The 52,510-nt window shown below is 53.7% G+C and overlaps 2 protein-coding genes across 18 annotated transcripts; both read left to right on the forward strand.

Annotated features, from left to right (window-relative positions):
- Positions 1-1,522: 1,522 nt before the first annotated feature.
- Positions 1,523-36,161, forward strand: BLACAT1 (BLACAT1 overlapping LEMD1 locus). 13 transcript variants are annotated; one of them, XM_080569537.1, is made up of 3 exons: positions 1,523-3,990; positions 29,522-29,766; positions 29,961-36,161. In XM_080569537.1, exons 1-2 carry the CDS (start codon positions 3,883-3,885, stop codon positions 29,660-29,662), a joined length of 249 nt encoding a protein of 82 aa, XP_080425663.1. In that variant the 5' UTR covers positions 1,523-3,882; the 3' UTR covers positions 29,663-29,766; positions 29,961-36,161. The 13 variants fall into 13 exon arrangements, with proteins under 13 accessions (XP_080425663.1, XP_080425668.1, XP_080425662.1 ...); XM_080569542.1 differs by lacking the exon at positions 1,523-3,990 and adding an exon at positions 4,040-4,475; XM_080569536.1 differs by lacking the exon at positions 1,523-3,990 and adding an exon at positions 4,487-4,806.
- A 459-nt stretch (positions 36,162-36,620) lies between these two features.
- On the forward strand, positions 36,621-49,513 carry LOC308183450 (uncharacterized protein). Of its 5 annotated transcripts, none has more exons than XR_013942446.1 (6): positions 36,621-36,721; positions 38,497-38,635; positions 40,890-40,991; positions 42,909-42,982; positions 46,014-46,099; positions 46,870-49,512. XR_013942446.1 is itself a non-coding variant. In XM_080569528.1 (5 exons), the coding sequence occupies exons 2-5, from the start codon at positions 40,907-40,909 to the stop codon at positions 47,144-47,146; spliced, it is 522 nt and encodes a 173-aa protein (XP_080425654.1). In that variant the 5' UTR covers positions 36,640-38,635; positions 40,890-40,906; the 3' UTR covers positions 47,147-49,512. The 5 variants fall into 5 exon arrangements, 3 of the variants coding, with proteins under 3 accessions (XP_080425654.1, XP_080425655.1, XP_080425656.1); XR_013942447.1 differs by having other exon boundaries at positions 36,707-36,721; positions 37,630-38,635; positions 46,870-49,513; XM_080569528.1 differs by having other exon boundaries at positions 36,640-38,635.
- Positions 49,514-52,510: the final 2,997 nt, after the last annotated feature.

Below are 52,510 nucleotides of genomic sequence, written 5' to 3' on the forward strand. Positions count from 1 at the left end.
GTCAAGGCATTTCTGCATACCGAGCCGGACTCTGCACATTTACTCTGTCACAGGCAAGGATGCTGGAACAAATTCTCTGCTCTGGACCTGGGGGAGCAGCAGGGCCAGCCAGGGAAGGGCAATCCTGCCCAGGAGCTGGTGCTGTTTGTAGCCTTACCCCATAAAGATCTGGATGCTGAGCACCTCCCGACTGTGAGAGCATCTATCAGAGCAGTGCAGCACCCATTGGATGGCTGTGTATATCATCTCCTGCTGGGTTTTTACTATGTTTAACCCCTCCACACACACAGCTAATAAGGAAATGCGCAGCTGCAGAGGCAGAAGCAGAGAAGAGGTGCAGGGACTTGCCCAAGGGTGATGGGAATTGGATGGCAGAGCACTGGGCAGGAGCCTCTGTGATGGAGCAGACCTCAGGGCCTTTCCCTGCTGCTAACTCTTTTATCCTCTCCATTTATATCTCTCACAAAACATTTTGGGGACGTATTTCAGCACACACTCCGAGGATGTGCAGGAGAGGAGTCTTGCTGCCTAGGCTGGTGGCCGTAAGGAGATTCACCGAGGCTCTGCAGCCTGCTTTGTGCCGGACCCTGGCCGACGGGCTGAGCTCTCCTGGCTGGGACAGGACCTCTGGCGCGTGCTGTGCTGGGACAGCCTCCCGGCAGGCTGGTGCCAGCGATTCCTGCCCGCCTGGGAGGGCCAAGCGGGGATGGAGCAGCTGCCTGCTCGCCCGCCTGATAAGGCGCAGCTGAGCGGCCGTGACTCAGCACCCAGAGCCCGTGTCAGGCATGGCGCCAAGCGGCAAATCCAGCTCCCGGCTGGGTTACCTGGGTGCTGCCAGACCCCAGAAAGCAGGGACGGGTCCCTGCTGCCTGCCCCGGGTGGGAGGCAGGGAGGGAGCGAGGCTCACAGGCTGCTGGTGGGACCTGGGGGCTCTGAGCAGCTGGGCACGGTGCGTGGGGATGCAGGGAGGGACCCAGGAGTCTGGATATCTGGTGGCCCCCCTCTGGGTGGGAAGGGGGTTGCACAGAGCTGCCATAAACCCAGGTCTCTGCTCTGTTTGGAAGGGGAAAGAGAGGAGCCTGGTGAAATCTCAGGGATGTCTGGGCTCTAACCGGGCTCGGCAGGCGCACACAGCGACCAGCGGGCTGTCTGCGTGGAGCAAGCGCGGGGGACCCAGGGCACGGAGCACGGCTCTGTGCAGTGCGTGCCGCTGCCCTCCTGCCTCCGAGCTGCACAACACAAGGCTCTTTCCCCTCGGCTGGGAGAGCCCTGAGCTGCGGGAGATCCCTGAGCTGCGGGAGATCCCTGCGGCGAGGATGGGTGAGACACCCAGGGCTAACCCCATCGGTTTGGTGACGGTAGCCGGCAGCTAACATCGTGGACAGCTTTCCCTGGAGATGGGGTTTTTGCCCTTGTGGCCCGTGTCCCTGCTCAGCCCTTCTCAGGTCTTTTCCCCACGCCACAGCCCCCCCCCCCCCCCGCTCCTTTGCCGTCCTGCCCGCCCCGCTGAAGGCAGAGGCGGGGGCTCCGCGCTCCCAGGGCACCGCAGGAGTTTTTGGAAAATGCTTCCACCTCGTGGCCCTCCGGAGAAATGACTGCCTGGGAGATGCCAGGCTGCACCCCCACGAGCCCAGCTGGGACAGGCAGTGCCAGGGCCGTGCCACCCCATTGCTCCTTCCACCAGCTCCCCCCAGGCTGAGCTGGGGCACCTCTGGGTGCCAGCAGCACCCACACCAGCAAGCGGAGCCCAGGCTCCCCAGCACACAGCCACCAGCACCGGAGCACCCATCAGCTGGCCACGGGCCCCCCCGGGGCTGCCCTTGCAGCTGTGGGGCTGGGGAGGAGGAATTGGAGCAGGCCCCGGTGCTCGCAGCCCAGCTGCGTGCACATGCAGACACACGAGCGTGTGCCAAGGCTCAGCCCGGAGCTGCCGGACCCGTTATGCTGGGGGGCGGCGTTGCCACCCCTGCTTGTCCCCCAAAATCTGCAGGTGGGGGGAGGAAGGAGTGGAAAAGCCCAGAGCGCACAGTGGCGAGCACCAGCGCCTTGTGATCCCCATCCCGCTTCTGCCAGGGATGTCCTCTGAAACGCCGGGAAAATCGCTTCTCCCTGCAGGAGCTGCCTGGGCTCTTCTTCTCCAGGAAAAACCTCTGGCTTGCACGTGGGTTTCCCACTAGCACACAGAAGTTTTGGCTGGATTGGGGTTTTTTATTTATTTATTTATTCTATTTTTTGCACAGGATGGGGATGACACATCTGCAGGTTTGCTCTGGGCCACAAATGTTGCACTTCACATTAAATATTTTTAAGACAAATGATCCCTCTCTTGCAATTCTCAAGTGTTGCCTCATTTCCCCCATAAAAAGCCTCTTGTCCTGCTGTCTGCTAGTGGATAGGTTTTGGAAAAACACTCTAAAACCTTGTGGTGCTTCCCCCACATGCTGTTACAGGAACCAGGTGGCTTTCGCAAGAACTCTGTTTAAGGACAGCTGCATCTCCCTGAAATATCCCACGGTGGACAGCCATCCCTCATCTCTGCCCTTGTGGAGCTCAGCAAGTGTTACAGAACTCCAACTCAATATGTGCATTTTAGAGGATGTAATCACTCTTAGAAACAGCTTTCTCCACATTCCCTGCAGCTGAGCTACAACTCTCCTGGCTGTAAAACTTCTGCAGCGAGGGATGCGTTGCTCGGCCGTGCCCGTCCAGCAGCAGACCCAGCCTGACCACACTACCGATTACTTCTGCGAGTATGAAATTTCTTGCACTACGCTGTAATTTTGCAGGAACTCACCACACTGTTCATCTGAGTGCTGTGCTAACGCAATCAGCCCCTCTTCAGAGGTGTCCAAAATGTCTTTGTCAGCAGCTTCGCTGTTCTGCGAGGTTTTACACCACGGTTTTTGTCCTGGAAGCAGTGTCCCAGGTCCAGAGGTGCTGCCAGGATCTCCACCCCACACATCAAACACGCAGCAAAGCCCAGCTGATAGGATGCTCTTGCAACCTCGGCTCTATGGAAGAACAAAACAGAAGGATTTCCCCGATGGGCTGTGCGATCCTAAGGGCCCCCTGGTTTCCTGCACAAAGGTGAATGATTCACAATATTTGCTAGGCATGAGCAAGACTCAGCTTTGTTTGTAACAGCAGCAGTGTAAAGTGATTACATTTTTAGTAGTCTTTGCTTTTGTCATAAAACAAAATCCATGAAGACGGCAAATCCATTTGCCATGCTCCTTATGTGCAAAACGCATCGTGATTGTTCCTCCCAACGCCAGCGAGAGGACCCCAGCGCCACGGCAATGCCGCAGGGGAATGGCCGAGCTGGACAGGAGGGGTAAAGCGCACCCATCCTCACCGGGGCAGAGCTGCTTCTCCACCAGCACCCAGTGACCACAGGCACCATGCTGCTGCTCTCCGTGCTGCCTCTGCTGCGTGCAGATGTGGTAGGGCCCTGCTGAGACGAGACAGAGTGGAAGCAGCGACGCTCCTGCTGTCACCGCCAGCGCTGCGCGCACCAGGGACCTTCCAGCAGAACAGACAGCCAGGCTGCTGGCTGCCCGTTTGTGCTCAAACACACAATCCCCGACCCAGTCTCGGCTTGAACAGCCTGCAGAGTGGAAGCTATTCCTGTGAGAGGTTGGTAATTAACACGGGAGAGTGAGCAAACCTGCAGACGATCTGCAAGCACACCGTGTGGACGTGGAGTTGGAAACGGTGCCCGCTACCCAAAGCTTCAGCACGGCTCCTCGTCATCACACAGGGATTTGTCAAAGGGGGGGCTAATCTCTCATTTATTGAGGGTTTCACGTTCTGCAGGAAAAGTGGCTGGGGTTACAGAGGAAACTCTCCCAGCAGGACCTGAGTGAATCTCAGCCACTGTGCATGTTTGGAGAGCTGAGGAGCCCTGCACGGCCGCTGGACTCTCGCACTGCCTCTGACTTAAAGCTCAGCTTGGCAAGCTCGATCTCGCACGGGGATGGCATGGAGCAGGTAGGCAGGAATGCAGAAGGATGACAGCCTGCCAGTCACCGTATGCGGCACCGGCCCGAGGAAATTAAATCCCTGGGCCATATGCTGTGCGGCACGGGGGGGAGCGGGGTGTCTGCAGCAGCGTCTGCAGCTGCCCGAGCACACCCGTGGTTGGGGGTTCATAACCCTGCAATATCTCGCTGCTCCCCCGTCCCCTCGGTGCTGAGCAGGGAAGGATAGGACCGGGGAAGCGAGGGGAAGCGAGGGGAAGGATGACACGAATTCAGCCAGGCCCCCTGGCAGAGCAGCCGGGGAGGCAGAGCCAATGGCTGCTCCTCGCCGTGAGTCCGTCCACCTCCACCCCCCTTCCCCGAGTCCTTAAGTTGCAGCTTTGAACTCCCTCGGCGTTCAAAGCAAACATGATGCTCAGCGCGAACAGAAGGACGAGCCTGCTGGCAGGTACACAGCGCGGACGCTGAGCCCGGCAGGGCCGGCTGCTGGGAGAGGTACGTGCCTTCCGAGGCAGGGATCCGAACGCAGTCGCATTTGGGATGCAAACTCGGAGCAGACTTGAATTTTCCAGCAGGGGGAATATGGAAATCTGGCTCCTTCAAAATGATTCATCCCCCTTCCCACCGCCGCCACCCCCCCCCGCGTCCTCTCCCCACCCCTCGCAGCGCAAAGCGCCCTGCTGCCGTCCCTCCAGCCCGCTGCCTTCGTGCCGAGTGTCCCGGCGTGCCCGCCTGTGCCGAGCGCGGGTGGCACCCGCGGGGCTGGTGGGTGCTGGAGCCGGGGTGCTGGGAGCTTGTGCCAGACGCTGAGCGGGGATCCCAGCTGGTAAGAACCGTCCTTGGGGAGCTGGGTGCTGCCCTGCTCAGTGTGGGGGTGTTTGGGGTGCGGTGAGGGGCTCACCCAAATAGGTGCTGCCCCCCCCCCCTCCCGAAAAGTGTCAGACACCCGGCACTCCCAGGGGTGGAGGGAGGGGAGGGAAGGCAGGCAGTGAAGCGGGGATGTCTGCTGAGTTCGGCTGCCCCTGTCCTCGGACTTTGCTCTCAAAGCATCCTGAGGCGATGCTGCATCCTTCTCAGCTGGTGCCCCTGCCCTAGGTGGGTTTGGGGAGTGGGGAGGAAGAGAGGCCTGGCTGCAGGATGCCTCTGTGATGCGCTGGCGTTGGTCGTGCTGGGTGCTGGCCCTTTTTGGCTGGGAGGGTGCAGGATCTGCTGGCACTGGTGGCCAGACACCAGGCTGCACGGCCCCGAGTGATGCCCAGATGCAGCCCTCTGTGGTTGCAGAGGGTGGTGGAGGTGACACCGGTGTGGCCATGTCCCTCCAATGTCCCTCGTTTGGTGGCAGAAGAAAGTGACTTCTTCCCCAGCGCCACGTGGCTCGCGGCGCCCCAGAATTTCCACGTAATTCGGTCTCACGAGTATAAACACAGGGCTGTTCTCTCAAGCAGAATTAAAAGGAGGGGGAGCCATGGGGATGCCCCAACCAGGGCTCGCAGGATCTGCCTGGCTCCTGGGTAGCACGGGACGACTTTTGTGGTCTGGAGAAGCGAGCAGCCAGCGTGTGCATTCGCCAAACTCACAGCCTGGGTCCGCCCGTCCTGGGCCGGGGGCTGCGGCTCGTGGCCCCGTTTCCCATCCCCTGCCTCCTGGTGCCGGAGCAGGGCTGGTTCCTGTGGCTGCGCCGATATAAATATTGTCTAACAACCCGCTTCGGGAGCTGGTGCCGTCAGGTGGCGCTTGGGAATAGGCAGCATCGCTGCGGGAAGCCGGGAGCAGGCACTTGTTGCTGCGAGCTCAGGGTGGGCAGGGGAAGGTGGCACCGAGGGTCACCGGGCACCGAAACCCAAACCTCGGCTGCTGCCAGGTGGCACGGGGAGGGAGAAAAGTCAGGGGGCTGAAATGTGCAGAGTGATTTGTGTTGTGGAGACGGGAAGAGAAGCGTGAAAAGTTTTTTCTCTCAGCTCCGAGGAGTGTGATTTTAATTATAGACCGCTTCTTCAGATTTAGCCTTGTCTGGCATGTGATTCCAGCCCCGTAACCTTGGCAGGCTTTGCCTGCGCGAGCTGCTCCACGCGCGTGGTGTGACGTGGGGCTGAGGAAGAGGCTGCCCTAGGTGGAAGTTTCTGGGCAGGCTGGAGAGCCGTGGCGTGCTCGGGGCATTGTTTTTGGCCAGCGGATGCCCAGGGTGCAGAGCAGCACGTATGTACCCCGTGGGCTCCATAAATCTGCTGCTCCCGGCATGGGGCTGCCCCAGCCCTGTAGCACCCGGGACAAACCCCACAGCTGGGCCAGCCCCATCTGTCCAGAAGGGCACAGGGCTGCCTGGATTTATTCCCCACGTCCCATGTGCCACCTCCCCGCACCATAGCGGGGGGGAATCAGCTCCTGGGGCTTGGGGGCAGCACCAGGCAGAGGCAGCCGGGTGGCAGCTCGCCGGGTGGCCGGGCTGCGGGCTGGCCGGCCCCGTGCCACCCCTCTCCACCTCCAGGGTCAGGCAGGGTCTGTCAGCCCCCCCCGGGGCAGACGCAGCCCCAGCACGGCCCGGCCCCCCTAACCTCAAGGATAACCTCCCGGTGACTTCAAAGGCAAGGCATGGCTGAGAGGACAAAGAGCAGCGGCGCGGCTGATAAGGCTTAGGGACATATTTAGGTGAGTAAGGTGGTTTGGGGAAGCCCAAACACGAAGGCATTTTTACAGCTTTGCTTACATGTACAGAGAACAGACAGAAACTGGGGGAAAAAAAGAGCTGCTCAGACTGAAGTCGGAGTGTTCACATCAGGGTTTGCAGCCAGTTTCACCGAACTAGCTCCGACAAAACTTCCACTCGGAGGCAAAAAACACAAGCGCAATCCCAGCCCTGCTCAGAAGCTAGATGGGGCACTGGGGATGGGGCACGAGAGGCTCGCACAGGAGCTGAGCAAAGCTGAGCAAAGCGTTTTGGTGTCCTTGTAGCGGTGTGAGCCTCGGGCCAGGCTGCTTTGGTCGGGCAGGGCCAGCTCCCACAGCTCGCTCACCTCTCCTGCAGCTCGCCCCGTGGCTGTGAGCATCGCCCGGGCTGCCCATGGGGCGCGATGCTACCAGCAGCAGCCCCGGCTCCAGCGCAAGGGCTCACGTCCCCTGTTAATCAGCATTTAATTAAAGGACATGCTGACATTTGGAAATCAGAAACAACTCTCCTGTGTGGGCTGCCTCTCTCTGCCGCTCGCCTCTTCTCTGAATCACTCCCTGACATTTTGCCAGATTAGGATGTGACTCTCTCTCCCTCCTTCCTTATAAAAATAAATTGAAAAGGAGATGCAAAGCCGCCGCTGCTCTCGAGGGAGAGGACGTAGGGGCTGGGGTTTCACTGGGGAAAACTCCCGCTGTTACCGGCACTATGGCAGCCTCATGCACAGACCCTGCGCGGGGCTGGCGGTGCTGGGGCAGGCGCTGCGGGGATGCTGAGCAGGGGGCTCTCACCAGATCGGTGCACGGCAGCCGGGTGGCCCTACTGGCTGCTCTCCAAAGCCATGCACCCCCAGAGAGCCATGTGGGCATCTCGGGGCCCCCCCAGCAGCCCTGGGGGTGCACCTGCAGGGACAAAAGCAGGCGGCGTGTATGCCCTGTGGGGACACAGCATGAGAGGGGATGACAACCTCGTGCTTGCCCCCCACCTCCTGACCCCACAGAGCCAGCAGGGATCGTTCCTCTCATGTCCTCTCCATCCTGCTGGCCCCTTCCTTCCCCCTCACATTTGCCCCCACAGCCAAACCCTGGTTTTGCTCAGGCTTACCCTCACCTGCCCCCCCCACTCATGAGCACCCCACATGTGTCCCCCTTGCCAACCTTCCTTTGCCACCCCCCCGGCAGCAAGCCCCTGCCCCCCCGGTCCTCTCCCCCTGCATTGCATGAGCAAGAGCACGGCGGCACCCAAGTGTGCTCCGAGGTGCCCCCCGCTCCCACACCTTCTGCTGCTCTTGAAACGGGGCCAGCGTTTTTGTTTGTCTGCTAGCCCATGCCAGAGCTGGTAAAACGCAAACAGCAGCGAGGGATGGGGGAGGAGAAGGGGTGGGGGGGAACCCTCACCGTTCGCTTCCCCTCGGCTGCTCATTTCAACCTTCTTTCAAGCAGAAATTACTCACATTAATCAAGAGTGAGAATGTGTTTGCAGCCCTGCAGATTTGGCAGCGCGGAATCAAATTCCATCAGTAGCAGCAGGAGGACGGGAGCCTGTATCTCTGCTGTGCACAGCCTAATAGAGCCATTGCCAGAGGAAATTGGATCTGAGAACTCCCCTAAATTAATCTACCCTTTAAAAAAAAATGCCAGGAGATCTACATGACAAATGAGCGTTTGCAACGGAAACTGATGCAAACACCCCGCATGTCGCATCGGTGTGGATCTCCCCCTCTGCCAACACCTGCATGGGAGGAGGTACATAACAACCCCGACCAGCAGGGCCAGGGGGCACGTGGCAGATGGGGGACCCCAGTGGGCAACTGGGGCCACGAGAGCTGCTGGGATGGGCAGGGGTGCGACGTGATCGCTGCCACTCAGTTGCTGCAGGAGCCCCTTTTTGCAGGCTCGGAGCTGGCTGCGCCTGCACTGAGCGTGTTGGAGGAGCTTGGTGGGATGCAGCCAGACCCAGGAGTAGTAAGGGGCCATGGGGCAGAGCTGGGGGCTGCCGTGCTGGCCCCCACCTCCCTCACCCCGCGGCGTGGGGCAGAGCAGGCAGGTGGAGGCTTCTGGGGCTCTGGCTGGCGTGCGTCATGGGGCCGGGGCGCAGGTGCCACAGCCCAATCTGCTTTAATGGAGCTGCTGCTGCTCCAAGGTGATTGCTACTTTATTGGCTTATTTTTAGCCGCACGGCCGAGCTGGGAGGAAGATGGATGGGTCTTGTCTTGGGAGAGACTTTTTGCTTGCTGTCGGAGCCCGGGCGCAGGGCTGTGAAAGCTGCCTTGAAAACAGCCGGGGTGAATCTCCCTGTGCAAAGTGGGGAGCTCACGGGGTCCTGCTCCTGCCCAGGGAAGGGTCCCAAGGGTGGGCTGGGGACTGAGCCCATGGGCTGGGAAAGCACCAGGGTGCTGAGCTGGGAGGAGAGCAGTCTCCAACGAGGGGCTGCCAACACAGCTGCTTGCAAATCCCCCCGGTAAACCACAAAATGCCATGCGATGGTCGGGACCTCGTCTGCCCTGAGGGTCTCTGAGCCTGGGGTCTGCCTGCTCTCAGCAGCGCCTGCTGGTGGAGTCCCCACCTTTATTTCTTAGGTTTCTTAGCTCCCTGCCCCTTACCTGGGGACTGAGCCAGGTGACAAGGAGACAAAGAGCACACCCGGTGCTGCCTTGGGACTGCAGGGATTTGCACCAGGGAAAAGCAACCTGGAACATCTCTCGAGGAGCATCCCTGCGGAGGGAAATGCCTCGCCCCAGGTGCCTTGGGCACTGCGTGTGAGCTAGGTTTGCAGTCCGAGTGGGCCGGCGTGGCTGTGACTCTGTAGAGAAGTCTTTCAGTAGGGATTTCAGATCTCAGACAAGTCTTTCAGTCGGGATTTTCGCTCCCTGGATAGATGTGCTTCGGGGGGTTTTGTTGCAGGAGCATTGTCAGGTGTTTATGGCAAATACGCAGCAAGGTGTCGGGATATTACAGAAAGGGGAAAATAAAACACCTCGGTAGACAGCTCGGAAAGAGTGTGAACTCATTTTAAAAATGAACAAGCCTGCATAGACAGTGCGTGGCAATACCTGGGTATCTCTGCCTCCCCTGAGGCCGTGGGGACCGATGCCATGAGGGGAGCAGCGCCCGTCTGTGCCAGCACGAGTGCGGCGCGCAGCCTGGTGTGCGGCGGGGCCACGGGGGATATTGATTCGTTTTCCACTGTAACCTGACAGAGCCTATTCTGGGGATGTAATGAAGACAGATGATCCCATCCCCTCGCCACAGCGCTTTGGGGAAGGGGGAAATTATCCGCCGCATCCTGGAGGGATGCTCCACATTCCTCCGTGCCTCTCCCCCAGATCTCATCTAATTTCCACCCTCTCTCCCTGATTTTTCCTTTCTGCCGTCCTTACGGCTCTCTGCCTTGCCTGCTCAGCACCCACCACCTCAGCTGGCACCAGGAGAGGGATGTGGGGCTCAGCGGAGCCAGGTTCAGACCCCTTGGGTGCAGCCCCCTCGGATGGGACAAGCTGGGGGCGGACCCTCTGCAGCTCCTGGTTTCCTGCACTGGGAAGCACCCCGGCTTCCCCAGCACCCTGCTGCCAGCCCAGCTCGCTGCCAGCTCACATCCCACCTCCGATACCTCCGATACAGGAGGAGACATCCCCAGAGCCACCCTGCTTGGGAAACCCAGGCATGAGCCCAGCGCCTCCTCCCCGGACCTGTTAAATGTCATCTAAGCGCAGCTCTGCGAGGCTGATGAGCCCCTTTCGCAGCCTGATCTCAGCATTTCGGAAACCTCAGGCAGAGCTTTTTCCTCCGCTGACCAGCGGTTGTGAATCCATCTTTATGGTAACACCAGGCTCAAGCATTCGCATGCCAGAAGGCAGTTATGTACAGCCATAAAAATGATTTAAAATTGGCCAGGGTTTAAAAAAAAAAAAAGAAAGGAGGAAAGAAAGCTCATATATTATCAGGTCTTTATTTCTCTTCTAGCTTTTGCCCTTTAGAATTCATGTTTTCAGGCTTTTCTCCACAAACAACACAGTTGGAAATGCTAAAACGCTTTTATATAAGAGCTGAGAAGCCTCCAGAATCACAGGGCTGCGGGAAGAAAAAAATACCGCCTGCTGTAATGCACGAGATATGATCTCCAGAGCTGCCAGCACCCTTTGCAAAGTAACCAGCTCCTACTAAATCTTCAGAAAGCCGATGAGTCTTGCTGCTATCTGCCATCAGACCCAAATCCCATCAGTGCACTGATCTGGGGTTAGGCAGGGTTCAGCCCTGACTCGCTCCGGGGCTGTTCCCCAGGGCTGCCACGCGTCCAGCCGTCCCCATGGGAAGCACCCAGCCCTACAGGGAAGGTGTCCGGGGCTGCGGGGCCCCGTGGTGAATTGCAGCCTCTCTTTTAAAAGTTTGAGCCTTTTTAGGGGGTTGTGCTCCCATCGGTTCCCTGGGTGCCGGCCAGCCAAGTTCCTCGAGGTGAGAAACTGAATCCTGTAAAACTGAGGGGGGCCCGTCCTGTGGCAAGCACGTGGTGCTGTGCCTCTTGGCTGCTCCCAGCAGGGCAATCACTCTTTTTCTTGGCTAAGGGAGCTCATTTCCTAAATGGTGCTGTCTCCACCGCAAGCGAGAGCGGAGAGCTGGTGCCCGGTGATTTTGAAGAAAAAGCCTCTAAAAATAGGGCACCCCTGGGACCTGCCTGCCTGTTACTGGCTGTAGGCACACCACAACCCCAGCGATGAATTTTTTAATGCCTGCAGCCCCCCCACCAGCCCTTCGCCCGCCCGCTTTTGGGCTGACTTTGCAGGACCAGCTGTGGGGGGCTGATGCGGGGCGAGGAGCGCGTCCTCGCCTTTCGCAGCCATCTTTTCCTCCTGCTCTCAGCTCGCAGGCTCCAGTCGAACATCTGGCAAAGTTGTGCACCACGGGCAACGCGAGCGTCGCTGCTCATGGCAGGCCAGGCTGACAGATCCTGTGAGATCAGCCCCACGAGCATCAGCTCTCGGTGATAGCTCGCTCGCAAAGGGGAAAAAATGGAAGCAAATCTTACATGACACATTTATTTTTGTCATCTATTTATTAGCTCAGAGCAAAAGTCCTGCTGCGCTGCATTGTGGGGATTATGCAAATGAAGGACATCAAGACAATTAAAAAAAAAAAAAGCCCAAGTGAGCACAATGTCAGAGCCGAGCAGATGCTGCAAGGGGCGCAGCCCTCCCTGGCCGCTCCCGACCTGCCGCAGCCCGGGCGCTCCTGCTCCTCCTCTGGCTTGTGCACACAACCCAGGGGATCAGCTCGTTAGGCCCCTCGGCTAACGAGCTGCCCACCACGTCCCTAGCACGCTGCCCTTGGCGGGGCTTCGCCTGCTCCCTGCCGAGGGGAGGGATGCGCTGGGTGGACCCTGCTGCAGCCGCACCGCATCGCTGCGCTCACCTGGGGCCGTGCAGCCAAACCCGGGGGTTAGGCTAATCCGGGGCTGAATTCGGATTTATGGGGTGTCCAACGGGGCCACCCACGAGGCAGAGAGCAGGGAGGTGTCCCTGTCCCCCCATGGGTCCCCATGGGAGAGCAGCCCAGCGCCCTGAATGAGGGGACCGGTGGGGCGATGCCGTGCTCATGTTGGGTCGGACGCTGGCTCGGGAGCAGGATCAGCTCGCTCTGCGGGTCTGAAGCCTGCCTAAATCCCCCCTGAGCCACCCGTTGTTACACTGACAGCTCAGGATTTATGAGAGCTCAAGTGAATGGATAGCAATGAGCAAGGGAAAAAAAAAAAAAAAAACAGGTCCCAAATCCGACTTCTCCTTGCTGCTGCACACCCCAGAGGACCCGGGCTGTGTGTTCGGGGATTTAATTCTGTCTGAACCCCTCTGTTTTGAGACGGAGATGGAGGAAGAGTTTAAGGCAGCTGAAGTGCATGTCGATAGCTGTGTTCAAGCACAGCTCCTGCCCCGGCAGACCTTGGAAGTGGAAAAAGGCTGTTTCCCCGAAGCGTGTGGAGGAGATCACGCCGGCTGGCACTCGGAGACACCGAAGGATCCGGGGAGCAGCGGGGGAAACACGCTTCCATCCTCACTCCGCTAATTATACTCATTAGGGAAGGAAGGAATGCTGCCTCTGATTTCGAGCTATACCAGCTATTTTTAATTTCCCTGCCTGCTGAAAGCACAAATCGGAGCGCTCGGGTGTTTTCCTCTGGAAGCCGGTATTTCTCCTCCCAGGTCAGAGGCTCTTTGTGTCTGCCTGGCTGGGAGACGGGGGCCGGAGACAAAGCAGGAGGGGAGGAAGGGGGAGAGGGCGCGGGGGGCGAGCGGAGCCCCTGCCCGGGTGGGGACATGGGGAGCGCGGGGACGTCCCCATCCCCGTCCCCATCCCCGTCCCCATCCCCGTCCCCATCCCACCGGCGGGTCGTGCAGGGCTTGGGGATGCGGACGTGTGCGCGGCTCCGCAGCCCAATGGGGAGAGCGGGGCGCGGGAGCTGGAGGTAATTTATGCTCTGAGCTCACCCCGGGGTTGCGGGCAGCCGTCCCCAGCCGGTGTGGGAGGGAGGCCTCTGCCCATCGCCCCTCCCGCCCGCGCCACACACATCCACACAATTCCCCTACAATTAGGAAGACACCTATTCAGCACCGCTCCTATTGCCGGGCTTTTGTTCCTTCTCTTCTTCTCTGCTGGCCAAGAGCGCTTCCCCTCCGCACGGCTGCGTTCGGCGCTCGGCGGTTTGTTAACTTGCTTCTCATGACGCCTCCAAAGAAAGCCGGTCCCGCCGAAGTCCTGAAATAGAGGGGGAAAAAAAAAAAAAAGGAAAAAAAAAAAGAAAGTAAGGCAGCATTTTTCTCTTTCTCTCTTTGTTCGGAGCCTTGCGTAGTGGAGTTGTGTGTGTGAGTGGGAGAGACGGTGAATCAGAGCGAGCCCACGCTGCGCGCCCGGTGCGCGGCAGGCAGCGAGCACCCAGACACCTGCAGCCAGCAGCGGGTGTGCGTGCACTACCTGCACGGCGCTCCTCAGCCGTGCGGGCAATGCCCAGGCACGAGCACCCCAAAGAAATTCGCGCTCTGCGTCTGTTTACGGTGCATATTGACAATGTGTTCCTGGCCGTGTGCGTGGCTGTGGCTCTGTGCGGTGACTCGCAGCGTTTCGGAGCTAATCCGCGGCATTTGCTTGCAGCAGTTACGTTCTTGTGGCTGTAGATGTGATTAGCTGAAAAAAAAAATGTTAATTCTCTTTGTTTCAGGCAGGAATAATCACCAATTAGTCATAACTCATCAGTGTGTGACTGTTTGTGAAGCTGTGTGTGTACGGATGTGCTTTCACGTTGCTTACATTGCCCCGATTTGCATGCAGCACATAGAGGTGCTTATCAGCTGGATTACACACCAACTCTTCAGCTGGTGCCCGTCAGCCCGAGGTGTGCACTTGTATGAGTGTTCCTGCACATGAACACGCGTCGCTGTACATACGTGATAAGTTTTTTTGTCTCTCACTCAAGTGCCATGCCGGTGGGGGGGGGTAGCACCGTGCCTGTGTGCACACAAGGACTTTTGCGCTGTTTGCACCGTGTGTAAAATCTGTGCATCGGCCCCTGCTTGCAGGCAAGGAGAATGATGAAGGGTGCCCGGGGCAGGAGCGTGTTTTTCTTTCTCCCGAGCGTGAACTGGAGAGCGAGGAGCAGATTTGTTAGAGCTTGTGCCTTGCCGAACAGCATCGAGTCCCGTAAGAAAAAAGAGCCAGGTGTCAGTGCGCTAGGAAGAGATCAGTGCTCTGATGAAACAGCACCGGAGAAATCCTTCCTCCGGCTGGGAACCTGCAGTTCAAACGGCAGTGCTGGCATTCGGCAGGGCGGAGAGCGCTGGGTTTTCTGCGATGAGGTAATCCCGAGGAAAGATAAGGGAAGCGGTGCATGTATTAACCTGAAGGGAGCGGTGATGTCAGCAAGGGGAAAGGGGATTAATTACAGCGAGATAGGAATTGCCTCGATTTCGGTGCCTTTTGATTCCGGCTGTTCTTTCGTACGTGCCTGGCTACGGGAAGCAAAGGGACGGCGGCGGGGTCCTGAGGGCGGACACGGTCTGGAGAAACCGATCAGTGCCCGGTGGCTTGGGCAGAGACCGGGTGCTGGTGGTGCAGACACTGTGCGTGTTCGTGTGTGCCTGTGCCTGTGCGTGTGTGTGTGCGTGTGTGTGTGTGTGTGCATGTGTGTGCATGTGTGTGTGTGCGCTCGCCTGCCTGGGCTGCGATAGCCCATTACGGAGGATAACAATTTTTCTCTGCTGGAAGCACCAGCGCTGGTGAGGATGGGTAGGGGAGGGCGGCAGAGCCCCCGACCCACCCCGAGCTGATGTGCTGGGGTGCCCCCGGGGACCTGGCGATGTTCCCTCCTGGTGTCTGCGGACAGCCGGGGTGCGTGGCAGCCCCTCGGCACGGGGCTGGGTGGGAGCAGGGCTGGGACGGCTCCGGGAGGGAAGAACAGGCTCGGTGTGAGCTCGGGGCACCTTCACATCGTGCTTGTGGGTCTGCCCGTGTGGTTCATCTCCCCCCGGCTGTGGCTGTCCCTTGTCACCCGGCACCCTGGCGCCGTGTCCATGAGGGTGAGCAGGGGAGGAGAGGTTCCCAAGGTGGAGGAGAGGCGCTTTCTCCGTCAGGATTTGTCCTCATGCTAATAGGTGTCACATTATGTCATGGGTCCCTGGTGAGTTGTCAGCAGAACATGACAAATCGCTGGTAACGGCAAACAACGGCAGACGAAACACAAATATCTCCCGTCTGCATCACCTTAGATCTGACACTGCTGAATTTTTCACGCGGCGGGAAGACCGGGAAGGTCACCGCTGAGGAGCGAGGTGCGTGCTGGGGACGTGCCCAAGACCTCCATCGAGGGGAACACCTCTGAGCATCTTCCCCTGGTGCGAGGAGACCCCGGGGGCCCAAAGCGAGCCCAAGCCTCGTGGTGCCTGGCCACGGTCCACCAGATCCCAGGAGGGCACAAAGAGCTGCGTGAGGCTCGGCCACCCTTCTGCCTCGCACGCACACCTGCATGCGCACGGCGGCAGCTGCCACATGGGCACACCATCGTCCCGTCCCGTTTGGGTCCGAATCACCCCAGCTCCTGCCGATCGCCTCCAGCTGGTGATGGGGAGCAGCACCCCACGGGGAGGCTCCAGCTTCTCTCACTCGTGCCGCTGTAAATCCCCCGTGGCAGCGAGGAGAAGGGGTCTGGGTGGGAGCAGGCTGCGGGGCGAAGTTCGGCTGGGTGCCGGTGGCCTCATCCTGCCCAGGGGATCGAGCTGGGGCTGAGCTCAGCCTGGCTTCACGGGCTGCAGCTGCCCTCCCGTCCCCTGCCTTAGCAAGAGCATTTCTCATCAGCCCTGTGTGCTCCTCCTACAAATCCAGACAAATTCCCCCCCGGCTGCTGCAGCGTCTCCTGCCTCGCAGCCCAGACTTAATTACAGCTGGGGCTGCGGGAGCTGAGGCAGCCGTGACCAGGAATGTGCTAAAAGGCCGGGGAGGATCTTGTTAGGGAGCGACTTACCTGGGTTCCCGAGTCGCGTTTGCCCTCTCTTAATGGGCTGCGTGGCAAATTGATGGTTGGTTTGCAGGAGCAGATCCGGGTCATTGTCTTGTCCCTTCCCTCCCTGCCTCTCTCATCCCTTCATTTTGGAAAAAAAAAGCCAGAGAAAACAGCCGCGCTGTGTGCGTTGGGCTGAGCAGGGGGGCTCGGGGGTCGGCAGGGCTCGTAGGGACCCAGGACACAGCAAGCAGTGGCCTCGGGGTCCCAGGGCTGGATGTGACCCTCCCCGGGCTGCTTGGCTGCTCTGCTGAGGTCCCGTTTGATGGTTTGCAGAGCACAGGAGCACCAAGGAGTCAAGCCAAAATGAAGGTATTCTGATTCTTTTTTAGCGCTCTGGGAAACAAAATCATCTAAAGGTTAGAGAGCTTTTTGTTTCACCTAGAGGAAAACCTTTCATTATGTTTCCAGTCACCTAAAATGTGTATTTTTGGTCAGAGCAAAGGAGAACTGGAAGTGTCATGCTGTTCCAAATGGAAAAGTGGCGTTGCAACTTCGCAGAGTTGGTTTTGTACCTGAAGCCAATTTGTACAAACTAACTGGATTTGCAAAACAGTCCTCCTGGCTCAGAACTGCGTGCTCCTGCGAGAACATTTCTGCTCTCCAAAGCCACCTCAGGCACCCCCGGAGCAGCCCATCCAGGAGCCTGGTGCTGGGCTGTGCTGTGCCGGGGCAGCCAGAGCCCAGCTCTGCATGCCCCGTGCCCCACGGCACCTCTCCAGCCCCATTTTTGCAGCATAATTCCCTGAGTTAGGGAAAAGCAGACCCTGGACCCACTGGAAGAGGAAAACACATCCCATGGGCTGCCTGGGCAGCGGGGAGAGGCGGATATTCCTCTCCTTAAAAGAAAGCTGAACAGTTCTGTGTTGCCTTCTGTGTTTTGGAAGGAGCGTGCGACTGCACGTGCACCTGCAAAATTAGGACTATTTTGGCTCTTCCTGTGTCTGTGGGTTTTTTTTTGTGACTGCCAGAGCATCCTGTGAAGGGAGCCTGGGCTTTGCTGGGCTCTCGCTAACGCCACACTGCAGCGCTCGCAGCGCTGCATCACACACGGAGGTGTCGAGCACATCTCGGTACGGGTGCTGCACACAGCGTGGGCTCCTCGACAGCCGCCTGCTTTGGGGGTGACGGGGAAGAAAACCCCGTGGCTGTTTGCTGAGCTCGCCACGAAGGGTGCTGTGCGTGACCTGGGGGGCGCTCAGCTCACCTGCCCTTCCTTTTTACTGCCTGTAGGAAGCAGGCAGCTGGGGGGTTAAAAGATTTAGCCTCCGTGTGTTTTGTTAAAGCAGCTATCAACGGGAACTCAGGTGACGAGGAAGCTGATTATAACCCATAAATAACCCCGACATCACCCCATCCGTGGGACGTACAGGTGACAGACAGCGTGCACCTTAGCTGCGCACAGCAGCGACACAATAAGTGCGTTCCAGCCGCCTCTTTCCCAAGCTGATGTTTCCATAAAGCCAAAAAGTCCAACAGTAACAGCTTGGAGGACATGGAAATGCACGCTGAAGGCTTGGAAATGACATTGTTACAATGACAAATATTCTCTGAATGCCCAATTCATGATCCTGGGCGCCTTATAAATATGATTAGTAGATCTAATCTTGCTGTGCTGGAGCCAGTTGTCAAGACAGCTTGAAAATGGATCGTTGCCCAACTCTGACATCAACCGCTCCCGAAGTTATAATAGTTAATGTTTTAAAAACTAACCAGGAGCTCGGTCCCGCACACCCTGTCCTGAGGCAGGAGCCAGCGCGGGGCTGGGGGGTGAAGGGCTGGGCAGGGGGGAGCTTCAGATGATCCCCTAAAGGAAAGGCTGATGGCACCTTGTAGGGATGCCACTGCTGCGGACCACCGAGGAAAACAAAATCCTCTAGGTGAGCCTGGCGTGGCTGGTGTGTGTTGGATGCCCATCCATCCGTCCATCTGTCCGTCCACCCCATCCTTTCCCGTTTTCGGCAATGTGGTTTTGTTTTTCTCCCCCTTGCAGTGGGGATGAGGCAGCTCCGGTGAGACTCTGCACGTCTCCGCTCTCCCCGCTCGTGGGACGTGGGGCAGGGAGCTGGGGACGGGGGGAATGAGGCCCAGGGGAAGGCGAAGCAGCGCTGAAAGCCCTTGGCTCCGGGGAGGCGTCACTCTTGTGCTGTAATTCCGCGTGCTCTCACTTTGGGTACTGCCGTGTGGGCACCCCAGGGGCCTGACAGCTCCGGAGGTGACGCTGCCACGCGGCTTTCTGTGTGCCGCCGGGAGCCGCCGGGCACCAGGTTTGCTGCAAAGCGGCTGGGAAGGCAGGGGAATAGGATTTCCAAAAGCACTCCGGTGCTTCTGGGCTGCTGGGATGATTTCCAGCCAGGCTGTCGCAGCGTCGCGGTGCCCCTGGGACCGGTGGGACCAGGCGAAGCCCGGAGTGCCCCTGGCTCAGCAGGGAGCAAGGCAGGTAGCTCGCTGAAGGCAGCAAAATGCATTTTAAAGCATCACCCCAAGCAACGTGAGTCCCTGAGGTGTGTTTGATGCCTTTACCCGGGATTTTCTGGGGGATCCCAGGAGGGACACGGCTTCAGAGCAATGCGGTAGTGCTCACTCTTTGCAGGTGCCAGCAGCTGGGGCTGTGTTTTTGGGGCAGCCTGGATGGGGTGAAGGCTGTGGGGGCCTGGTGAGAGCCCCCGAGCTGCTGCCCCCCTGCCCAGCGCCCAACCTGCCCACACGGCCCCCACCTCCGGCCAGCCAGCGCCTGGGACAAACAGCACGGGGGAGGCTCTGAGCGTCTCCAAGATACGGCGGATTTGGGCACCCTGTCAAATGTTCTCATTGTCTGACCCTTGTCCAGACGCCAGCAAAACCCTTTGGGAAATTCCCCCTCCACCCAGCACACCGGCTTTAATTACAGGAGAGGAATGCGAGGAGCAGAGCGCTGCTCCTGCCGCCTCCGTGCGCCCGGCCCGCGCGCTGGGAGGGCGGCGAGGTTTGGGGGGCAGAGGGGGGCAGAAAGAGGGGCCGTAGGGAGGAAGAGCGGGGGCCATGGCTGGGTGCCCCTGGACGCTTCCCAGCGCGGGGAGAGGAGCGGGGGAGGCTCGTCCCCCCCGTCCCGCTCTGGCAGCAGTACCCGAGCAGCAGGACATGAGTAATATCCATCCCACTGGGGGAGTTAGATCAAAGGCACTGAAGTAGATACAAGAGGTTTCTGCTTCACAGACCAGAGAGGCTGCAGTTCAATAGCGCCTTTGTTACCGGCTCTCCGGAGCTGGGGATGGAGAAATACCTGACCCCCGCCCCCCCCCCGCTCCCGGCCCCTCGGTGCACAACCATTTCAAGTATGCAACCGCGCTGTGAGGCTCGGCGGGGACGCGGGGACGGGGCGCTGGGGACGGCAGCGGGAGCAGGGGAGGGCTCGGGGCTGCAGGGGCGAGCCCCCGGAGCTCGGAGGTTCTGGGGGTGCTGGGCACCCCCAGGCAGGGAGCATCGCTGCGGCGCCCGGGTCTTGCTGGGGGGGACCAGGGCGATGCGGGAAGGAGAGGACGGAGCGGGCGATGCCGTGGCGGCTCCATCCCAAAGCCCGTGGTGCTGGCGTGGTGCCCTTCCCGTGGAGAGGATGCCGTGCTGCCAAAGGTGAGGTCAGCCGCGCTCGGCAGGCGGCTGCGGGGCGTCCTCGGGGAGGTGCGGGCAGGTGCTTGCAGTGCCCGAGGGCTGCCTGGCTCTGCGGGGTCCCTGCGGAGCGGTTATGGGGCTGGTGGCCCTCCAAGGGGAGAGCAGCGTGGTGCTGGAGCTGCCCTCAGGTGGGCGCAGCCTCCTCGGGAAGGTTTTGGGTGCCTCAGAGAGGCAGCAAGTGTGGCTTGATCATTATGCCTTGACCCCGTGGTGCACGAGGCTCTGGGAAATGGAGGCCATCATATTAGCGCACCCCTGGGACTGGGTTGGTGCCAGAGCTGGGGAACAGAGATGGGCACGGGGCGCCTGGCACCCACGGGTGCACACCGGGGTCTTCACCTGCAGGCACACACGGCAGTGCCTGCGCCCAGGGCACGGTGCTGGTGCTGAGCCATGGCTGTGCCTGCGGGGCTTGGGGCCACTCTGCCCACGGGTACATCCAGGGCAAGGGGCTGGGACGCGAGGGTGGCTGCGTCACAAAGCGTGGCACACAGTGGCCTTTTCTTCTTGCCATTCACACGCGGGAGTTCAAGGAGAAAAAGTCTTGGGAAACACCACTTCAGAGCCACCCCTGTGCTTCACGACTTTGGCTTGCAGGTCAAAGTCCTGTTCGCTGCTATCCCAAACTGCAGGGTGCAGAACGCTTCCCCCTTCCAAACCTGGTGGCCGCATAGTTTTAGAAACATTCAATGTCCCCAGGGTTTTTGCTAAGGAAACAAGAAAGGGAGTTCCCTGGGCTCAGCAGCAGAGCTGACCTCACCAGCTCCTGGCAGTTCGCAGCTGCTGCTCAACAAACCGAAGGCCCAGGAGGGGAAGAGAACGAAAGCAGGAGCCAGCACCTTCCCGGGCACAACCTGGCAGTTTGGGGGCCACCAGAGGAGCTCCCCCAGGTGCAGGGAGATGCAGAGGCTTTGTGAAAGAATAAGGTCAGTGAGGTCTGCGTCCGGCTCTCGGCAGGGCTGCCCGGAGCAGCTGCTCGCCGTGAAATGTGGCACCTTGTCCTGAGAAGCCTCTCCGGTGTCTGCCTCGAGATACGTGGGGGAGCGATGGAGGCTCCCCTGAAAAGGCAGCAGGGAAGGCCCCCCCGGCAGGCGGCTCTGCAGCCAGAGCTCTCTTTAGCCCTTTGTCTCCCCTGACAAAGGCAGGTCTGTTCGGCTCCCTCCACAAGGCGCATCCGCCCGTGACGCTGCCAGGTGAGCCGGGGCCAGCTCTTGTTCCCCATTCCACCACTGAGTGATGGCGGCAAGGCCCTCAGGGTCTGATTTCCCAAACAGCTACAGGACAGGGCGCAGCAGCACCCCGATCCCAGCTCCTTCCCCCTTGCTGGCAAGGGGGATTTACCTGCGGACACCCAGTCCTCTGCAGAAGGGGTGCCTGCTCTGCAGGTGCGCGCCTGCGCTGCTCCCCTCGCAGCCAGAGCGCTGCCTGGCTTCCAACTCAAGCTTTATCAGGTTCATCGGGATCCTGAAAAGCAGCACAAAGTGATGTGATGGGGAATACATGGCACTTGGAAAGGAGCTAAGGGGTAGCTTCAGCCAGGACACTGGCAAAGGGAAAACAAACCTTTTATTTTTCTGCTCCTTGGGCATGCTGTCCCTGACCGAGGCTAGGGCACGCTGTCTTTTAAGCACCTCTGCTGCAAGAGGCTGCTGGCCCTGCAAGCACAGCTCATGCAGCGTAAGGAGCAGAAAAGGCTCCTGCACCCACAGGTCCCTGCCCGGGGGACAGAGCTGGCAGGAGTGGCCGTGGCTGTCCTGCAGGGACCCGCGGGGATGACGCTGCAGTGGCCGGAGCGATGCCGTGGTGCTGAGAGGTGACCTGGCAGAGGCCGTGGGGGCTGGACGGGAGGTTTCCTTGGATTTATAGGTCAGCGCAGGGGGAGTGGGTTTTGCTCCCAGCTGGGCATGGGAGGGTGACAGCTTAGACAAGGGGGTTGCTTTCCCCCCCCCCCCCTTTCCCTTTTTCCTTTTCTTTCCCCAAAGACTGCTGGCTTATCCTCGGTAAGCCCTCTGCTGTGGTCTATGGCTTTTTATTCCTATGTGATTGCTTTTCCTAACTCATGTAGGGCGAAAAGCCATGGGCTACGCAGGGGAGGGACTCCACCTTCCAGGCACCTCTGCAAACCACACGGACTCCTGATCCCTTTTTAATCACCCATATTTATTTGGTAACAAATAACAAGTGAAAGGGGGCATTGAAGCCTTGCGGGGCCTTAGAGGTTTAGCAAGACGGATGGGGCAGGGGGCGGCGAGCGGAGGGGCAGACAAAGGGGCCGGGGATGGCGGGGGGCACGGCCTTTCAGGCGCCGTCGTCCCCATTCAGGGGGCTGAAAGGGCGCTCCGCGGCGCTGCGGAGGGAGCAGCCTTTCTTTGCAGCGAGCTTTTCTCACGCGGTTCAAAGCGTCCCCACCTGCAGCCCCGCAGAACAAAAGTGGCAGGCGGGGACCCAGGGGCATTTCCAAAGGGGCGCCCAGGGAAGCGGCGCGGGCACGGCCGCCAGGTGATGGCAGAAGCCCGTTTTCTGCTTTTGTCTGCTGTCCCTCGCCGGGGGACGGCGGGTGGCTGAGAAAAGCCCCCACACCTCCACGCCATCCTCCCAGCACGCCCTGCCCTGGCCTGGGGATGCTGCAGATCCAGGGGGTCACGGAGAGCCCGGTTTGTGCCATGCAGGATCCGTCCCTGCTGCCCCAAGGATATCAGAGGGGAGAGGGCAACAGGGAGCATGTGAAAAAGGCAGAACTTGGTAAATTTGCACTTTTTAAATCCGCACAGGCAGCATCTCCGGGCACAGCACGCGGCGGAGCCATGCAGGACGGGCGTGGGTCCGGGATGCTGGACAGGGTACGAGAGCAGGGCGATGCCACCGACCCCACCACCTCCAACAGCACCCGAACGTCTGCAGGAGGTCACAAAGCACCTCACCACACAGGAAGCCGGGGATTTTTGTTCTTTTTTTTTTTTTTTTTTTTTCTCTCACTTCCTGAGCTTTGAGTCATTAGGTGTCAGGCTTTCAAGTTTAGTTCACCAGCCTGGAATGCATCTTTAAAAATAATAGTCATTGAAAAAAATGAAAGCTGAGATTCAGCTGTAATCCCATGACTCAAGGAGGTGTGGAAGGAAGAAAATCATGAAATCCCATGAGTTTCAACAATGAAAGCATGAGAGCTGGCAAGGCTGTGGCACATAAATCATCAAAACTAAACACCATCAGTCAAAATGAAAGGAATTAAGCCAATCTCACCAGGCTGTTTTAATTATTTTTTAATGAGGATTTGCTCATTCAGAAAATTCACCAATCACAATGGCCGCCCCGAGCCATTCATGCCAAGCAGGGCCGGATCCTGCGTCGGACACGCATGGCTTGGCCCTGGTGCGAGTCCAGGCTGGGAAGCCCGGAGTGAGGGTGTCGCTCCGATAATTAATTGGCAAGAAGGGGAGAACAGTGCAAACGAACCAAAACCCCACGAAAGGTCCCATTTCGCCATCAACCCAAAATGTTGTGCTGGGAAAGCGACGAGGAAATCGTCTCTGGGCAGTGCCGGCGCCTTCGCAGGTGCCGTGGTCCCTGTGCTGGAGGCTTCGTTTCGCGGCTATGGAGCCTGCACTCTGCAATCGGGGCTGCTGGTGTTAGGTTTAGACCCCGTTCCTAAGCTTCGGCTGCTTCCAACTGTCGAGGAGCCAGGGAAGAACCTGAGCCTGCCTTGGAGCAGCCGCGGCTCCCATTAATATTTCGGTGGCTGTTGCGCAAAGCCGCTCAGAACGGGATTATTGGCAGCCTGTCTGCGGCGCGCCAGCTGGAAACGCTGCCCCCGAGACCTGCTCTCACTACCCTTTATGCTATTGATTTTTCTTTTAGCAAGGCAGGCACTAAGAAGGAAAGAAACGGAGGGAGCACGAGCAGCTCTGTACCGCGCTGGTGTTTGGTGGGGGCTGGATCTGAGGGCAGCCTGGGTGGGAGGCAGCCGCGGGCACACTTCTCACGGCGCCTGGTGGTCAGCAGCCGGGGCCGGTGACTTTCTGCCAGGTCTCCTTCTTTCTTGCCCTTGTCTGGGCAGACCCAGCTCTCCCTGGCAGCGCACAAAGGCTTAAGCAGCACGATTTGGCTCCTGTTTTTCCATCTGTTTGATCCTCAGAGGGACATCTGACTGGGCTTACAAGAGGCGAGGGGGGGGGGACGTGCACGGGACAAGTGTTTCTGTGCAAACTCTGCTGTGCAAAAGGCCTTGGCAGGGACCCCTGGACAGGGTCCATCGTGGAGAGGAGACGCTGCCAGCATCAGGTGAGCTCTGGGCTCGGCTGTGCCCAGCTCCCTGGGGCAGCTCCCAGCACCTCGCCGTCCCTGCAGCCTCGACTGCCCACGTCCCAGGCCACGACACGGGGACCAGGGCTGCTGGCAGCTGCTCGCCCCAGTTGGGTTCTCAGTGTTCCCATTTGGGTTCTCAGTGTTCCCATTTGGGTCTGTGAAAATCCCTGCTCTGAGCCTCCCTTTGCCTGGGAAAAGCCTGGAAAAACAAACCCAGAGAGTACAAGGCAGCAAAGCAAAACCCCTCTGCTCCTGTGCTTATAAAACATTCACAGCGTGGAATAGAACAGGACACCGGGTTGGCGTTTTCAAAGTGTCTTAGAGAACTTCGGCACACACCTGTTTTCACAAAGGCAGGGACCAAAATCCCATCCCTGGTCCAGAGGAGAGAGCTGGAAGGGCGGCTGCAGGGGTGCTCCCGGGCAGCTCCAGCTCCTGTGCCCAGCCTGAGCCCTCCTGCGCCAGGCTCCTGCCCTTCCCGAGCTCCTGGGAGCAGGTGTGCAGAGCAGGACAAGTCGCTAATTACAGATAATAACTGACATTTAGGAGACAGGCATCCACCGTCCCCGGCTTCCTCTGGGCGTGGAGCTGCCGTACCCCCGAGCTGGCGGCGGGCGAGGCTGGGGCTTGTTCTGCGCTGCCCTGCAGGGAGGAAAAATCACAGCCGCGTGCCTCGACACAGAGCCCTGCACTGCAGGCTCGGTCCTGGCCATCTCTCCTCACCCCCAGCATGGCACCAGCCATAATTTTGGCTCTGGGCATGTGAGAGCCATCCGGCTCGTGCCCGGCTCACAGCGTAACGCTGCACTGGGAAAGCCGCAGCAGCAGCACCAGCTTCTTGCTGGGTCACCCAGCCCTGTGGATACCGGTCCCGAGAGATAACCAGGGGAAAGAGTGCCAATTATGAATGTTTTAATTACAGACAGGTGATAACGAACTGAAAAGCTGTTGTTATTTTATTTATTTATTTTTAAATCAGAGCTGCAGCTCCCAGCCCCGATGGGGCACCGCGGGATGCCAGCACCTCGCCAGCAGCCCCCAGCACACCTGGGGCTGGGCACTGGGGATCCCAAAGGAGCAGGGGGGATGCTCAGCGGGGACTGGGGCGGGTTTGAAGCCCAGCTCTGGTGCAGGCTGCCAGGAATGGGACCAAGACGCTCCTGAACACGCCGCAGCCCACGTCTCCGGCAGGCAGAGCTGTGGCACGTCCAAGCAGGCTGCCGTCTGAGCGGGCACGCACGGGTCTGCGCGTCGTGCAAGGACTTCACCGGGGCTTGGGGTATTGTCACCAGGCATTCACCCGCTCCTTGTGTCACCATCCAACCCCATGCTCCAAAACAGGAGTCCCAGAAAGTGGCTTTTTTGGGGGCAGAAACACAGATGGAGAAGCAAGCACTGGTGTACCTCCATGGGGGTGTTGGGATGGGCAGGTGCCCCAGCACTCTTCTCCTTGCAGCACTGGAAATTGCACGGTAAATAGCTGAAAGCAAAGTGCAGCTGGGAGGAAGGAGGTGTGCCCGTCCTCCTGCAGGACTCAGGTTTTCAGAGCTCATTTCCTCGAGTGCTGATCCCACACAAAATGCAGGTCACTTGGCTGCTCCCGCACGGCTGTTGAGAAAACCTGCCCCCAGTTAGCTGGCTGAGAGCTCGGGGAGCTTTGCCTGGGCGATTCACGAACGAGACAAAAAGAGATAAATCTGTGACTTGCTGGGAATTATTTATTCAGCTCTGCTCTTGGTGGGGAATTATGGATGTGCCGGTGGTGCCACCGAGCACCTTCCTCCTCCCGGCTGCTTGGAAATGGGTTATTTAGTAACTGGTGAGGCCACCGGTGCTGAGTCAGCCCACAGCTAATGAACACCCTGGCTGCCCATTTGAAATTTATTGCACCTATTAATTACAACCATTAGCTGCAGCCAGTGAAATTTTTATAATGAGGACCCTTGCGACTTTGCCTTCCTAGCAGCAAATTAACTGTGTGGGGGGAAGAATCAATGGGATCAGCATACTTTACAGAAGCGACGTTTTAATTAGCGATTCTCTGCAAACATGCCAAGCAACAGCCTCTCTGTTCATTATCTCTCCTTAAAGGGATGGTGCTTCTTTTCAGGTTAGCTTTAGCCCGGTCTCCTCTCCTCTGTTGTTGGCTTTCTAATGCACTGCTGCTCATTACAGAAGCTGCTTTGAAGTTGGCTTTGTCTTAGGTTTGGCTGTAAGCAGCGCTACGTTCGAGGTTTGCAGGGAAAAAAAAAAAAAAAGCAGCCCTCAGAAATAATGGCTTGGAAAGCTCGGCTGAAATACAAACAAATTGGGCAAATCCTGCAGCTGCGAGGGTCGGGAAAGGTTTGAGTCCCTTCGTGTGATGGGTGCTGCCTGAGACCCATCGGGAGGGCTCCCATGCTCAGGCAAGGGACGCAGGGAGCAGCTGCCCTGCCCGGCGCTGCGATGCCTCGAAGGGATGGATGCTCCCGGGGCACGGCTCTGCCACCCGGGGCACTCCTCTGAGTGTCTGCACGGCGGCTTTTAGAAGTCCAGGTTTGAGATTCCCCCCAGCCATCCATCATTTCTGCAAGTCTTGGCTGTAGAGGTGGACAGACTAGCTGTCATGAAAGGCAAAGGAAATAAAATTTCTGGGAACTTTTCTACGTTTCGTTACAAATGATTTAATTGCATTCAGTTCCTGCGAAAAATAAAAGGGGCCGATTTCCATTGCAAATGATCCCATTTCTCAGGAAAAACCGACATGCTGGCGGCAAAAGGCAGCTTTGAAATTCAGAGCTTAAAATGCAAAACTTAATATTGTTTTTTCTAACCAAGTAGCTAAAAGTTAATTCGATTGCATTTCTCGGGGAAGGAAAAAAAAAGGCAAAACTGGGGCAGAGTAAAGTAAGAAAATCAGCCAAAACGTGGGCTCCTGATCCTGTGCGTGCCTTCCCCATGCCCGTGGCCACCCAGCAGCCACCAACCTGAGCCTGTCCCCACCGCGATGTGCTGAGCCCAGGGCAGCGTGTCCAGCTCTCGACGGGAGGAACTGGGGCCGGGGCGAGAGGGAGCGAAGATTTCCCACCTCGGCTGCGCTGCTGAGAGTTGCCTGGACGCGAGGCAAAACCCAGGGAAACGGGTAATTGCCGGGCTAAGGAATTGGCTCTGTCCAACTGGTTCGGAAAGACATTTTTTAGGGTCCAGGGAAAGTGACATTATTAAAGTGAGCATGCTGATTCCAGACAGCTCCCAATTCATCACTGTGACAGTGACAAACACGGCCTGGGGTTATGCAGTTGACTAAAGAGAATTCTCTAGCTTTACATTTTTAATGTTCCTCGCATTTTCCCTGCTGCAGCGGAGTTTTATCCAAAGGATCTTCTCCCTTGAATAGAAAGGGCAGCATGGGTCTGTGAAGCATGCCCAGCCCTTGCAAATCAAGCAGGGCTTCTGTCATCACTGCCCAAGCCAGTTCATTTATTTTTTAATTATTCCTTGCTCCTTCAGGATCCTTTTTCTACCTTTTCAAGAAGAACAGGAGCGCCAGCCTCAGCTGGGCTGCCTCTATTCTCCGGGGCTCATTCATCATTGTCCGCTGCCTGAATGGGAGGCAGAGGGTCAGCCTGAAAAGCCTCGCCGTTACAAGCTCCTCTAAATATATCAATAGCTCCCTACTGGACACGGGGGTCCTGCCAGCCCGACCGCCCAGGATTTTGGCGGGGTTTTGTGTCTGCGGCGCAGGGACGGATGGGCACGGGGAGACGTGGGGGGCACGGGGAGATGTGGGGGGCACGGGGCTGCAGGGACGGGCATGGGGGGACCGGGTATGGCTCAGCCCAGCCTTCCTGGGGGGTCTGCCACAGGCGTTTTCACCCGATTAATAAAGTGCTGGACTGGGTGGGATGCTGTGGTGGGGAGCTCTGCGTGAGCCTGGGGTGTGCAGTGCCAGATCCAGACATTGTGCCCACCCAGGGACTGGTCCCTGGGGCTTCCCCCTCCCTGCAGGCAGAGGTTTTTTGCTCCATTCCCACTGGAGCTCTGCAGAGCCGGGAGGGCGCAGCAGCCCCGCGCAGCCCCTCTGCCCCAGCCGCTCCCTCCCAGATCCCATTCTCAGGCTCCTAACAAAAAGCAACAGCACAAAGAGAGGCGCGGGGACCTGCCGCTACGCTGGGAAGCCATTCAGAACGGGAGATTCATTAAAGAGCCTGTTGTCTTTATTTGTGAGCTCCAGAGGTAGCCTTGTTTAATTTGGGAGCTGCTGGGCAGGTACCCAGATGGCTGGCAAAGGCTGGGGAGGGGGGCAGCGAATGAAACCTCTCGCTGCTGCCCTTGGCTTTGTGCTGCAGCTGGGCCTCTTGGAAGGGGGGAAGGCAGGGAGGCAGCGGACAACACCCCTGCATGTAGGGAAGGGCGCATGGGCCCCACCTGGTTTGGCTTTTTTCCCCACAACTGATTTTCTCCCGGCTGTCTGCGCTGGGAGTTTGAATCGCTCTAACCTGCAGCAGGGAGGCAGGGTGGGGGTGGTGGGATGGGGGGTGTGCACAGTGCCCCCCCCACTGTCCAGGGGCTCCCTCTGCTAGCTGCTGTCGGTGCCGGTGGCTCTCTGGATGCACCAGTACCCCATACACTGAGATTTCCACCTGGTCCTTTGATAGCCTGAGCACTACCATTGTGCCCATTTCATAGACAGGTAAACTGAGGCCCTGAGCTATTCCCTCTTTATACTGCCGGGGAATAAACGCTGAATTATGGCTCTGCAGCGAGCCTACGTGCTGGCTATGCAGTGGGTGCTGGGGTCTCTCTGCTGTCTGTGGGGCTGGAGGGCGATGGGGTGAGGATGTGCAGTGCTGGAGTGCGGTGCTGCATGTGCTGGGCACAGCTTGCTGGGAGCGCCAGCACTGCCTTTGCTGGGGCAAAATTAGGGCTGGCAACCTGCAAACCGTGCTAAAATTTAAAGTGGGGAGAAAACGAAGGTTTCGCTTCAGATGGTATTTCTGCAAGTATCTGTTGTTTATTTTAAAAAAAGCAGCCTTTCGTTTGCATAATTACATTTTGCAGCTGTTGGGCCGTAATGTGGGCTGTGCTTTGGGGCGTTATTTTATCCTCTGAAAACGGACACAAAGCCAGCGGACGCTGGTCTCAGCTGAGCCTCATTGTGCCGGAACCGCTGGTGCTGAGCCTCGCCGGGTGTCCCCGGGCACCTCGCCCCGAAGGGCCCACAAATCCCCATCGGGTGCCACAAGCTGTCCCCACGTCTGTCCCCACCGTCCCCTAGAGCGGAGAGGGGCTGGGGTTGGCTTTCAGGGCCTGCTTCCAGTTGGGTGATTTGGGGGATCTGTCCCATTCGTGCATCCCCTGGGCACCTGCAGGAGCTGCCCTGATCTCTCCACATCTCCCTGTCCCCATCCAGGTCTCCTCGGGTGCCCCCACGCCTCTCCTGCTCCGGGTGATGCCCCAGTTCACCTTCGCGTGCTTCTGCGGGCTCCATGGCTTCTGCAAGATGAAGAGGAAGAAGGAGGAATCCAGCGCGGAGCAGGAGACGGCGGTGTGAGGAGCAGACGGGCCTCGGGACGCCGGAGCTGCCGGGGGGGGACGACGTTTGGTGCCCCCTCTCCTCTCGCCTCACCAGGGACCAGCTCCCTTCACGCTGCGGAGGTGGGACGGGGCAGGGGGCTGGCGGGGGGCTGGGGGCTGCCCCACCGAGCCAGGGCTGTGCCCGGGAAGCTGCTCGGCACGGGCAGGCGAGCCCAGGCCTGAGCGGTGGCTTTGCTCCTCAGGGTGGGCAGAGGGAGACAAATAACCTGCTCCAACACCCTTCGCCTGCAGCCCGGCTCGTTTTCTCTCCCCAGAGACCTGCCTGGCCAGGAGAGAGCCGAAGCAGAGGAATGGCCGCACCGAGAGGCACAAGGAGGTGTTGTGGACATTATCTGGGCGCTGCAGACATCCTGCACGGACTCCCCAAACCCTCGGCACCCCAACGGCCACTGTCGGATGCTGCCTGGGTCCCAGCAGGGCAGAGGATTCCCCCCCTGAGCCCGCCGCCAAGGCACACAGACAGACCCCCAAGGGGTTTTCAGTAGCCAGGGCCAGGCCTTGTCGCTCCCGGAGCCGTAGTGCTGGGAGGCTGGCCTGGGGTGGTAAGTGGTCTCGCTGCTGCAGAACAGGCCGAACTAAAAACAAGCTGTACTTTTAATTATTATTTTTTTTAAGCATCTCTCGAGAAAATGCCTGGGACTGCAAGAAGCCATTCTCCACTCTTTGGCTGTGCCTGGCCCCACAGCTGCAGCACACCGAAGCATTTCGGGGACACCAAATGCACCAACCAGCTCGGACACAGCTCCCGTGGGACCAGGGCGGAGGGGACACGGCGGTGGTGACACCCGCCCCCAGGCACCTGAGCAATGTGGCTCAGCGGGGGATTGATCTGGGTTGGCAGATGGGCCAGCAGCCCCGAGCTCGGGGCACTGGAGTCTTGCTCCAGGGACACTTCTAGCACAAACCTGTCCTCCAGAGCAGAAACCCTTAAACTCTTCCAGTTGGTGTTTTTCTTCTCTGTATGGAGACCCCCCCAGCTGGGGGCTAAAAGTGATGCCTGCGGCTGCCAGGCAGGGGATGCTCGCCCTGAGGGCTGGTCCTGCTCCTGCCACCTTCACCCTGTTTTTTGTTGCTGTCCCCAAGGTCCCCAAGGTCCCCAGGGTCCCCCTTTTCCCTCTCCCCTGTCTATGCGTCCTTCCTACCTAGAGTTGAAGCCATACAGGAGCTCCCTGCATGCTGTGCCTTCCAGGAGGCGTCTCACAGACGTTCCTGCTCAGACCTCCCCAGCCAGCCCCCAAGGAGTGTCGGAGCCACCACGGATTTGGGGATGTTGCTGGGGTCTTGGTGCTGCGATGCTGGGGCAGGCTGCAGCCTGCCTCCCTGGCCCTAAACGCACCCAAAATTCGAGATCTCATTTCAGCAACTGGCAGCTGCTGTGACCCCGGTGCTCTCATTTCCAATTTGTGCCGAAAAGCAGGAGGGACAGCCCGTAGGAAAGGGTAAATGCGGGGAGGGCAAGCCCCTGGCGTGGGGGTGCATGGATTTGAGCAGCCTGACACCCCCGCGAAGCCCCCCCTGGTCCCAGCGGGGGATGAGCACACTCGGAGAGCAAATCCTCCCCCCGTGATTAACCAGCCTGACCTTTCCAGGGCTCACCCGGTGCTCTCCGAGCAGATTTACCCTTAACAAACAGAGCTGTAGCTGCCAGTGACAGCTCCCCTTTGGAGCTCTGTTGGCTCAGCCAACACCCAGAGCCAACACGGCCATTATTTTATTTTTCTTATCCAAAGGATTGAGCACAAAAACCTGGCCAGGAGCACCGATAACACGAGGAGCTTTAAATCCTCCCTGCTGGGTGCCCACTGTCGGGGCTGCAGTGGGACACAGCCGATGGATGTGGGGCACGGGGGTGGCAGGGAGTGGGCACGGGGCACGGGCAGCGCATGGTCCCAGTGTGCCAGCCCTGAGGTCGGGAGGCTCGGGGCACTTTTCTTCTCCCCTCTTCCATCCCAGGAGATGTGAGCTAGGGGAACCCAGAAGTACAGCCCCAGGGCAGCGTTCCCAGATGGGGATTTTGTAGGTAAACTCCAAGTTTTGGGAGGAGAGGAGCTGTGCAGTGTATCTGCGACACGATGGCCAGCTGGGATAGCTGGCCCTGTCATTTGTCACCATCGAGCTCAGCAGATTTCAGCCCGGCATGCACGGATCGGTGGAAAATGCCGCGGTTAGTGCAGGCTGTAATGTCTCCTCCGGGACCTCTGAGGCTGCGTCAGCCTTTTACTTAGGCAGCGCACGAGGAACAGCTTCACCGAGGCCCCGAGGGAAGCCAAAGCCTCTCAGATTAGTGCCTATGCACCCACGTTTTGGCTTGGCTGAAGGTGCCCCGCTCCTGGGGGGACACACGCTGGGTCCCCACTATTGAGGGCGTGAGCAGGGATGACCCGTGTCAGTGCAGCAGAGAGCCGGGGCTGTTCTGGCAGCCAGTGTGTGCTCCAGGGAGACCACCAGAAGCAGAGCTTTGGGGGAAATCTTGGGCAGCTTCACTCTGTCAGGCTTTGCAGAGGCTAAAACATTGCCGTGGGGTTGGGGGGATGGCCCAGTTCCTTACGGTGTAACCTTCGGTGCTAACCCTCTGATTACAGATCATTCAAGGTCTGGCAGGTAAAGATCTGCAGCCGACAGCCACGCCAAGACCTTGTGTCGGGCTGGGTGCTCCGCATTGCACCAAGAGCAGCCCTGCAAGGGAGCCTTGTGTGTGTCGGGGGGGTTCATCAGGGCTTGGGGCGTCCTCTGGGTGCTAAGGGACGAGCTGGGAGCTCTGCTGGAAGCACTGTGCTCACGCCGTGCTCACGCTGTGCATGCTGTGCACACACCATGCGTGGTGCACACACTGCACACGTGCAGCACACGCTGTGCACACACTATGCATGGTGCACACATGTTGCACACATGCTGCACACGCTGCACACACACTGTACTTGGTGCAGGCTCGCCGTAGGGTGCAGGCACAGTATGTGCCCCGTGCACACACCACACACACGCTGCAGACAGCTCTGTGCCTGCTCAGGCTGTCCCTGCGTCTCCAACATTCCTGTTTCCAGCAAAAGGGTCCCGAGACATGGAACAAATCCAGGATGTAGATGCAAGACAGGCAGACGCTCACCCACACCCATTCCGTGTACATCTGAAAACACGAGGAATTAACCAGGTGCAGCATGAATGTTAAAACACCCGAGCTACATTTATTTTTTAAGAGAACTTTCCACCTCCCTGGATGGATGGAGCTCTCAGAGCAACAATATGTTTTCCACCGTGGCTCCGAGCAAAATGGTTTGCTCCTGGATTGACCTCTATTGTGTTCATAAATGGCTCGTGGTGCTTTTTGATTCCCCCGTCATAATGACTTGACCTCGGGATTTATGGTGAAGGTCCTTTCAGCCGCGCGCTGTTTCCCACCAGGCTCAGCCTGTCGCTTTTCTGTAGCGAACCTGCCAAGAGCTGCGCCCTGCGCCGCTGCTCGCCCCTCGCTGCCCAGCCCGCGCTGCTGTCAGCTTCCACTTGACAAATTTGCAGTGGGCAAAAGCAAAGGGTTTTTTCTTTTTTTTTTTTTTTTTTTTTCCTCTTTCCAATGGCAGCATTTTGGCAGGGCAGCATATGCTTCTGAGACTGCGAAGGCTGGGAATTCGACAGCTCTTGTCAAAGAAAAACACTCTCTCCCTGTCTCTTTCTTTCTCCCCCACATTTGCACAACCCTGGGCATTTTCATAAACTGGGATTTTGCTTCTTGTTCGGGATTTCCTCTTGCTCTCCCAAGTGACAGACATGCCGCCTTTGGCTCATCCACCCGGCTTTCGCTTCTCCACTCCAGCAGGGACTGCACATGAGTGATACCGTAATAGCTAAATCTTACCAACGCTGATGACAATGAGCTGCAAGCTGGAGTTGTCCCTCCAGTGGTTTCCAAGAGCTTTTTTGAGGCTTCTCCACCTTCCAGAGAGGCAGGGAGGCGCAGGGACCCTCAGGGAGCCCAAAGCTGTGGTTGCCAAATCGCCTCGGGTGCTGAGCAGCTCAGGGCTGCCCTCGGGGCGAGGGGTGCAGAAGTGCGAGGGCTGCGAATTGTCCTCTCCGTTACACTCTGCACACCACTGGGCTCTCTGCAAATCCCCTGGCACGACACGAGCCTCATCTGTGCCACGGCTTCCCAGGCTTTACGGAGAGATCCTCCACCACCATCGCTCCTCAGGAAGAGGAGAGCGGTGCTCCTGAAAAATGCATTTATTCCCACTAGCAATAATCCTTCCTTAATCCTATTCCACCAGGGAAAGCATCCAGGGGCAGGATGCAGGAGGGGGGCAGCCCTGCTTGCTGTGGCTGCCCCGGCTGGGTCCCCATCACCCGCGGTGCCTGGGGCTTTGGGGACAGGTGGGACACGGCTTGGACCCTTCCAGCATGCCCTGAGCTTCCCCTCCAGTGCCAAAGGGCCGGGAGAAATCCGTCAGCAGGCAGGGACACCCACACACCAGCCCTGGGGATGGAGCCCGTAGCATCGTCTGCAACAAGCAGCCGCCTGCGCTAAGGATTGGGAGTCGGGAGTGTGGGGAAAAATCAGTTTTAATGATCAAAGTAGCCAGAGCACTGCCTCAGGCTCTCTTCCGAGTGTGTCCCCTCTGTAAATATTGGCCTACTTCAGTACAGATGTGTGTTTGCATGATGGTAGCAGGGTAGGGGACCGGGCACCAGCAGCTGATTCGGATGCAGAGAGGTTTGGGCAGTAGCTGGAAGGGTGCGCACGCACCTGGCAGGAGGCGAGCCAAGGAAAAAGCTGCAGCCTAAACTCCTCTGCCACATTCTTGAAGGTTTTGCTGGAGACAAGGAAAAAGCAGGGAGAAAACCTGAGCCAGGCTGCACACACCGGGTTCTTGAATGCATTTTTATACTGATTTGCACAGTCCCCCTGTAAAGCGTGGTGGCCACACGAGTGAGACACTCATGGGCTCGAACCACTGCGAATTAATCACTGCTCAGGAGTTTATAGCATGTGTAAAGATACAGGCCGAACCCACCTGCACTTTATGCTGGTATAAATCCAGCAAAACATTCTGTACAGTGATGTGAGGTGTCTATAAAAATATCAATTGTATGGAGATGAGCTTGGACAGGACCCCAACACCCCCAGATTTCTCCCCAATGCACCTCAGACCCGTCCCGAGTACAAAACCACGCAGACAGACAGCACAGGGAGGCACCGACAGGCGTACAGCAGGCACTGAGGACGCCCTGACTCAACAAAGCGCTGCCCGGATGGAAGTGTTTGCCTTGGGATTGTGCTAGATCCAGTCAATTTGCCTAATTCCCCCCTAATAAGCCCGTATTGATCACTGCAGTTCCCAGGCACACGAAAGGCCCAGAACTCTCTCTGCAGCGGCTCCGCAGCGGTGTCTGAAGAGGATCAAAGCATTCAACCTCCTTTATTGTCCTTCCCTTTCATCCCACTGCCTGGATTTCATCACGAGGGGACCTACCCAGACTTGTTCCTCAGGAGTCTCCCAGCCCCAGTAGCCATAGAAACCGGCTATTTTTAGGCTGTTTTCATGATGCCAGTAAATGACTTTTCTCTACTTCGGAGAGACAGAAGACCAGGTCAGCCTTGTGTGCAGTCGCACGGTAAATGATCATCTCTGAAAAGCCATGCAAGAAGATAAACGTGGCATTTGCAAACGAGCGCACGTATCCACGCACAGAGCGGCTCCGTCCCTGTCGTATTGCCTATGCCAGACAGATTATTTAGGACAATTTTTGGAGTACGGGTTTTACAGACGTTTGGAGATCGGGGTTTTTGCTGTATGACAAGCTTTGCCCTTCCCTGAGCTGGTTTCAGTACATACACCCTTGCCCCTCGGTAGTACAAATTGCCATCCTTTGGAAATCCGACCACTGCCACGGGGCACCTGGCAGCGCGTGGGCTGGGGACGGGGACACGGATGGGGACTGCCCCATCAGTGCTCACCGGCTGTCCTGGAGCTGCAAACAAAAACACCCAGCCCAACGGCTTCTGCTGTAGCGTGCCCAGTTTGCAAGATTGTACTGTAAATTATAGATGCAGCTGCATGTCATGGCTGCGGTTTGCACGGAAGGACTGGCCTGTTGATCTGATCTGTTCTGTTCTGTTCCATCCTATCCTACTCCAGTCTGTTTTCTCTCCTCTCCTCCCTCTCCTCTTTTCTCTTCCCTATCCTAGTCTGCTTCTATTCTATTCTGTTCTGTCTTATTCTACTCTGCTGTTTTACTCTACTCTGTTTCTATTCTATTCTACTCTACTCTATTTTCCTACTCTACTCCCCCCATCCCGTTCTCTGTCTCTGTCTGGTCGCTGTTGGATTTTGCCCCGGGACCGCGCGTGGTGGCGGCCCTCTGTCCCTCTGTCCCTCTGTCCCTCTGTCCCTCCATCCCTGGCGCCAGCACGTGCCTGGCCCGGCCGCGCGGAGCTGCTCGAATAAACTGGATTCAGCCCCAAAGCCAGTCGTCATTCCCAGCGCGCTGCCTGCGAGCCGGGCCCTGTGCCCAATCCGGAGTCACGCCGGTTCCCGTTTACACGTGGGAATTCGGAGCGGGGGCTGGCACCCCGCAGCGTAGGGACGGGCAATAAAGCGGTGCTGGGGCTGAGCTCCACGGGGTGTCCCGGTGGCGGTACGGCCGGGGCGGGCCCGCTGCGGGATGGGGGAAGCGGCACCGACGCCTCCGCCCCCCGGGCACGGCGCCCACTGAGGACGCGCGCCCGGCCCCAGCTCATCGCATGCAACGCGGCGCGGCCCCTTTAAATCTCAGGGCGCGGCGAGCGGGACGGATCACGGGGGGGGGAGGGGGGGGATTCTCGCGGAGGGGCGGGGGTCAGGTGGGCTCTGCCAGGCGGCTCCGCGCAGCGCCTCCCCCGCCGGTGGTACGGCCCGCGGGCAGGCGTGGCCGGCTGAGGCGGGCGGGCGGCTCGAAGGGCGGTGGGGGCGCGCATGCGCGGGGAGGCGCGCAGGCTCTTGGAGGCAGGCCGGGGCTGCGGCATCGCAGACCTCGTGGCGCAACGGTAGCGCGTCTGACTCCAGATCAGAAGGCTGCGTGTTCGAATCACGTCGGGGTCACGGCTTCCCCTCCGGGGGTCTATTTTACACCCGGGGCCGTGGGGGCAGAGCCGGCCCGAGGCGTGCGGGGACCGGGATGCGGAGTTACGGCGTGGGTCGGGCCCAGGGGCCCGGTGCAGACACAGGGCCGTGGGTCTGGGCTCTCCTGTTCACCCCACTGAGGGTCTGGGGCAGGCCGCGGCCCGGGGCCTGGTGCTCGTCCACCTGCGTCAGGTGTCCACGGTCCTACAAAAACACAAAATTACCTGAAATTAATTCATTTTTCCCTTCGGCAGGAAAAAAAAACCGCAAAGAATAAAAACTAATCTCTGGGATACATAAAGCAGCTAAGTGGTTGTTAACTGTAACTGCTCTAAGCTGGGTTAAATGCTGGCTGCGTACACCTGAGGTCCTTCGGTCTGGATCTCTTTCCATTCACTGCCTCTTGCCTTGAGTGGCTTTTCTATGCAAATTCATTGCTTCATAATAACACACAAGAACAATGCTTTTGAGCTTCTCTTTCCACAAGGATTACCTTTATTTCGAAAATTAGTACCAGAAAAATGACAGAAAACTCAACTTCTATTTATTTTGATTACCCTGCACTGCCTACGCTGATACAATTTTAATTAAGAAAAATGGCTGGGTAAAAAAACACTACATATTTGGAAGCATTATCCACAGCAATGTGGTCTCTGAAACATGCAATATTAAAACCATTTATAAGACGACTGCAGGATATGTTTAAACTTCACTTTGTGGTTAAAATGAAAGTTATCTGCTCGGTATTTAAAAAAGAAATTGTAACCAAAAGGCTTTTTATTTGCATGTGTATTTTAATGCCAGGTGCTCAGTAAATGTTTTTCCTCTTTAGAAGTCTATACTGGCCTGTTTCACTAAAAGGACCTCTAATGAGTTCTGCAGAAGATATCAGTTCCTACGTTTTCCTCACTAAAACCTCTTCCAGTATGAGATTCTGTCAGTGAGCTTGGGTGGTGCATAACTGAGGGAATATCAGCACTTCAAAATGGCTTTCCACACTCCATTTCCTGTCTTTTAATGTTTTAAATGGAGTGGGTATATAGCACTGCTACAATTCTCTTCTGAAGCCTTCTGCCAGCTAATGCTGCCTGAGAGGGTCACAATGCAAACATCTCCCCGGTCGTGTGTTCCTCGGGAGCTGGGCTTATTCCTTAGAGGCTTCAAGTCTCTTGCTTTTTTCATTACATTATAAAATCTCTCTTTCCTATCTGGAGGAATTTATCCAGTCATCCTGTTTCCAATTTATGTTCTCGCTTCTCGTCACCTTGACATTTAAATAAATCCCTTTAATCTCTTAATTGTTATTGGCATTCTTTTGCGGTGTCCCGCATCTCTGCTGTACTGGGCCCTTCCCAGCCACGCAGGTGATCTTGGCGATCCACCATGACCTCTGGAACACGCTCGGGCCAGATTCATTGTGCTATTTTGGGCCTTTGTCCGCAGTACAATATATCTTTTTGTCCTTCAAAAAACAAAACAAAACAAAAAAAGACTTGTCACTTCTTGATATATCACCTTGGGCTTCCTCCAAAAATTGTTGATTGTAACTTTCAAATTTTGTTTTGAATCCACAAAAGATGTGGATCACCGTGTTCTCACATACATTTAATTGCATCACTCGTGTGATACTTACAACAGTTCCAACTTTCGTTCTTCCAGTACAAAGATTTTCCCTTTTTCAATGAAATTTCTTTCCCAGTGACTTCACTACTGGTTGCCGTGGAAGTTCCGATGTCACAGTGACCACGGATGCCGTACCGCAGGGTGAGGGCTTTCAGCAAAGGGACACCCCTTAACATCTCCCCAGCCATCGGGATTCCATCTGGCCATGTGAAGAGGTAAAGCGGTTACTTCCGAAATACTGGCGCGCTATTTTTTGGGTAAACATCCCCATTTGTGAATTGCTGTCGGCACAGCTGAGACTGCAGTCTGTCAGAACATCGACCTTCCCCTCGCATCAGGGCAAGCTGCTGAGCACTTCAGCTGTTCTTTATAGGGAGTTGCTGCAGGTGGTTCAGCCTGCTAGGGGATAAGTGTTGTGTGAAAGGATCCCACTAGTAGGACAAAATCTTTGCAGAAATCGAACTTACTCTGTTAACGTTATTTTTATTCTTTAACCTCACCAGAGAAAAAGTGAATGTGAAGCTAAGCACAGACTTTAGGCCTGCACTGACGTGTTTTAAGTGGAGGTTAAGTGGTTTCAATCATCTTGTAACGTGCAACTGTGCTGTAGCGATATGCCATGCACTATGAAAACACAAAAACAATAGAAGTAATTGTAGACAACTCAAAGGTGAGTTGCAGTTTCTTAATTAAATTAAGTAAACAGCTTTTAAAGTGGTGTGCGAGGCCTTCATTTTCCCTTAGAAGCAGTGCACTGAGAAGTGGTTGCATTTTCCAGATCGCTTGGTGTTAAGATTCATGGTGTGGTTTTAGTTAGCCTGTTGGACGAACTGCACTACAATCTGCTGGGATCTACTTGATCTGTTCCCACTGTGATCTGCTGAGGCCCGTGCCCATCTCCTGTCCTCCCATATTTTGTCAACCAATAAATAGGGATCCCTGAAATGGTGCCTGGGGGTGAACAGCTTTGCCCTGTGATGGGGGCTTGCCTGCCAGCCGTTCCTGTGTTGCTCCAGAGGTTTCCTCCCGACATTTGTTAGGGGATGTTGAGAAATTAAATGGGAAAATTGCCAATATTTGGAGAGGCTCTAATGAAGAGAGTGCTGATGCTGAAACGGCTCTGTTTACATAAAAACCTCATCTTCCTAAACCACCTTTCATCCCAGTATTTGCTAGTGATGTTTGTATATGCCCGTGACTTGGATTTTGCATCCCCCGAGGTAGGTACCTGTCTGTCTCTTGCTGCCGCGCAGAAATGGAAAAAAAGACTGAATGCCATTGAAGCTGTTTCATTTAATCTTGTCCCAATTGCTTCGCTAACTAGCGTAGAGTGAGGAAAGAGCATTGTTCCATTAAAGTCTGGAAAGGCATAAAGAGCAGATCTGGAGTCTTTCCTCTCATAAGGGGAAGCAAATGAGGCATCGCTTTAGGCAAGATTCTTGCTCCTTAAAATGAGCAGTGTCTGCTCTCTGGAGTTTTTTATTCCCCTCCCCAATCAGGATGGCACATTTTATAATCAAAATCGGGTCACAGGAGACCGATGCGTGAAAGAGCAGCTGTTGCATGCAATCGTGCACAATATTTCTGTGCTAGAAGTGATTCATTTAGTCTGTAATATATATGGAAATGTGCTGCAGGAGCACTGCTGAAAATAACCTATTGTATTCATAAAGCCCCAACAAAGCTGATTTTTGATTTGTGGATTTTACATGCCTTTTCCTTTTTACGATATGTCAAATAAATATAAGCAATCTACCTTTTAGTTCTGGTAGTGTTATTTGGCTGTATTTAATCTATCTGTATTGCTTCTTTTAGACTTAGCTGAATGCAATACCTTCAGCACTGAGGGCATAAACTAAATGAAGGCTGCTGCAGGGAGTCGTATGGAAAGAAAATAAAATCCTGCTGCAGAAGCACTCTGGATGAACAAATAAAGGATATAGAATGAGAATGAACAAGGGGGAACAGATCATTTCCGAGGTCTTAAAATACCCTGAAAAATCTGAGCTAGAAGGGATATTCTGTACTCCTCCACTTGCAGAGAAGTGGCTAGGTAATTTGCCACTGCTCCATCTCTGCATGATGCATTCCAGTAAAAAATGGTAGGGCAAGTGGATGTCCTTTGTTTCTGCTCTGGAAAACTCTCAATGGGTGTATACAGTATTTTATTCAGTTTAAATATAATTGTTAATTACACATAGTTATCAGTTAAATGCAACTCGTTACTTATAATTTGCTGCTAACTTTATGAAAATGCTGCAGAAGGTGTTGAAATCTTTGGATGGAACTGTGAGGCAGTTAGAAACCATTTCAACAGTGGCAGGAATCCCAAAGTTTTCTTAAACACGTCTGTATTTAAGTGTATGTGATCTGTGAGGCAAGAGGATAAATGCTGACAGATGTCTTTCAAACTATGGTAAGCATCTCCGCTAAATGTTTTTTTTTCTTTTTTTTTTTTTTTCCCAAAAGCTGTGCATTTGGAAGAGATGGCCCAGACTACAACTGACACGCTGATACAACGGCCGGAAGAAAGCGCAGATGAGCACAGCCCAGAGAAAGTTGACATGCAAAGTGAGTGACAGCCAACTAGAGTCGCAACAGGACCAATGTTGTGTACGCATTAAATGAATTATGGTTCGGTTTGTAGAGAATGTGACCTAAAGCGTATGAATTTGGGGTGCCTTGGGAGGTACTGAGTGAGAAAGAGGATATTGCCTTCCTATAGGAAGACTGAAGTGACTTTCAAAACAAAATCAATTCCTGTAAAGGTAATAGTGGGGTTTTTAGCTATCCCTGTAAATGAGACAGCATCCAGCAGTCAAAATTCAGCAAAAACAAGTTTACTGGCACAGTAAATGTTGTTTGTGTTCTAAATGATGTATTTTAGCTTCCACAAGGACATTTTGAGAATAAGCTTCTGCAGTTGATAAATGGAAGTCCTCTTAACCTGCTGTGGTAAGACAGATGAAAGTAAACACTTTGATCAGAGTTCAGAAAATGGGGATCAAAAAGGATGACGTACAATACTATTACTTTTGGAAGGCAAAAATTAAAGTTATCAGAAGCTACAAGGCTTTGCAAAAGCATGTCTTCCTTAGCGTTGAGTACTCTTGAGGGATGTATCTTAAAACTCTTCCAGGTCTGACTGCAAGAGGTGTTTAGGGACCTAAAGATGCAGACTATCAACTGAAATAAATTTATTTTCCGACTTGACAGAGGGCAACCAGTTTACTGAAAGTAAGGAGTGTATTTCTCTGGGGGAAAAATAAAGAATACCCTTATTAATATGGTTGGTTTAATACAAAGTGTTAATACTAATTTTCAAGATCTGAAGAGAACAGTGTTTTTTCACTCATATAACCACTCTCTACTGAAATTACGAAGCAGCTCCCTCTACAGTATTTAGTCTATACCTTCCAGAAATGCTTGAAACTGCACCTTTCATACCACTAACTCTTAGCAATGTGTATTGCAGCAAATATGAGCGCTGCTTTGATACTTGGGTACATGTGTCTGCTTCAGATCAAGCTACATACTAGAGATAATTACGAATAATCCTGGTAACCACTGCCTGACTAACCAGTGGAATTTGTCTTTCTGATCTGCTTGGAAACTCCTATGTGAATATCAAGGTGTTTGAAGTAATCTTAGAAGACATAATTCTCTTTTTACTGAAGTAGAACATTCCACATTATAATCTCAAAAAGCCTTTTGGGGAGTTCCTTAGTACTAAAAGCTGTTTTGTCCCTACCTTTTCTTTATTGTAATGTTCTTTGAAGTTTTCTTCAAAGATGAAACCGAACTTCCCATTTATGTTACAGACTAATGAATATCCAGCTTTGTTTAAGCAATTAGCTTGGTGGGATGATTTCTGTTGCAGTTAAAAAAAAAAAAAAAAAAAAGTTCCAAAATCCTGAGTGGTTTAGACATGTTTTGAAAAAAACACTAAGCCAACAGCTGTGCATTGGACTAATCTGACAGTATAGCAGCTGTCATAACAAAAGCAGAGCTGGTTCAAACACAGCCTCTTTGTATAGTGATTGAAAATGATTTAAAGGAAAAGATTATGTACTGGTTCTACTGTGTTGGGCTCTAGGGCTGGATAAGTGATTGTTCACTTGCTTTTGGTATGTGATCCCCAACAGATGAATGGGCTCTTAACCACTGCTTTACTCTAGCTTAGAGGCTCGATTGTTTTACTGCTCAGCTCTGCTTCTTTCTGCTGGCTCTGTTTCTGCAACCATGTTATATAGGTGCCTGCCTGAATTCTGCTTGGTTGATGGCACACCACTTTAACATGCACACAAACCACATCTGTAATCAAAGAATACTCCAGTGAATGCACAAGAGGATAATTAAGCAATGCAATTTGTAAAGATGGCCTGAACTGTGGCTTTTTAAAGTATCAAATTATGCAACCTGCTTTAGATATTTCAGGCTAATTTGCTTGCGTTTTAAGGCCCTCTTTATTTCTTTCTCCTTGTTCAGACAGAAGTACTGGAGTAACCTTTGAAACAAAGGACTTCAAAGTGACAGCAGGCTGTGTATCTGGCACTAGCGAAGTAAGTAGTCTGCTAATGCGTGAATATTTTATGTATCTACAGCTAAATGAAGGAAATTGCAAGTTGATATAAACTGAAGTTCTTTGTATTAGCTCATGACAAATGCAGCAATTACCTCCAATCAGTTAATTATAGCATCCTTCCATGGCCTGCCTTCTACTTTCTTGAGCTTTGTTTCGTGTTATCAGTTAACTAGCTGAGGCGTTTAGGAATATGCCACGTTCCTCTTCTGCAATACTGAAGTAACAGTAAATGGAGATGTAGCAGCGTACTCAAAATCTAAACTGGCCTCTGATGCAGTCGTTACGTTTCATATGTTAAATAACAACTTGTTTTAAGAGATTCCATAGTAATAAAGATCAGTACCAGTAAAACTAAAGATCTATAGCTGCTTCTTGCATTGTCACTTCTCACATAAAAGTGGATGCTTGGCTTTTCAGTGCAGTAATCTCCAGAACCCCTCTGTGACAATGGGATGTGCGTTTCTCCATGTTTTATGAATGGAGACCTGCTATGAGTGCCTAGGTAGCTTTTGAGCGTGGAGCTGCAAGTGGTTTGCTCAAGGTGACCTCTAGAACCTGCAGAATCTGTATGCTAGCTGCTGGCTTACCCCTATGCTGTTTTCCCTCTTCTACTAGTCCCTGAGTTAGAAGGGAAGTGATGGTGGGAATAGTTTTCTACAGGGAAACCTCTGTAAGAGGAGTGAGTACTTAGTAAACTTTCAGTTCTTGTGTTGCATCTTCACTGAAGTACTACTTTCTTGTTATGCTGTTGGAAAATACATTGATTTTCCATACCATAGTGAAAGTCATTGGTGTTTCCTCAGTCCATCTTGCTGCTTTCTATTTTGCTTTATAATCTTCACACCTGGAAATGTCTGGATGTCATACAGAGCTTCTGTCACTTGATGTTGATTAGTCTTGCTAAGACAATGGCAGAGGAAAGTAATTGTCTTTGCATACATCAATCCCCAAATCTTAGAAGGGAACAAAATCGGATTACCATCACTGTTTGCTGTCTCCTAATTCTGACTTTCTAGTAATGATTACCGAAGGATGCCAGGTCTGTTTCTGGCAACAGAACATGACGCTGAGCTTACTTGTACTCTATTTGGATAATCTAGTAGCTTTCAATGTAAACTAAATGTATTTACAATAACTGTAAAACTAGTAGTTAACAGTTAAATTGGTGCCACTTTGTGATGGGTCATCTCACATGCATGTGCTCTCTCATATTAAATTTTAAATACAGAACAATTGGATAAAGGATTGCTAATTAAGAAGAGAGTATATATCAGATGACCAATTAGTGATAAAGTAGAAGCTATCCTAAGGACTCCTTTACTCATGGAATGCAAATTATTTCAGGCTCTTACATATGTTTAAATCAACTTTGCGTTGTAACTGTGTGTGTAGATTTGTCACAGGTGGAAAAAATGTAAGGAGCTTCATTAAATCAGTAGGAATAACACGAGCATGGTCTGTGTTGTATGGCATTCAGGACTTGGTGGTAACTCACCATGAGAGGCTATAATTACACACCCACAGCTTTCGTTAGTGAGTCTGTCTTGAAATATTAACAGCTAGAACAAATATTGCCAGAGGATAAGCTTGATACGTTGGATGCAGGGACAGAATAGATCAGCTGGTAGCAGTCCCCATGGCAGTCCCACGGCTGTTTAGCAGGAAGGGGGCATTATGGCGTTGTTGACTTCAATAGCTACCTTGCTGCATTTCCTCCATCACAAAACGCTTCCGAGGTGCAATCCTCAGGCTAGTGCCCTGTTCCAAATGATAGCAATCATTGAATCTCCTTTCATTTACTAGTGCAGCATTACAGAAGTGCTTCCCTTAGTCTCTTAACTTCTTAGAAGTCTTACATCTTATCTGAATTCATCTACATGCACTTCACAGCAGTGTAAGGATCGTGAGTCAGCTCTGAACAAGTGAACTTGCATTCCTGAGGAGTGCTGGAGAGGTAACCAGATGTTCCCCTCCAGGCATCTCACTTCCTTCTCAGCACAGTATGTAGCCCAGAAGATGGCTATCTTAAAGAAGATGGCACTCCCTTTTGAAGAGAATACTTAAAACTTTTTGATGTAGTTGTAGAATGAATTCTGCTTAGCATCTAGAATTCAGCCATGGATCATCTCGAAACAGGAGACTTGTAGCAGCACCTACATGTGTGATGTTAAATGCAAGTAATTTATTGAAAAGTGTAGTATTTGTTTCGACTTCAGCCCTAGAAATGGGCCCCGCTGCATAATGTTAAAGAGAATGGCTGGATCCCTGAAGGACAAAGCCATCAATCTTTGTCACAAGACTTCTGTCTCTCGGTGGCACCCAGCACAATGGGGCTCCAGTCCCGAGGGAGGCCTCTGAGCATCAGCGTAGCAGGAACGTTGAGTGCAGCGCTGTTTTCATGGCCTACAGATGAGTTTCAGCCGCTGTGATTAGGTGACGTGTCTGGAGGCAAAGGACTGTTTATTGTGCATTACTCACTGACTCGTGCAATAAATCTGTTTAAAGTAGTGTTTCTTCTTGCAGCAGGATGAAAAGAAGGTGGACAACAGTACGATGACATACTGGATGCCAATTAATATTCCAGGGGCATCCACATTAGACAGAGTAGACCGCAGGCAACCAACCTTTATTTTAACCTAATCTCTTGGTGATTTTAAGTACTTCCCAAAGGTGTGTTTTTGCTATCTGCAAAAAAGGAATCCACTTTAAATGAGATTATTTCAAGGCAGCTTCCACTGACTGAATTGCTTCTCATCAAGAAGTAACATGGTGTTTCTTATGTCTGGGCACCATCTCTATTAGACTCCTGCGATCATTGACATGCATTCGCTTTCTCATTAGTCGTGTTCTGATAACTCCAGGACCTCAGAAGATGAAGCATCCTCCCCCTTGAAATGAAAGTGGCCTCATTCCTAGCAATCTGCAGCTTGTTTGGTACCTTAGCTTGGTAGAAATAATCTTGTGTGTTAAGTCTGCTAAATCTCTAAGCATAAACTTTTTTTAATTAGACGAGTGGAACATCCAGTGATGGAGCTGATGAAGATGACCAAGATGAAACATACTTTTCTGTTTCTCTGTCTCCCAGTGGAATCAGGTAATATACGTTTAATCTCTTTTCCATCTTTATTTTGGCTTATTTTAACATTTTGGAGAAGTTTCCTTATGTTAACCTGCAGGTAAAAGTCTTGGAAAGCACAGAGTTTGTGGAAATTCTTACTTAGAAAAAGCCTTGAGAAATTTTTGGAGATAGATAAACAAGACTTCCTGAAGTTAGAGTGCCTTAAGTGCAGCATTTAAGTTTTGCCTGGGATTCCTGTAATCCCACTGTTATGACTGCAAACAGCAAAGAGTCTGCTGCACTACTGGATGTGCCAGGACACTCAGAAACTTCTGAAGCTGAGTCAAAATGATACTTGTGCAATTGTGTTGAGTTGTAATAACTCTTCTTGATGCTCAGAAAAAATGGATTTTGCTATTTCTAGAGCAACAAACAGCAAGCATATTCAAGAATATCATTCTTGTCAATTACTTGTGTGCCATATCCCGGATGCATCTCTATAGGGAAATGAGGTGTCCAGTGTGGGAGTTAAGCAGCACTGCATTATCTCTCTGTTCCAGTTACAAAAAGGTGGTACTTGGGTTAATTTCAAAAGGTTGTTTTATATCTAGAGGTTTTGCTTTGTCGTTTGTGTTTTTGTTTTTTTCCATTCCGCCCTAATTACAAGATTCATTTCCTCACCTAATTGTAAGTCTGTATTATAGTCTGTGATATGTCTGAAAGATAACAGATGTTGGTTCTGTAGAGTCAGTGATGAGAGTTCAGGTTACCTGAAACAACATTTGTTTGCTTGTCTGTTCTTATAGAACCAGCAGAAAAAGGCCAAAGAAGAAGAGTAGGCAGTCACCACCTCAGAAGAAAATGAAAACAGTTGATGTGGAAGAAGTGATGTTGGTACCAGAAAAGGTGGAGGACAGAGAAGTAGCAGTACAGGAAAAGGGGAAGAACAGAGCAGAAAGAGCACAGCAAGCAACCGCTCAGTGTTCAGTATCTGAAACTGTCAAGTTTGTGGTACTTGCCCTCTCTGTGTTTCTGATCTTCGTGCATCTGACTATGATGGTAATACTAACAGTCTGCTCGTGATCTTCATTCTGGAAAGAAAAAAAGAGCACTGCGACACTATGCAGTGCTTAGCAGTGACTACAGAACTGAAGAATGCTCTTTCCTTTCCCTGCTACGTGTGAACAAGGTCTTCAGGTAGTGAATTAAAAGCCTGGTTGGAGGGTAAAAAGTCTGTGACTTGTCTGTACGTAGTATTCACTATGCAGTGGTTCTAGCTCCTGGAATTGTGACTTGCTGTACTGTTTCTCTTCTGCTGAAGCCAAGCTGACACTTGGATGCATGTTTTGTGCCCCAGTCAAGAGATCTTCACTCAGAAGGGTTTGGAGTTCTGTACGGCTTGTTTTTTTCCTAAGCTGCCTCCAGCAGGGATTATTTTGTCTCTGAGAAAGTAAAGCTCCTCTAAGCTCTGGTTGTATTACATTTGAGAAACACCAGATATAAATTGAGGGAACAAAGTGCTTCCTGTCTGGCAAGACAGGTGATGGCTCTAGCATAATACAAGCTATGAAGGCTCAAGGGAGGAGTTACTATGTCTTAACAACTTCTGGAAGAATATCCTTTCCCCTTCAAGTCTAGAGATGCTACTAAAAAGGGGGAGTGGTAGAAGTGAGGCTCTGCTGTACATAGCCTGCTACTTTCCATCTGAAGAAGATCTAACTTTGTGTGATGTTCTCATAAATCATGACACTTGGATTTAAATGACTCCAGGGTTAAGATCAAAATGAGTCCTTTCAGTATTTTTTAATTTCACAGGAGAAATGCAGGATTTTTGGTCTGGCACATAATCTGAAGGAATACACTGAAGCATCCTAAAATTGCTGAAGGCATTTGATTCTAAAAACTGCTCATTTTCTCTTGTCTATGTGTGCTTTGCCAAGAAATAAAACTTAATATCCTTACGTCTGACACTGTTTGGTTTAAGAGGAAAATCCTTCCAGTGTAAGTTGTAACACAGTAAGTTAATGGTACAAGATACTGAATGATTTCCTCAACTTTTAAGACCTTCCTCTTTACTATGTGTGCACTTTATAATCTTTACTCCATATCTTCACAATGGCTTTAATGTGAGGTAAGAGGTTACCTCTCTTCTAAGTAGGATAAATGGTAATAAATGAGGAGTTTGACTCCTATAACAGTCAAAGTAGGATTAAGGTTGCTGAGTTTCCACTAAGGTGTGATGTTAGCTCTGTATTCTCAGAGGTTTCCTGCTTTATGAATCTCATTTTCCAGTTTAGCAAATGCGATGAAAGCTGGAATGTGTAGTATATTTGCATGATGTTGCTTTCATAGGAAAATAATTTAGCTGTTTCAAATTGCTATGTAAATGCTAGCCATCAAGTAGAATCACTTCCCTGTTAAGTAACTGATGGACCATGTCGGTTCTGCTTCATGCTTAAGGCTTTGCTCTGCGCTGCTTATATGCCCCCACTGTCTAGCCATCTCACATTTCCTCTGCAAAACCTTGTCTGGGATGATCCAACTGATGCATGGTTGCTTTGATGTGGTTATGTAGGATGGCAGAGACGTGGCCATGCCATTTCTCCTGGATTTAACAGCCCATTCTGCTATGAAGTTTAACGTGTTCCGCAGCAGGTGGGACTGCTGTCTAATTCTCAAATCTGCACTGAACTGCAGAATACATTGCCACTGGGAAAAAAAAAAAAAAAAAAGGTCAGTGGAGGCTGCTTGTAGGTTTGGAATGCCCCAGTTCTTGCCTGCACCACCACCTTCCAGTTCCCTGTGAGTCCTGGGAAGTGTTCCTTTGCTTCTGAAAATACTTGTCTTCGTGTTGGTAAAGGGTAGCTTTGCAAACGGATCTGTTTATGGCTGGCACAGCAGAAAAGTTGTTAAACTACCAGGTCATTCTCCTCATACCGAAATAATCCGTGTAGATCACAGGTAGAACTCCACACCTTTTTATGTACTAGAATTGAGGGGATTGTGAGACAGCAAGGAGAGCACACAGTAGACAACTGGTGTTGAAAAATAACTGGCATTAACTTCAGAACCTTGTTCTTTTCAGGAAACAAGTTACTGGTTGCTCTCATTTGGACATCTTACATGCTGATATGGAAGGAGGTGGAATTCCTCCTCTCACAGTGTTAGCTGTCCTAGCTGGGGTGCCCTATGTGTATTTTCCCACTTTTCTTTCTATTCAGTATTTACTGGATTGTCTTAGTCTGTCCTTTCAATTAAGGATATCAAAGTGTTGGCTTCAAGGACGAGGATTTTCTAAATCCTTCTTGGCAATGGATGACAAAAACATTACCCTCCTGCTGTTCGACATACAAGGGGTGTATCCTCATGCTGAGGAGCATGTGCTGTTCTGATCTTTATATGAAATAAACAAGTTAGTGCCCAGCACTGTTTTATTGTCTTTGCTTTGTTATACAAATATTCCTCACTTTAAAAAAAATAATAATAAAGTGTAGTGGGAGGGAGGATTAGAGCAAGTTCCTGGGCACATGAGGTGCTGCAGCTTAAGCTGTGCTTGGAAAAGAAACCCTCAATCTGCCTCTCTGTTGCACAGGAGGTAGGCTTGCTGGGCTTGTTGGAAATGACAGCTAGCCCCAGCTTCCTCCCAGCCTCAGGTGGTGGTATTGACCCTGTTACTGACCAGCCTTCTGCAAGAAAAATCTGTACTCGGCTGCAGGTCTCGTTAGTATTGGATTTGAATTAAAAATGCATTCCTTTAACTCAAAATGGGGAGACACAGACAGCTTCCTCCACCCCCAGAGAAGTTCAGTTTGTGCCAAGTCTCCTCTAGCTCAGTGGAAATTAGTGAGGCAGCGTAGCAATCTTGCCAGAACAGAGTAGGAACCAATCCTCCTTCCCTGGGGAGCAAGTTTAGCACACATTGTGCTTGTTCATTTTATTGAGCACATCACCAAAACAAACAAGCATCGTGTAGGTGTTGTCTGACCCACCGAAGGCAAGTTGTGCCCATTCCATCACACCTCCCAGTCCCTGCTCCCAGGTTGGTGTGGTCTCAGCCACTAAAATTATAGTTAAAGGGAGTATTCATTTGGGAGGGGGCTATCTTTAAAACTTCCCTGTTTAACAGCAGGAGCTGAGATGCAAGGTAAGGATGCAGTGCTGCTCTACTCGTGCGTGCTGGGTACTGAAGGGGTTATTGAGAACTGCAGCGGAGCTGCTAACGCTAGCCCTAGGTCACTGTGTGATTTTTTTTTCCCTGTAATTTTTTTTCTGAAGGCTTTTGTTTTAACTCTGTTAGATGGGGTTGTGAATCCTTGTAATGAGTGCAAGGCGCACTAATGGGCTGCGTGGTGGTAACTTCCAGCAGTAGATCTCAAAGTGGGGCAGACGCTGTGTCCCAGGGGGACTGGGGTGGTGACTGTCTTAACTCGGTTCCAGCTGTTGGTATTTACAAGAAATCTGCTTGTGGGATAGTCTGCTGAGGAAAGAAAACGATGATCCTTGAAAGTGAGCTGGAGGATCTTGCCCTGAAGGAGGCATTTAGGCCGCACGTTATGGGCTGGCCTTCTCTCCCTACCCAGGAGGCAGAATCCAAGTGCATTCCCCTTCTTCCTCAGAAAAGGAAACTCTGTTAAGGTGTGATTTAAGGAGCACATCACCCATGGGGATTTGTGCCCTCCACACGTGGCATCCTTACATCTAAAGGAGAACGGGCCTGGCACCTCCCTCAGACGGCAGCAGAGCCAGTGTTCTCATCGCTGGTCCGCAGGCCTTTCTTTCCTTGTCTGAGCTCTCGTCTTTGCCCCCAGCCCCTTCACCCTGCTTTGCGAAGTTCCTGTGAAAGCTTGGGTGGGATCACTGATGAAGTGATGTCCCAGTGCCACCCACGTCCCCCAGCCCAGCAGCTGGCCCCGCATCCCGGGCACCTCCCCTGCCACTCGGAGCCCGCTGCAGGCCGGCCGCGCTCCGGAGCCGTCTCCCCGCGTCTCCAAGTCCGTGTGCTGCTGCCTCCTCCACTCCAGACCTGTCAGCAAGGATCTGTGCCTGGCAGAAACAGCTCTGGGAGAGTAATGACAGCCAAATGGTTGCTAAACGGGGAGTAGCTGGAGTGCTGCTGTAGCGGGGAGGTCAATCATAATCAAGTTTCCTGTAACACCGCGCTGTGTTCTCAGAGACACCCCCAGGATGGGCAGCAGCTGGGGCTGGAAGATGTCTGGAGATGGAAAGCTACGAAGACAGGAACGGGTCTGATGGGTGAGAATCTTCTTCCTTTGGTGTTTGCCTTGTTGTGCCTGGGGACGGCTTTTCTCTGCTGCCGCAGCCACGTGAGCAGCTCGGAGTCCACTCACCGCTGCCCTTGGCTTTACTGGGCTTTAGCTACGTGCAAATGTATCCAAGATCTTGCAGGTAGAGAACCAATTTTAAAGCCAACTTGTAAGGAGCACACAAGGGAGGTGCCTGTCAGAGGTGTTTGCCAAGCAGTCGTGGTCCGGCCAAGCTGGGAACAGATTCCTGCAGGTGGATGCATGCAGGGTTTCGGTGGCTTGTCACAAAAGCATCAGGTGTCGGAGCCAAGAAAAGAACTTCTAAACCTAGTGAGAAGTGGGCAAAAATACATAGAGATTAATAATAATAGAGATTAATGAATTTGCACATAAATTTAGCACTGGGGATCAGCAAAACAGAAGGAGGAAGACAGGTTCTGAGAAGTGGAAGTGTTTCACTGTAGCAACCTTTGGAACAAAGCACCTTGTCTTCTGAAAGCATTTCATTCTGAAACTGCTCTTTTTCTTTTTAAAGCACAAATTACTTACACATTTAGACCCCACCAGAACCACCCAAATAAAAGAAAAATAATATCTTCAATTTAAGTGAAAACATTGAGGTCAGAGTAGGAGTTAATTCACCGAAATATATTAAAATAGTATTTCTGTTGAAACAAATCAGAATTTTACATTTTTTACCCACACACCCTTTACAAATCCTTTCTTTACACATTCTGCTCTTGTCTCTTATCGTTGCCTGGTCCATGAATGATTAACCCCTCCTTCTTTTGAAGACTAGAGAACAAAACCCTGCAGTCCAAAGTCCCTTTTCTTGCTTAGGCATTCAGCTCTTTCTCCGAGCTAGATGTGTTTTGCAAAAGACCCAAGGCACATTTCCGTGCCCTGCACTCGAATACATTGACTCTTGCTGGGCTGCTCAGGAAGGCGGGTGTGATCTCCCACTCTAACAGACGATCCCTTAGTGAATACAGAAGAGATGCAGCTTGTGATACCAGCAAACCATTGCTTTATTTCAGTCTTCTGGTAACCATTCATGGAGAACAGCTATTCCCTGCTATGTCTCGCATAAACCCTCTTCCTAGGAACAAACAGTTATTTTTTCCCAGTTGTAAATAAACACAAACTCGCATTTTTTTTCATAAACCACATGCAAGCCCAGATG

This window comes from Anser brachyrhynchus, assembly GCF_964034855.1.
Source record: "Anser brachyrhynchus genome assembly, chromosome: 27".
NCBI classification, from domain to species: Eukaryota; Metazoa; Chordata; class Aves; order Anseriformes; family Anatidae; genus Anser; species Anser brachyrhynchus.

Coding starts and splice junctions, on each gene's coding strand:
- BLACAT1 (XM_080569531.1), top strand. CDS start 14,216: ATGATGAAGGGTGCCCGGGGCAGGAGCGTGTTTTTCTTTCTCCCGAGC. Junction 14,483..29,521: donor GCTGGGTTTTCTGCGATGAG/GTAATCCCGAGG, acceptor GTCCCCATCCAG/GTCTCCTCGGGTGCCCCCAC.
- LOC308183450 (XM_080569528.1), top strand. CDS start 40,907: ATGGCCCAGACTACAACTGACACGCTGATACAACGGCCGGAAGAAAGC. Junction 40,992..42,908: donor AGAGAAAGTTGACATGCAAA/GTGAGTGACAGC, acceptor CTCCTTGTTCAG/ACAGAAGTACTGGAGTAACC. Junction 42,983..46,013: donor GTGTATCTGGCACTAGCGAA/GTAAGTAGTCTG, acceptor TTTTTTAATTAG/ACGAGTGGAACATCCAGTGA.